Below are 72,089 nucleotides of genomic sequence, written 5' to 3'. Positions count from 1 at the left end.
TGGAGGTGCTGTGTGCAGAGGATGCAGACACTTGTTAGGTCTGGTGGGAATTGTGACGGGTTTTTGGTTTGATCTTTGATTCAATCCTGGCTTGTATAATGACTTGATCTGGCTTGATGGTAATTCTTTATCTCTGTGCATTCTGATTTTAGTCTTGTTTCTGGTGTTGTGTCTATTGTTAGATACTGGTGTTAATTGTGGCCTGTTGTACATACTGTAGCTGTAATGTTAATAATTCCGGGTTGTGTGTTGATTCCTTGCCCCTGTATATATTATATTCCACTAGCTGTACTGTTGATTTTGTTGTGTGATGATTGTTTGCTCTAGATTCTGACCTGTTGTCCTGGAGATCTTGGCCATTGCTTTGATTCTGGTATTGTGATGATTCTAGTATTCTAGTGTTCACTGTGGATGCAGCGCTAGCGGATTCTGGTTTTGTTTTCGTTCTTTCTCAGATCCCTGTATCTGTGCTGTTGAGTCTGGTACAGTGTTTAGTGTTGACTCTGGTGAATGTCGAGCTGCTGCTAGCTGTTGATTCTGCTGTGTACATCTGCTGTCAGCTCTCCCAGCGGTCGCCTGCTAAACGGGAAGTGTCTGGCTGGCGAAGGAGGGCTGTTTGTCCGCTTCCAAACATATTGATCTCCTGCAGGAGGGAAAACATTTGCAATGGCGTCTGACGCGACTAGGATGAGGGGAGAGGGGAGGCCGGCAGGCCCTGAGGTGGGTAAATAGCTTTGTCAAGTCTGGCGAGGCAAACTTCCTCTCCTGCAGAGTAGAGAGGGAGAGAGTGTGTATATGTGTGTGTGTGTGTGTCGGGCAGGGTGAGACGAGCCTCCTCTGCCGAGGAACAGAGGAATAGCAGTTGTATTTGCTGAGTGTTCAGAAAGAGGGAATCTCCTGCAAGGCTGACATGACAGACACAAACACAGGACATCAGAGCACACCAGTCTGAGTCTGAGTCTGAGTCTGAGTCTGAGTCTGAGTCGTCTGAGTCTGTGTCTGTGTCTGTGTCTGAGTCTGAGTCTGAGTCTGAGTCTGAGTCTGAGTCTGTGTGTGTGTGTGTGTGTGTGTGTGTGTGTGTGTGTGTGTGTGTGTGTGTGTGTGTGTGTGTGTGTGTGTGTGTGTGTGTGTGCGTGTGCGTGTGCGTGTGCGTGTGCGTGTGCGTGTGTGTGTGTGTGTCTGTGTCTGTGTGCCCACCCCAGAAGCCTGTTCCTATTCGACTCGGCTGTGATATGTGCTCAAAGTAACAGATTTTGGACTGCTGTAGGGTGTGTGTTGTATGTGGGGAAGTCGGTGAGTTTCTTTGTTTGTTTCTTTGTGTGTGTGGGATTTCATCTTAACAGGAGGCCAAATTGCTTCAGTCCTTTCAGTTGGCCAATCACTAGTAGCTTTCTCAGAAAATGAACAGATATCCACATTTTGAGAGAGAGAGAAAGATAGAGAGATACTGTATATTAGATGTGGCTGCCCTATATGGGAAATGGGGTTATCTTATCCGTCAAATGTCCACCCCCATATTTCCCAGACACCACCTTTCCCCCACCCACCACACACCTACTGATACACACACACACACACACACACACACACACACACACACACACACACACACACACACACACACACACACACACACACACACACAGCACATACACACAAACCCCACACAAGCACACACTCACACACACCCCACACAAACTCCACACACACATACACACACACACACTTCACACAAACAACCTCACAGCCTCACGGCCAGGATATGAATATTGAACAGTAGCCTCTGTCTGCATGGCGAGCCTGCCAGTCATTGTCAAATAGGACTTAATCTTTTCAATTTCTGGGTGCAAATATTCACACTGGCTGCTGTTTGTCCCTCAGATTAATGAGCCTCTCTCCCATAATCCTCGGCTGCTAATTCAAGTGGCTGCCGGACCGGTTAGCCAGGGGAGCAGGGGACGCTGGAGTACATACGCAACCAAGATTATTCACTCTCTGGTTTGGGATTCGGCAACCCACCACCCACCCACATGCACACACACCCATGCACACACACACACACACACCCATACACACACACACACCCTGCCCCCCGACCGACTACTTTCCTCCCCAATTCTCTCTCTCTGGAAGTGTGAGGCTTGTCTGATACTCTGAGGTTGGTGTTGCTGAGGTGAATTAGAAAATGTTGTGATGAGATTTTGGCTTGTAGTATGATTTTGTGAACACTGGTTAGAGGAGTTTCAGCTCTGTTGGAGGAGCCTCCCGCAGGACGATAATTAACTAGATTCATGTTACAGACCTGATGAAAACATGTAGATCGTGAGAGAGACAATCGACCTCTATCCTTATTTATTTCTCTATCTCCTCTGTCGCTTTCTTTCTCTCTCCCACACACCTGTCCGCCCTCACCCACCCACCCTCCCTCCCCCACACACACACACACACACACACACCACAGACACACACACGTCCTCTCTCACCTAAAGAAAATCTCTTTCAAATCCCACACACACCTACACACATTTTTCTCTCTCTCCCTCCTCTCTTTCTCTTAGCCCCCTCCCCGTTCTCTCTCTCGCTCTCTCCCTGTCCCTCCCTCTCTCTCTCTCTGGGAGATGGATGGTGGTGCCACTGTCCTTCATTCTGCCTGCCTATTTAAATGCCTGTCATGGTCCCAACCTGCAGCTATAGATAGCCAGCTGAAGCCTGACCCCTCTCTACAGGGTCACTGTGAGGTCAAAGGTCACCCGGACACACTCAGAACACACACCATCATAAAGGAGGGAGGCTTACTTTTCTCATCGTTTCCTAATTCTCTCATCTGTTTTTCAGCAACATGGTTGTCTCCTCCCATCTTCTTTCTTTTTCTCTGCTTTCCTCTCTCTACGCTCGTCTGTCTTCTCTTCATTTACTCACCCCTCTCCTCTCTTCTCCTCACCTCCTCACCTCCCCACACTAACCACGACAGAGCTCTTTAACTAAAAGCACCTTCCATCCCTCGGTCATTCCATTAGCACCACCAGACGGGGGAGGTTGTGTGGTGGCTGCTGTCTGTGACCCCAGCCTGATTAATGGAGTAGGTGAGGGCAGAGGTGCGGCGCGCACCCCCGCTCATTAGCTCATTAGTATGGGCCGGTGGCGGGAGGTGATATCCCTCATTAGGGGTCAATAACAGGGGCGGAAACGCTGAGCCCTTGCAGGGTGACATCCACTCACACTCTTCCTCACACCTCCATCTCAGCCACTTTTCTTTTCTTCTTATTTCATCCCTCTGCACCTCCCAGGTATTACTGAGGTGGAATGGCGAGGATTGTATTTCTTTTCAAAATCTTTATTTGGCCGCCAGGTACGTTGTTGAGAACAAGTGATCTATCACAATAACAACATGGTTACTGATTGTTAGTGAACTATGACGTACGATATGTGTGATAGGCAAGGTTGTTCGGCCTTGTTCCCTTCGCCTGTAACAGTAAAGCAAAGCTATCACGACTCACATGGCTCAAGTACAACTGACTCAACTGAACTCCTGTTCTGTGCGTGCTCCTGTATGCATGTCAATGTGTGTGTGTGTGTGTGTGTGTGCGTGCTCCTGTATGCATGTCAATGTGTGTGTGTGTGTGTGTGTGCGTGCTCCTGTATGCATGTCAATGTGTGTGTGTGTGTGTGTGTGTGCGTGCTCCTGTATGCATGTCAATGTGTGTGTGTGTGTGTGCGTGCTCCTGTATGCATGTCAATGTGTGTGCGTGTATATCGACATGTATATACTGTCTGTGTGTGTGTCCGAATGTTTGATTCCCCCAGGCGTGAGTGTGATGAGATTCCCCCATGTGTGTGTGTGATGAGATTCCCCCAGGCATGTGTGTGATGAGATTCCCCCAGGCATGTGTGTGATGAGATTCCCCCAGGCGTGTGTGTGATCAGATTCCCCCAGGCGTGTGTGTGATGAGATTCCCCCAGGCGTGTGTGTGATGAGATTCCCCCAGGCGTGTGTGTGAAGAGATTCCCCCAGGCGTGTGTGAGGTGATTCCCCCAGGCGTGTGTGTGATGAGATTCCCCCAGGTGTATGTGTGATGAGATTCCCCCAGGCGTATGTGTGATGAGATTCCCCCAGGCGTATGTGTGATGAGATTCCCCCAAGTGTATGTGTGATGAGATTCCCCCAGGTGTGTGTGTGATGAGATTCCTCCAGGTGTATGTGTGATGAGATTCCCCCAGGTGTATGTGTGATGAGATTCCCCCAGGTGTGTGTGTGATGAGATTCCCCCAGGTGTATGTGTGATGAGATTCCCCCAGGTGCATGTGTGATGAGATTCCCCTAGGTGTACGTGTGATGAGATTCCCCCAGGCGTATGTGTGATGAGATTCCCCTAGGTGTAAGTGTGATGAGATTCCCCCAGGTGTGTGTGATGAGATTCCCCCAGGTGTGGGTGTGATGAGATTCCCCCAGGTGTGTGTGTGATGAGATTCCCCCAGGTGTGTGTGTGATGAGATTCCCCCAGATGTGTGTGTGATGAGATTCCCCCAGGTGTGTGTGTGATGAGATTCCCCCAGGTGTATGTGTGATCAGATTCCCCCAGGTGTGTGTGTGATGAGATTCCCCCAGGTGTATGTGTGAGGAGATTCCCCCAGGTGTATGTGTGATGAGATTCCCCCAAGTGTGTGTGTGATGAGATTCCCCCAGGTGTATGTGTGATGAGATTCCCCCAGGTGTGGGTGTGATGAGATTCCCCCAGGTGTGGGTGTGATGAGATTCCCCCAGGTGTGGGTGTGATGAGATTCCCCCAGGTGTATGTGTGATGAGATTCCCCCAGGTGTATGTGTGATGAGATTCCCCCAGGCGTGAGTGTGATGAGATTCCCCCAAGTGTATGTGTGATGAGATTCCCCCAGGTGTATGTGTGATGAGATTCCCCCAAGTGTGTGTGTGATGAGATTCCCCCAGGTGTATGTGTGATGAGATTCCCCCAGGTGTGGGTGTGATGAGATTCCCCCAGGTGTGGGTGTGATGAGATTCCCCCAGGTGTGGGTGTGATGAGATTCCCCCAGGTGTATGTGTGATGAGATTCCCCCAGGTGTATGTGTGATGAGATTCCCCCAGGCGTGGGTGTGATGAGATTCCCCCAGGCGTGGGTGTGATGAGATTCCCCCAGGCGTGGGTGTGATGAGATTCCCCCAGGTGTGGGTGGGTGTGATGAGATTCCCCCAGGTGTGAGTGGGTGTGATGAGATTCCCCCAGGTGTATGTGTGATGAGATTCCCCCAGGCGTGAGTGTGATGAGATTCCCCCAAGTGTATGTGTGATGAGATTCCCCCAGGTGTGGGTGTGATGAGATTCCCCCAGATGTGGGTGTGATGAGATTCCCCCAGGTGTATGTGTGATGAGATTCCCCCAGGTGTATGTGTGATGAGATTCCCCCAGGCATGGGTGTGATGAGATTCCCCCCAGGCGTGGGTGTGATGAGATTCCCCCAGGTGTGGGTGTGATGAGATTCCCCCAGGTGTATGTGTGATGAGATTCCCCCAGGTGTGGGTGTGATGAGATTCCCCCAGGTGCGGGTGTGATGAGATTCCCCCAGGTGTGGGTGTGATGAGATTCCCCCAGGTGTATGTGTGATGAGATTCCCCCAGGTGTGGGTGTGATGAGATTCCCCCAGGCGTGGGTGTGATGAGATTCCCCCAGGCGTGATTGTGATGAGATTCCCCCAGGCGTGGGTGTGATGAGATTCCCCCAGGTGTATGTGTGATGAGATTCCCCCAGGTGTATGTGTGATGAGATTACCCTAGGTGTAAGTGTGATGAGATTCCCCCAGGCGTGGGTGTGATGAGATTCCCCCAGGTGTATGTGTGATGAGATTCCCCCAGGTGTATGTGTGATGAGATTACCCTAGGTGTAAGTGTGATGAGATTCCCCCAGGTGTATGTGTGATGAGATTCCCCTAGGTGTAAGTGTGATGAGATTCCCCCAAGTGTATGTGTGATGAGATTCCCCCAGGTGTGTGTGTGTGATGAGATTCCCCCAGGTGTATGTGTGATGAGATTCCCCCAGGTGTGTGTTTGATGAGATTCCCCCAGGTGTATGTGTGATGAGATTCCCCCAGGCGTATGTGTGATGAGATTCCCCTAGGTGTAAGTGTGATGAGATTCCCCCAGGTGTGTGTGATGAGATTCCCCCAGGTGAGTGTGTGAGGAGATTCCCCCAGGTGTATGTGTGATGAGATTCCCCCAGGTGTGGGTGTGATGAGATTCCCCCAGGCGTGGGTGTGATGAGATTCCCCCAGGTGTGGGTGGGTGTGATGAGATTCCCCCAGGTGTGGGTGGGTGTGATGAGATTCCCCCAGGTGTATGTGTGATGAGATTCCCCCAGGCGTGAGTGTGATGAGATTCCCCCAAGTGTATGTGTGATGAGATTCCCCCAGGTGTATGTGTGATGAGATTCCCCCAAGTGTGTGTGTGATGAGATTCCCCCAGGTGTATGTGTGATGAGATTCCCCCAGGTGTGGGTGTGATGAGATTCCCCCAGGTGTGGGTGTGATGAGATTCCCCCAGGTGTGGGTGTGATGAGATTCCCCCAGGTGTATGTGTGATGAGATTCCCCCAGGTGTATGTGTGATGAGATTCCCCCAGGCGTGGGTGTGATGAGATTCCCCCAGGCGTGGGTGTGATGAGATTCCCCCAGGCGTGGGTGTGATGAGATTCCCCCAGGTGTGGGTGGGTGTGATGAGATTCCCCCAGGTGTGAGTGGGTGTGATGAGATTCCCCCAGGTGTATGTGTGATGAGATTCCCCCAGGCGTGAGTGTGATGAGATTCCCCCAAGTGTATGTGTGATGAGATTCCCCCAGGTGTGGGTGTGATGAGATTCCCCCAGATGTGGGTGTGATGAGATTCCCCCAGGTGTATGTGTGATGAGATTCCCCCAGGTGTATGTGTGATGAGATTCCCCCAGGCATGGGTGTGATGAGATTCCCCCCAGGCGTGGGTGTGATGAGATTCCCCCAGGTGTGGGTATGATGAGATTCCCCCAGGTGTATGTGTGATGAGATTCCCCCAGGTGTGGGTGTGATGAGATTCCCCCAGGTGTGGGTGTGATGAGATTCCCCCAGGTGTGGGTGTGATGAGATTCCCCCAGGTGTATGTGTGATGAGATTCCCCCAGGTGTGGGTGTGATGAGATTCCCCCAGGCGTGGGTGTGATGAGATTCCCCCAGGCGTGATTGTGATGAGATTCCCCCAGGCGTGGGTGTGATGAGATTCCCCCAGGTGTATGTGTGATGAGATTCCCCCAGGTGTATGTGTGATGAGATTACCCTAGGTGTAAGTGTGATGAGATTCCCTCAGGCGTGGGTGTGATGAGATTCCCCCAGGTGTATGTGTGATGAGATTCCCCCAGGTGTATGTGTGATGAGATTACCCTAGGTGTAAGTGTGATGAGATTCCCCCAGGCGTATGTGTGATGAGATTCCCCTAGGTGTAAGTGTGATGAGATTCCCCCAAGTGTATGTGTGATGAGATTCCCCCAGGTGTGTGTGTGTGATGAGATTCCCCCAGGTGTATGTGTGATGAGATTCCCCCAGGTGTGTGTTTGATGAGATTCCCCCAGGTGTATGTGTGATGAGATTCCCCCAGGTGTATGTGTGATGAGATTCCCCTAGGTGTAAGTGTGATGAGATTCCCCCAGGTGTGTGTGATGAGATTCCCCCAGGTGAGTGTGTGAGGAGATTCCCCCAGGTGTGGGTGTGATGAGATTCCCCCAGGTGCGGGTGTGATGAGATTCCCCCAGGTGTGGGTGTGATGAGATTCCCCCAGGTGTATGTGTGATGAGATTCCCCCAGGTGTGGGTGTGATGAGATTCCCCCAGGCGTGGGTGTGATGAGATTCCCCCAGGCGTGATTGTGATGAGATTCCCCCAGGCGTGGGTGTGATGAGATTCCCCCAGGTGTATGTGTGATGAGATTCCCCCAGGTGTATGTGTGATGAGATTACCCTAGGTGTAAGTGTGATGAGATTCCCCCAGGCGTGGGTGTGATGAGATTCCCCCAGGTGTATGTGTGATGAGATTCCCCCAGGTGTATGTGTGATGAGATTACCCTAGGTGTAAGTGTGATGAGATTCCCCCAGGTGTATGTGTGATGAGATTCCCCTAGGTGTAAGTGTGATGAGATTCCCCCAAGTGTATGTGTGATGAGATTCCCCCAGGTGTGTGTGTGTGATGAGATTCCCCCAGGTGTATGTGTGATGAGATTCCCCCAGGTGTGTGTTTGATGAGATTCCCCCAGGTGTATGTGTGATGAGATTCCCCCAGGCGTATGTGTGATGAGATTCCCCTAGGTGTAAGTGTGATGAGATTCCCCCAGGTGTGTGTGATGAGATTCCCCCAGGTGAGTGTGTGAGGAGATTCCCCCAGGTGTATGTGTGATGAGATTCCCCCAGGTGTGGGTGTGATGAGATTCCCCCAGGCGTGGGTGTGATGAGATTCCCCCAGGTGTGGGTGGGTGTGATGAGATTCCCCCAGGTGTGGGTGGGTGTGATGAGATTCCCCCAGGTGTATGTGTGATGAGATTCCCCCAGGCGTGAGTGTGATGAGATTCCCCCAAGTGTATGTGTGATGAGATTCCCCCAGGTGTATGTGTGATGAGATTCCCCCAAGTGTGTGTGTGATGAGATTCCCCCAGGTGTATGTGTGATGAGATTCCCCCAGGTGTGGGTGTGATGAGATTCCCCCAGGTGTGGGTGTGATGAGATTCCCCCAGGTGTGGGTGTGATGAGATTCCCCCAGGTGTATGTGTGATGAGATTCCCCCAGGTGTATGTGTGATGAGATTCCCCCAGGCGTGGGTGTGATGAGATTCCCCCAGGCGTGGGTGTGATGAGATTCCCCCAGGCGTGGGTGTGATGAGATTCCCCCAGGTGTGGGTGGGTGTGATGAGATTCCCCCAGGTGTGAGTGGGTGTGATGAGATTCCCCCAGGTGTATGTGTGATGAGATTCCCCCAGGCGTGAGTGTGATGAGATTCCCCCAAGTGTATGTGTGATGAGATTCCCCCAGGTGTGGGTGTGATGAGATTCCCCCAGATGTGGGTGTGATGAGATTCCCCCAGGTGTATGTGTGATGACATTCCCCCAGGTGTATGTGTGATGAGATTCCCCCAGGCATGGGTGTGATGAGATTCCCCCCAGGCGTGGGTGTGATGAGATTCCCCCAGGTGTGGGTGTGATGAGATTCCCCCAGGTGTATGTGTGATGAGATTCCCCCAGGTGTGGGTGTGATGAGATTCCCCCAGGTGTGGGTGTGATGAGATTCCCCCAGGTGTGGGTGTGATGAGATTCCCCCAGGTGTATGTGTGATGAGATTCCCCCAGGTGTGGGTGTGATGAGATTCCCCCAGGCGTGGGTGTGATGAGATTCCCCCAGGCGTGATTGTGATGAGATTCCCCCAGGCGTGGGTGTGATGAGATTCCCCCAGGTGTATGTGTGATGAGATTCCCCCAGGTGTATGTGTGATGAGATTACCCTAGGTGTAAGTGTGATGAGATTCCCCCAGGCGTGGGTGTGATGAGATTCCCCCAGGTGTATGTGTGATGAGATTCCCCCAGGTGTATGTGTGATGAGATTACCCTAGGTGTAAGTGTGATGAGATTCCCCCAGGCGTATGTGTGATGAGATTCCCCTAGGTGTAAGTGTGATGAGATTCCCCCAAGTGTATGTGTGATGAGATTCCCCCAGGTGTGTGTGTGTGATGAGATTCCCCCAGGTGTATGTGTGATGAGATTCCCCCAGGTGTGTGTTTGATGAGATTCCCCCAGGTGTATGTGTGATGAGATTCCCCCAGGTGTATGTGTGATGAGATTCCCCTAGGTGTAAGTGTGATGAGATTCCCCCAGGTGTGTGTGATGAGATTCCCCCAGGTGAGTGTGTGAGGAGATTCCCCCAGGTGTATGTGTGATGAGATTCCCCCAGGTGTGTGTGTGATGAGATTCCCCCAGGTGTATGTGTGATGAGATTCCCCCAGGTGTGGGTGTGATGAGATTCCCCCAGGTGTGGGTGGGTGTGATGAGATTCCCCCAGGTGTATGTTTGATGAGATTCCCCCAGGCGTGGGTGTGATGAGATTCCCCCAGGTGTATGTGTAATGAGATTCCCCCAGGTGTGGGTGTGATGAGATTCCCCCAGGTGTGGGTGTGATGAGATTCCCCCAGGTGTATGTGTGATGAGATTCCCCCAGGTGTATGTGTGATGAGATTCCCCCAGGCGTGGGTGTGATGAGATTCCCCCAGGCGTGGGTGTGATGAGATTCCCCCAGGTGTGGGTGTGATGAGATTCCCCCAGGTGTGGGTGGGTGTGATGAGATTCCCCCAGGTGTGGGTGGGTGTGATGAGATTCCCCCAGGTGTATGTCTGATGAGATTCCCCCAGGCGTGGGTGTGATGAGATTCCCCCAGGTGTATGTGTGATGAGATTCCCCCAGGTGTGGGTGTGATGAGATTCCCCCAGATGTGGGTGTGATGAGATTCCCCCAGGTGTATGTGTGATGAGATTCCCCCAGGTGTATGTGTGATGAGATTCCCCCAGGCATGGGTGTGATGAGATTCCCCCCAGGCGTGGGTGTGATGAGATTCCCCCAGGTGTGGGTGTGATGAGATTCCCCCAGGTGTATGTGTGATGAGATTCCCCCAGGTGTGGGTGTGATGAGATTCCCCCAGGTGTGGGTGTGATGAGATTCCCCCAGGTGTGGGTGTGATGAGATTCCCCCAGGTGTATGTGTGATGAGATTCCCCTAGGTGTAAGTGTGATGAGATTCCCCCAAGTGTATGTGTGATGAGATTCCCCCAGGTGTATGTGTGATGAGATTCCCCTAGGTGTATGTGTGATGAGATTCCCCCAGGTGTGTGTGTGATGAGATTCCCCGAGGTGTATGTGTGATGAGATTCCCCCAGGTGTATGTGTGATGAGATTCCCCTAGGTGTACATGTGATGAGATTCCCCCAGGCGTATGTGTGATGAGATTCCCCTAGGTGTAAGTGTGATGAGATTCCCCCAGGTGTATGTGTGATGAGATTCCCCTAGGTGTACATGTGATGAGATTCCCCCAGGCGTATGTGTGATGAGATTCCCCTAGGTGTAAGTGTGATGAGATTCCCCCAGGTGTATGTGTGATGAGATTCCCCCAGGTGTGTGTGTGATGAGATTCCCCCAGGTGTATGTGTGATAAGATTCCCCCAGGTGTGTGTGTGTGATGAGATTCCCCCAGGTGTATGTGTGATGAGATTCCCCCAGGTGTATGTGTGATGAGATTCCCCCAGGTATATGTGTGATGAGATTCCCCTAGGTGTAAGTGTGATGAGATTCCCCTAGGTGTAAGTGTGATGAGATTCCCCCAGGTGTGTGTGATGAGATTCCCCCAGGTGAGTGTGTGATGAGATTCCCCCAGGTGAGTGTGTGAGGAGATTCCCCCAGGTGTATGTGTGATGAGATTCCCCCAGGTGTGTGTGTGATGAGATTCCCCCAGGTGTATGTGTGATGAGATTCCCCCAGGTGTGGGTGTGATGAGATTCCCCCAGGTGTGGGTGGGTGTGATGAGATTCCCCCAGGTGTATATTTGATGAGATTCCCCCAGGTGTGGGTGTGATGAGATTCCCCCAGGTGTATGTGTGATGAGATTCCCCCAGGTGTGGGTGTGAGGAGATTCCCCCAGGTGTATGTGTGATGAGATTCCCCCAGGTGTGTGTGTGATGAGATTCCCCCAGGTGTATGTGTGATGAGATTCCCCCAGGTGTGGGTGTGATGAGATTCCCCCAGGTGTGGGTGGGTGTGATGAGATTCCCCCAGGTGTATGTTTGATGAGATTCCCCCAGGCGTGGGTGTGATGAGATTCCCCCAGGTGTATGTGTAATGAGATTCCCCCAGGTGTGGGTGTGATGAGATTCCCCCAGGTGTGGGTGTGATGAGATTCCCCCAGGTGTATGTGTGATGAGATTCCCCCAGGTGTATGTGTGATGAGATTCCCCCAGGCGTGGGTGTGATGAGATTCCCCCAGGCGTGGGTGTGATGAGATTCCCCCAGGTGTGGGTGTGATGAGATTCCCCCAGGTGTGGGTGGGTGTGATGAGATTCCCCCAGGTGTGGGTGGGTGTGATGAGATTCCCCCAGGTGTATGTCTGATGAGATTCCCCCAGGCGTGGGTGTGATGAGATTCCCCCAGGTGTATGTGTGATGAGATTCCCCCAGGTGTGGGTGTGATGAGATTCCCCCAGATGTGGGTGTGATGAGATTCCCCCAGGTGTATGTGTGATGAGATTCCCCCAGGTGTATGTGTGATGAGATTCCCCCAGGCATGGGTGTGATGAGATTCCCCCCAGGCGTGGGTGTGATGAGATTCCCCCAGGTGTGGGTGTGATGAGATTCCCCCAGGTGTATGTGTGATGAGATTCCCCCAGGTGTGGGTGTGATGAGATTCCCCCAGGTGTGGGTGTGATGAGATTCCCCCAGGTGTGGGTGTGATGAGATTCCCCCAGGTGTATGTGTGATGAGATTCCCCTAGGTGTAAGTGTGATGAGATTCCCCCAAGTGTATGTGTGATGAGATTCCCCCAGGTGTATGTGTGATGAGATTCCCCTAGGTGTATGTGTGATGAGATTCCCCCAGGTGTGTGTGTGATGAGATTCCCCGAGGTGTATGTGTGATGAGATTCCCCCAGGTGTATGTGTGATGAGATTCCCCTAGGTGTACATGTGATGAGATTCCCCCAGGCGTATGTGTGATGAGATTCCCCTAGGTGTAAGTGTGATGAGATTCCCCCAGGTGTATGTGTGATGAGATTCCCCTAGGTGTACATGTGATGAGATTCCCCCAGGCGTATGTGTGATGAGATTCCCCTAGGTGTAAGTGTGATGAGATTCCCCCAGGTGTATGTGTGATGAGATTCCCCCAGGTGTGTGTGTGATGAGATTCCCCCAGGTGTATGTGTGATAAGATTCCCCCAGGTGTGTGTGTGTGATGAGATTCCCCCAGGTGTATGTGTGATGAGATTCCCCCAGGTATATGTGTGATGAGATTCCCCTAGGTGTAAGTGTGATGAGATTCCCCTAGGTGTAAGTGTGATGAGATTCCCCCAGGTGTGTGTGATGAGATTCCCCCAGGTGAGTGTGTGATGAGATTCCCCCAGGTGAGTGTGTGAGGAGATTCCCCCAGGTGTATGTGTGATGAGATTCCCCCAGGTGTGTGTGTGATGAGATTCCCCCAGGTGTATGTGTGATGAGATTCCCCCAGGTGTGGGTGTGATGAGATTCCCCCAGGTGTATGTGTGATGAGATTCCCCCAGGTGTGGGTGTGATGAGATTCCCCCAGGAGTGGGTGTGATGACATTCCCCCAGGTGTATGTGTGATGAGATTCCCCCAGGTGTATGTGTGATGAGATTCCCCCAGGCGTGGGTGTGATGAGATTCCCCCAGGCGTGGGTGTGATGAGATTCCCCCAGGTGTGGGTGTGATGAGATTCCCCCAGTTGTGGGTGTGATGAGATTCCCCCAGGTGTATGTGTGATGAGATTCCCCCAGTTGTGGGTGTGATGAGATTCCCCCAGACGTGGGTGTGATGAGATTCCCACAGGCGTGGGTGTGATGAGATTCCCACAGGCGTGGGTGTGATGAGATTCCCCCAGGTGTATGTGTGATGAGATTCCCCCAGGTGTATGTGTGATGAGATTACCCTAGGTGTAAGTGTGATGAGATTCCCCCAGGCGTAAGTGTGATGAGATTCCCCCAAGTGTATGTGTGATGAGATTCCCCCAGGTGTGTGTGTGTGATGAGATTCCCCCAGGTGTATGTGTGATGAGATTCCCCCAGGTGTGTGTTTGATGAGATTCCCCCAGGTGTATGTGTGATGAGATTCCCCTAGGTGTAAGTGTGATGAGATTCCCCCAGGTGTGGGATGAGATTGCCCCAGGTGAGTGTGTGATGAGATTCCCCCAGGTGTGTGTGTGATGAGATTCCCCCAGGTGTGTGTGTGATGAGATTCCCCCAGGTGTGTGTGATGAGATTCCCCCAGGTGTGTGTGTGATGAGATTCCCCCAGGTGTATGTGTGATCAGATTCCCCCAGGTGTGTGTGTGAGGAGATTCCCCCAGGTGTATGTGTGATGAGATTCCCCCAGGTGTATGTGTGATGAGATTCCCCCAGGTGTGGGTGTGATGAGATTCCCCCAGGTGTGGGTGTGATGAGATTCCCCCAGGTGTATGTGTGATGAGATTCCCCCAGGCGTGGGTGTGATGAGATTCCCCCAGGTGTATGTGTGATGAGATTCCCCCAGGTGTGGGTGTGATGAGATTCCCCCAGGTGTGGGTGTGATGAGATTCCCCCAGGTGTATATGTGATGATATTCCCCCAGGTGTATGTGTGATGAGATTCCCCCAGGCGTGGGTGTGATGAGATTCCCCCCAGGCGTGGGTGTGATGAGATTCCCCCAGGCGTGGGTGTGATGAGATTCCCCCAGGTGTATGTGTGATGAGATTCCCCCAGGTGTGGGTGTGATGAGATTCCCCCAGGTGTGGGTGTGATGAGATTCCCCCAGGCGTGGGTGTGATGAGATTCCCCCAGGCGTGGGTGTGATGAGATTCCCCCAGACGTGGGTGTGATGAGATTCCCCCAGGTATATGTGTGATGAGGTATATGTGTGATGAGGTGTATGTGTGATGAGGTGTATGTGTTTACACTGATGCTCCCTCCTGGCGAGACATCATTAATTTGTCCCAGTGGTTTCATATTATGGATGCATACATTTATTTAGACTTGTGCAAATATCTGCAGAGAGTGTGGGTGTGTGTTTACATGCGTGTAGTTATCTGTGGATAATGAATGTTTATATCCTTTGGGCTAAATGCTGCATATTCAAAGTAATCAATCAAATAAACTGATTACTGATTGGGTGGTAGTCACCTGGTTGTCACTTTACTCTGAGGATGGCATGTCATTTCAATAAAGATTTGTTTAATGTTGCAGTCAATATTTTGTTACTTTACCAGTGTCTTGGCCTTTTGCATGAACCATGTCCACAAAAAGTTTAGCATTCTAATTTCTGCCATTTTCATGTACTTAAATGATTATATATATATATATATATATATATTTTTATAGCTGAACAAAAATATAAATACAAAGTTTAAAGTGTTGGTGCCATGTTTCATGAGCTGAAATAAATGATCCCAGACACTTTCCATTCCCACAAAAAGCGCAAATTTGTTTACATCCCTGTTAATTTCTTCTTTGCCAAGATAATCCATCAACCTGACAGGTGTGGCAGAAGCTGATTAAACAGCATGATCATTACATACCTTGTGCTGGGGACAATAAAAGGCCACTCTAAAATGTGCGGTTTTGTCACAGAACACAATGCCACAGATCTCAAAAGTTTGAGGGAGTGTGCAATTGGCAGGCTGACTGCAGGAATGTCCACCAGAGCTGTTGCCAGAGAATTGAATGTTAATTTCTCTACCATAAACTGCATTCAATGTCGTTTTAGAGAATTTGACAGTACGTCCAACTGGCCTCACAACCACAGACCACGTGTAACCCCACCAGCCCAGGACCTCCACATCCGGCTTCTTCACCTGAAGGATCATCTGAGACCAGCCACCCGAACAGCTGCTGAAACTGTGGGTTTTGCACAATCGAAGAACTTCTGTACAAACTGTCAGAAACCGTCTCAGGGAAGGTCATATGCGTGCTTGTCGTCCTCACTAGGGTCTTGACCTGACTGCAGGTCGACGTTGTCACAGACTTCAGTGGGCAAATGCTCACCTTCGATGGCCACTGCCACGCTGGAGAAGTGTGCTATTCACAGATGAATCTCGGTTTCAACTGTACCGGGCAGATGGCGAGCGGTTTGCTGATGTCAACGTTGTGAACAGAGTGCCCCATGGTGGCGTGGGGGTTATGGTGTGGGTGTAACGGCTTTCTTCCTGGGAAAGAGAGGACCAAAGCGCAGTGTGGTGAGTGTTCATCTTCTTTAATAATAAATCCCAACTGAACACTTCAAATTACAAAACAACAAATGTGAAAACAGTCCTATCTGGTGCATAGACACAAAGACAGGAAACAATCACCCACAAACCCCAACACAAAACAAGCTACCTAAATATGGTTCCCAATCAGAGACAATGACTAACACCTTCCTCTGATTGAGAACCATATCAGGCCAAACACAGAACAGACAAACTAGACACACAACATAGAATGCCCACCCAGCTCACGTCCTGACCAACACTAAAACAAGGAAAACACACAAGAACTATGGTCAGAACGTGACAATGGGCAGGCATAAGTTACTTTGCACAGAGGAGTAGGACAACATCAGCCGGATCAGCCGGATCAACAGGCCCCAATCAACAGCCTGATCAACAGGCCCCAATCAACAGCCTGATCAACAGGCCCTGATCAACAGCCTGATCAACAGGCCCCAATCAACAGCCGGAACAACTCTATCCAAAGGAGATGTCTCAAGCTACATGAGGCAAATGGTGGTCACACCAGATACTGACTGGTATTTTTTAAGATAATTGGGATTAACAGATGCATATCTGTATTCCTGGTCATGAGAAATCCATAGATGTATTTATTTAAATTGACTGATTTCCTTATATGAACTGTAACTTTTTTGCATGTTGCGTTTTTATATTATTTATATATATATATATATATATATATATATATATATATATATATATATTTCAGGGATTTAAAAAGGAACAGAAAGGAACAAAATAAACTAGTACTTTGTTTTGGTTTGAACCAGTTCCCAAATTTCTTTTGCTGGCCAAAACAGTGGACGGAACAACAAAAAATGTGTTCTGTTCAGATCGAAAGAATTGGAAAATAATGTTGGTTCTAATCCAGGCTGTTGTTGCCATACCTCCAAAATCAAGTCGCTGTCACACCTCCCTTGGAGGCCTGGATAATTTTGTATTGCTAGCTCCCTGCGGCAAGATTTTGATTGGATGTTACATTTCAAGAACCCCCCCCCCACATGCCCGTTGGTGCTACGTGTTATGTTCGACACATTTTTCAGAGAGTTGTTCTGTATGGTAGTTTTGCAACATTGCAGAAAATGGAAGAAAACCTGCAGGAAAAACTGCATTCTGTTTTGTCAGAAGTCTATACAAAACGAAAATCGACATACCGTGCCTTCAGAAAGTATTCACACCCTCTGACTTTTTTCACATTTTGTTGTGTTACACAGTGGGATTCAAATGTATTTAATTATATATTTTTAAACTATGTACACTGTCAATGTGCAAGAAAAATTCAAACAAAACGTTTGTCAGTGATTACAGCTGTGAGGCTTTCTGGGTTTGCCCATATTTGCCCATTATTCTTAAAACAATTATTCAAGCTCTAGTTGGTTGTTGATCATAGCTAGACAGCCATTTTCAAGTCTTGCCATAGGTGTTCAAGCCGATTTAAGTCAAAACTGTAACTAGGCCACTCAGGAACATTCAATATCGTTTTGATAAGCAACTCCAGTGTATATTTGGCCTTGTGTATTAGGTTATTTTCCTGCTGAAAGCTGAATTTGTCTCCTAGTGTCACGCCCTGACCTTAGAGATCCTTTTTATGTCTCTATTTTGGTTTGGTCAGGGTGTGAGTTGGGGTGGGTATTCTATGTTCTATTATTTGTATTTCTATGTTTTGGCCGGGTAGGGTTCTCAATCAGGGACAGCTGTCTATCGTTGTCTCTGATTGAGAACCATACTTAGGTAGCCATTTTTCCCACCTGTCTTTGTGGGAAGTTAACTTTGTTTGTGGCACTTAGCCTTAAGCTTCACGGTTGTTTGGTATTGTTTATTGTTTTTTTTTGGTGTCGTAAATAATAAAGGATTATTGGTCCAGTTCTTTCAACGGGCGTGACACCTAGTGTCTGTTGGAAAGCAGACTGAACCAAGGTTTCCTCTAGGATTTTGCCTGTGCTTAGCTCTATTCCATTTCTTTTTATCCTAAAAAACTCCCTAGTCCTTGCCGATGACAAGCATGCCCATAACATGATGCAGACACCACGCTTGAAAATATAAAGAGTGGTACTCAATGACGTGTTGTGTTGGATTTGCCCCAAACATAACGCTTCGTATTCTTTGCCACATTTTATGCAGTATTACTTTATTGTCTAATTGCAAACAGGATGCATGTTTGGAATATTTTTTAACTGTACAGGCTTTCTTCTTCTCACTCTGTAATATAAGTTAGTATTATGGAGTTATTACAATGTTGATGATTCATCCTCAGTTATCTCCTATCACAGCCATTAAACTCTGTAACTGTTTTAAAATCACCATTGGCCTCATTGTGAAATCCCTGAGCGGTTTCCTTCCTCTCCAACAACTGAGTTAGGAAGGATGCCTGATTTTTTTTTACTTTACAGCCTTATTCTAAAATTGATTTTTTTTAAATCCTCATCAATCTACTGTACACACAATACCCTAGAATTACTATATATTTTTTTTTTACATGGAAATATCACAGTTTTCAGACCCTTTACTCCGTACATTGTTGAAGCACCTTTGGCAGCGATTACAGCCTCAAGTCTTCTTGGGTATGATGCTACAAGCTTGGCACACCTGTATTTGGGAGTTTCTTCCATTCTTCTCTGCAGAAAAAACTCTGGAGCTCTGTCAGAGTTACCATCGGGTTCTCGGTCACCTCCCTGACCAAGGCCCTCCTCCCCCGATTGCTCAGTTTGGCCTGGCGACCAGCTCTAGGAAGAGTCTTGGCGGTTCCGAACTTATTCTATTTAATAATAATTATGGTGGCCACTGTGATCTTGGGGACCTTCAATGCTGCAGACATTTTTTGGTACCCTTCCCCAGATCTGTGCTTCGACACAATCCTGTCTCGGACCTCTACGGACAACTCCTTCGACCTCATGGCTTGGTTTTTGCTCTGACATGCACTGTCAACTGTGGGACCTTATATAGACAGGTGTGTGCTTTTCCAAATCATGTCCAATCAATTGAATTTACCACAGGAGTTGTAGAAACATGTCAAGGATGGTCAGTGGATGCAGGATGCACCTGAGCTCAATTTAGATTTTCATAGCAAAGGGTCTAAATACTTATGTAAATAAGGTATTTCTGTTTTCAAACATTAAAAAAAAATCTGTTTTGTGGTAGATTGATGAGAAAAAAATACTTTTAGAATAAGGGTGTAACTTAACAGAATGTGGAAAAAGTCCAGGTGTCTGAATACTTTCTGAATGCACTGTATGCAAATAACCTCATACTTGGTGGATCTTTGATGTTATGAGGCTGTTTTGTTTCCACTGGTCCTGGGGCCCTTGTTAAGGCCAACGTGATCATGAACTCTAACAAGCACCAGGACGTTTTAGTCAAAAACCTTGTTGCCTTTGCCAGGAGGCTGAAACTTGGCCATAAGTGGATCTTCCAGCACGACAATGACCCCAAGCAGACATCAAAATCCACAAAAAAAGTGTTAATTGACCACAAAATCAACATTTTGCAAAAGCCATCTCAGTCTCCAGACTTGAACCCTGTTCAAAAACTGCAGTTTGAATTGAAGAGGACAGTCCATAAGCGCAGACCAAGGGATATTAAAGGATCTGGAAAGATTCTGCATGGAGGAATGGTATAAGATCCCTCCCGATGTGTTCTCCAATCTCATGAAACATTAAAGAAAAAGGCTAAGCACAATTATCCTCGCAAGGGGAGGGTGCACAAGTATTGAAAACAGGGGTGCCAATCATTTGTACACCTATCTTTCTTAGATGTGTTTCATTATACTTGCTAAACAAAACATTTTTCTCTGCGCAATTGTACTACTATAAAATAGAATGTTTAATAGCTCAGTTCTTTTTATATAGTCTTTTTCTGCTCATCTTTGTCAAGGGTGCCTGTCATTTGGGAGGTGATTGTACAGTGTGCAGGCCTTTCTGTTCTTTTCGAGAAGGCTGGAACTCCTCAGCAGAAAGGTGTCACCGCTACAAGCCCAAAAGACGTATGGTGAAACAAAGTATCCGTTTTTCTCTGACTTTCATTCAATCTATTTCAGCAGGTCTTAAACACTGAGCGGACAAAACATTAAGAACGCCTGCTCTTTCTACGACATAGACCGACCAGGTGAATCCAGGTGAAAGCCATAAACCCTTATTAATGTCCCTGGTTAAATCCACTTCAGTCAGTGTAGATGAAGGGGAGGAGACGGGTTAAAGAAGGATGTGTACGCTTTGAGATAGTTGAGACATGGATTGCGTATGTGTGCCATTCAGAGAGTGAATGGGCAAGACAAAACTTTTAAGTGCCTTTGAGCGGGGTATGGTAGTAGGTGCCGACACTGCTGGGTTTTTCATGCTCGACAGTTTCCCATGTGTATCAAGAATGGTCACCCGCCCAAATGACATCCAGCCAACTTCACAAAACTGCATTGGAGTCAACATGGGCCAGCATCCCTGTGAAGCACTTTCAACACCTTGTCGAGTCCATGCCCCGACGAATTGAGGCTGTTCTGAGGGCAAAAGGAGATGCAACTCAATATTAGGAAGATGTTCCTAATGTTTTGTACACTCAGTGTGTGTGTTCTCTTACTTATGTAAATTGGTTTTTCTCCATGTCATTTCAATTTCAATTCAATAAATCTTTGTCCCCGAAGGCCAATTTACTTTAAAATAATAAAATAAAACATTTAAATGCAGGACATTGTGAAGCAATAGACACACAATACATTGAAGGGAGCATAGTAAATAGAGAGGGAGTGTAACATAATATAGAATTTCTCTTTGTATCTTTCAAATTGGTAGGCTTTTTACGTGCCTCAATGGAAAGAGTGGGTGTATTTTCTGCTTGTGAATAAAATATGAAGAAGTTGCTACGTTTGTGTGTAGCTTTATGAAGATGGCAAGTGAGCAGGCTATGTCAAGACGAGCATGTTTATGTTTTATATAATATGTGTATACGTGTTTACATTGCTGTCTATATCTACGGTGATAGCAAGACTATTTTTATGTTTGTGTGTGTGTATAAGGTTTGAAAGTCTCTCTCCCTCCCTCCATCCATCCCTCCAGAGCTCCAGTTGTGGGTTCAGGAAGGCAAAACAAGGCTCGGTAAAGGAAAGCAAGTGAGGGAACGGAGAGAGAGGCAAGGGAAAGAGAGCGAGAGAGGGAAGGAAATGGAAAGCAAGGGAAGGCAAGGGAAGGTAGAGAGGCAGCCCCTCAGGCGTGTCCACGTGGTGATGGCTCCCCTGACAGCATCCCCAGTAATGGCCTCCCTCTCTCTGAGTGCTGTGAAATTGCAGGCCTGGTCTGTGCAGCTGAGGACTCGCAGGAGACAAACGGCCTTTTAATTCAGAGCGTGGAGGGGTGGAGGGAGAGGTGGAGAGGTGACGGAGAGAGAGGCCCTAGGGGAGGGCTACCAATCACACATCCATCACACTAACCTCTCCCCCGAGAGCCACCCTGATGGAGAGGGTACCTGGGGGGCTGGAGGGGTGTATGGGGTATGGGAAGGGGGGGTTCGGGGACATGCATATACCTGCCAGAGAGGGAGCCTGCCTGGGGTGGGGGGCTGGAGGGATACTGAGAGGGTGGTGGTGTGTGTGGGGTGTGTGTTGTGTGGTTGGATGGGAGGTGTTTTCCCCCTCAGGTGTCTCGGCTGTCGCGCCGTGAGGTAAGGGAGCAGAAGGGAGAGGGAGAGAGAGAGAGAGGGAGGGAAATGAAAGAGTAAAGGTGCTCTGCTCAGTACTGCCCCCCCGGGAGACAGAGCGAAGTCTGAATCAGGCCTTCCGTCACCTCCCTGTGTTATTCTCTCGCTCACTCCATTTCCATCCCCCGCTTTCTCTCTCCCCCTCAATCTCCATCTTTCCCTTCTCTCTGCTTTCTCTCAACCTCCATCAATAGCCGCAGGAAATAGTTTGGGTGGGTGGGGGGTGGGGTAGTATGGCAAAGTGGGGTGTGTAGAAATTTACCCGCCAGTTGAAGCTCATTTACTTCGACACCATTTTAAAACTCCAAAAGGCTCTTCGGAGAACAGCAAACACAAACAATAACGTCCCCCGGACATTATCACCTCAATATTAAGTTTACATTAGGTTTGGAGTGTACAATGCATAATGGCTGTACAATGACCTACTCAACCTCATCATACATGGGCTACATTGACTCATTTAGCCTACCTGTGGAACAGTGCATACAGTGCTACATATAATAGATACATAATGCACGCTATCAAGGCCGACTTCAAATATCAACATCAATGTGAAAGTAACAGGGGCATAAAACAGCTAACTGCAAAATGCAAAGTATGCCAGATAAATCTTACACGTGCATTTAAATAAAATGCATACATCAAAGGAATTACTCAGGCCTTCAATCGGCTAGGACCCATAAAGACAAACAAACTCCACCAGGGAATGAAGAAAAATCTACACATTCGGATCGCGCCCGTGATTCAGCACCACTGAATGGACAGCGCATCCTTACAGGTAGGCATAGTGGAGCTCCGTGGGGTTGTCACGTTCTGACCTTAGTTCCTTTTTTATGTCTTTGTGTTAGGTTGGTCAGGGCGTGAGTTGGGGTGGGTAGTCTATGTTCTTTTTTCTATGTTATATTTCTATGTGTTTTGGCCTAGTATGGTTCCCAATCAGAGGCAGGTGTCGTTCGTTGTCTCTGATTGAGAATCATACTTAGGTAGCCTGTTTTCCCCATTTTGGTTGTGGGTAGTTGCTTTCTGTTTTTGTGTCTGCACCAGACAGAACTGTTTCGGTTGTTCTCTTTGTTGTTTTTGTTAATCAGTGTTCAGTTCCATTATTAAAAGGATGAACACATACCACACTGCACCTTGGTCCTCACCTTCTTCCGCCTACGACAGCCGTTACAGGGGTGTGGCTGAATGGACAGTGTATCTGTCTAGTAACCACTTAGAATTAGGCTATTCCGTTTGTAGCCAGTTAGACATTGACTGGGCACAGTTGAGATAGCCTATAATGCTTATATGAAAATCACAATTCACATGCAGCTCTTCGCATGCAGATCAATTGTAAATTGTCACTCATATGAAAAAGGTTGCCGACTCCCTGCTATAGGCTATATGAAGTCACCCTTGTGGCTCAATTATAGTGTCATTGTCTCGTGCTCTTCCTTCATTCAGAGATGTTCCTTATAATGTGTGAGCCCAGCTCTTTTTTGTATTTGACTGTGCATTATTCGCCAGGGAAGGGAAACATTCTGCGAATATTCAAGCATTGCATCAACAACGAAAGAGGCGGCTCGTAAAATGTTGACAAATGTTTTATCAACAAGACCGCTTAGAGAATATTCATATTACAGCATAGTAGCCCAACACTATAGCTAAATAACTTAGGAATATTTAAAGAAGCAAGATTGAGCCATTAGGATATCTCATTTTAATTCAGGAAGATGGACACGCAAGTCTGATAGTGAGAGGTGGAAATGCAATATACCAGAGTCAGGGATGCAGGCCGAGGATGATGATGAAGGCCTACAGCAAGAAGTTTAAAAAGTTAGCCCAACTAGGTAATTATTCATTATTTCCATGATCTCAATTATCATTATGTCACTGCATGACAATGCACATTTGTTAAAGCCTCCAAGTGTTACTGTCTTTGAAGCCAAAAACAAGACGTATTTTGGGGAAATGTTTGACTGTTTACCAGCATCTGTAACCTGCGTCTGATAATTATCTGTACAAAACAGTTCATCTAATAATACTTGTGGATTATACAAGTAGTAGCTTGACATGTTTTCCAGTTCATTGAAATACTTTGCAAATGCAACTTATTTTTTTGTGAAAACTGAAATGGTCTATTCATTCCATTTTAGTAGACACTCTTGCCCAGAGCAAATTACAAATCAAATCAAATCAAACTTTATTTGCCACATGCGTTGAATACAACAAGTGTAGACTTTACTGTGAGACGCTTACTTACAAGCCCTTAACCAACAGTGCAGTTCAAGAAGAAGAAAGTATTTACCAAGTACGCTAAAATAAAAAGTAAAAATAAAAAGTAACACAATAAGAATAACAATAACGAGGCTATATACAGGGGGAACCGGTACCGAGTCAGTGTGCAGGGGTACAGGCTAGTTGAGGTCATCTGTACATGTAGGTGAGGGTGAAGTGACTATGCATAGGTAACAAACAAACAGTGAGTAGCAGCAGTGTAAATTGTCTGGTGGCGATTTTTATGAATTGTTCAGCAGTCTATGGCTTGGGGGTAAAAGCTGTTGAGGTGCCTTTAGGTCCTAGACTTGGCACTCCGGTGCCGCTTCCCGTGCAGTAGCAGAGAAAACAGGCTTGACTGGAGTCCCTGATCATTTTATGGGCTTTCCTCTGACACCGCCTAGTATATAGGTCCTGGATGGCAGGAAGCTTGGCCCCAGTGATGTACTGGGCCGTTCGCACAACCTTCTGTAGCGCCTTACGTTCAGATGCCGAACAGTTTCCATACCAGGCGGTGATGCAACCGATCAGGATGCTCTCAATGGTGCAGCTGTAGAACCCTTTGAGGATCTGAGGACCCATACCAAATGTTTTCAGTCTCCTGAGGTGGAAAAGGTTTTGTTGTGCCCTCTTCACGACTGTCTTGGTATGTTTGGACCATAATAGTTTGTTGGTGATGTGGACACCAAGGAACTTGAAACTCTCGACCCGCTCCATTACAGCCCCGTCGATGTTAATGGAAGCCTGTTCGGCCCGCCTTTTCCTGTAGTCCACAATCAGCTCCTTTGTCTTGCTCATATTGAAAGATAGCTTGTTGTCATGGCACCACACTGCCAGTTGTCTGACCTCCTCCCTATAGGCCGTCTCATCGTTGTCGGTGATTAATTCTACCACTGTTGTGTCATCAGCAAACATAATGATGGTGTTGGAGTCGTGTTTGGCCACGCAGTCGTGGGTGAACAGGGAATACGGGAGGGGACTAAGTACACAACCCTGAGGGGCCCCAGTGTTAAGGATAAGCATGGCAGACATATTGTTGCCTACTCTTACCACCTGGGGGCGGCCCGTCAGGAAGTCCAGGATCCAGTTGCAGAGGGAGGTGTTTAGTCCCAAAGTCCTTAGCTTAGTGATGAGCTTCGTGGGCAATATGGTGGTGATCATTGCGCTGTAGTCGATGAACAGCATTCTCACATAGGTGTTTCTTTTGTCCAGGTGAGAAAGTGCGGTGTGGAGTGCGATTGAGATTGCGTCATCTGTAGATCTATTGGGGCGGTTTGCGAATTGGAGTGCGTCTAGGGAGTCCGGGAGGATGCTGTGGATGTTAGCCATGACCAGCCTTTCAAAGCACTTCATGGCTTCCAACGTGAGTGCTACGGGGCATTAATCATTTAGGCAGGTTACCTTTGCTTCCTTGGGTACAGGGACTATGTTGGTCTGCTTGAAACATGTTGGTATTACAGACTCGGTCAGGGAGAGGTTGAAAATGTCAGTGAAGACACTTGACAGTTGATCCACGCTGCTTTCAGTACACAACCTGGTAATCCGTCTGGCCCAGCGTCTTTGTGAATGTTGATTTGTTTAAAGGTTTTCTTCACATCGGCTACCGAAAGCGTTATCACACAGGCATCCAGAACAGCTGGTGCTCTCATGCATTCTTCAGTGTTGCTTGCCTCGAAGCGAGGATAAAAGGCATTTAGCTTGTCTGATAGGCTCATGTCACTGGGCAGCTCGCATCTGGGTTTCCCTTTGTAGTCTGTAATAGTTTTCAAGCCCTGCCACATCCGACGAGAATCAGAGCCGGTGTAGTAGGATTCAATCTAAATCCTGTAATGGCACTTTGCTTGATTGATGGTTCGTCTGAGGGCATAGCGGGATTTCTTTTAAGCGTCCAGATTAGTCTCCCGATCCTTGAAAGCGGCAGCTCCAGCCTTTAGCTCAATGCAGATGTTGCCTGTAATCCATGGTACAGTCACTGTCTGATGAAGCCAATGACTGAGGTGGTGTATTCCTCAATGCCATTGGATGAATCCCGGAACATATTCCAGTCTGTGCTAACAAAACAGTCCTGTAGTGTAGCATCCACGTCATCTGACCACTTCCGTATTGAGTGAGTCACTGGTACTTCCTGCTTTAGTTTTTGCTTGTAAGCAAGAATCAGGAGGATAGAATTGTGGTCAGATTTGCCAAATGGAGGGTGGGAGTAAATAGACGGCTACGAATAATGCAGATGAGAACTCTTTTGGTAGATAGTGTGTTCGACAACCAATCTTAAGGTACTCTACCTCATGCAAGCAATACCTCAAGACTTCTTTAATATTAGACATTGCGCACCAGCTGTTATTGACAAAAAGACACGCACCCCCACCCCTCGTCTTACCAGAGGTAGCGTCTCTGTTCTGCTGGTGCATAGTAAATCTCGCCAGCTCTATATTGTCCATTTCTTCGTTCCGCCACGTCTCTGTGAAACATAAGATGTTACAGTTTTGAATGTCCTGTTGGTAGGATAATCTTAAATAATAGGACATCAATTTTATTTTCTAACGATTGCACGTTAGCAAGGAGAATGGAAGGCATTGGGAGTTTAGTCGCTCGCCTCCAGCTTCTCAGAAGAATCCCCGATCTGCGTCCCCTTTTCCGGCATCCTTTCTTCACACATAAGGCGTGAATCTGGGCCTGTTCCAGTGAAAACAGGATATACTTCTCATCGGACTCGTTAAAACTTCTTCGGGATCGGTGTCCCTTCAACGGAACGGTTGAGCCAACGTAGGCTAATGCGATTAGCATGAGGTTGTAAGTAACAAGAACATTTCCCAGGACATAGACATATCTGATATTGGCAGAAAGCTTCAATTCTTGTTAATCTAACTGCACTGTCCAATTTACAGTAGCTATTACAGTGAAATAAACCATGCTATTAAGGAGATTGCAGTTTTGAACATGAAAAGTTATTAATAAACAAATTAGGCACATTTGGGCAGTCTTGATAAAACATTTTGAACAGAAATGCAATGGTTCATTGGATCAGTCTAAAACGTTGCCCATACATTGCTACCATATAGTGGCGAAAATCTAAATTGCAGCTGGGCTGGAATAATACATTATGGCCTTTATCTTGCCTTTCAAAGATGATGGTACACAAAAGTACAAAAGAATCGTTGGTTTTTTCTACCAGATCTATTGTGTTATATTAGAATGACAATCACAGAGAAAGGGACAGGGCAACAACTCTTACAATTCCAACTGTTGAATCCTGCAAGATGCTGTTCTTAATTATACAATTAGCTTTTTTGCCAAAGTGGAGATGCTGAAAACCTATTTTGCCCGTGTACAGACTTGTATATTGGTCCGCTAATACTAGTAAAAGGCCCAGTGCAATTTTGATTACGATTTTTCAGGGGATGCTGCAGCACCCTCAGCACCACTTGTTCCCGTGGCTATGCCTGCATCTCCATTCCTCCCTACTGTCACTTCCTCTCCTTGCTTCCTTCATTTTGAATCATAGTTTTCTTTATCTGCAACAGTTACAATACACAAGTCAGCAGCAAGGTGTCATAAAAAATGTACTGTATCTAGTTACATTCACATCTGCTTGGCCCTGTGAACAAAAAGTGTTTTCAATTTGATGTTTTGATTAGTTTCAACAGTAATATTCACACAGACTTTCAACTATTCTACCTCAGTTGTAGGTATCTCAAAAAGTCTTTGGCACTATATCCTCTCTTCTCACGACTCAAATAAAATCGAACTATATTTGAGTTCATATTAACAAAGGAAATAGAGGAACTCACAGTACAGATAGACAGGTATAAATACTGTACCATATGGGCACAGAATAAGTTAAAGAAAAAAACAACATAATTGGAGGGACTTATTCAAGAAAGATCAAGTGTAATATATATTTTTAAAATAAATAAAATTAACTGGATGGAATATGGGGAAAAATGCACCAAATTATTTTTTAATCTTCAACATAGAAATGCTACCAAAAATTATTTACTGAAACTTGTCATCCATAATTCACCAAACTATATTTTGAAAGAGGAAGCAAAGTACTTTAAGCATATGTTTTTATTTCAGTCACCTCAATCTCCACTAACCGAAGTTAATTGTAAGTATTATTTTCATATTAATAATGTAAAATTAACAGCTGTACAGAAATACTTACTGAAGAGGAACTTATTGATTAAATGAAAGCCTTAAAGTCTGAGAAAACTCCAGGGCTGGATGACATATCAGTTGAGGTATACCAAACCTTTTTAGATGTACTCAGAGGACCGTTATTAGCATGTTTAACCACTCCTATAAAAATGGTTGATTATCAGATACTCAACAAGAAGGTCTGATTTCATTATTACTGAAACAGGACCCAAGTGGTAAATATAAAGATGGAGTCCATTTAAAAAATTGGAGGCCCCTTACACTTCAGTGTTGTGATGCAAAAAATTCTAGCAAAATGCATAGTGCATAGAATTAAAAATAATTGAGTTGGATATTATTAATCCTAATCAGACAGTTTTTTTTACTTGGACGATACATTGGAGGTAATATAAGACAAGTTCTGGAAACAATAGAATATTATGAAAAATCTGGCAAACCAGGCCTGGTATTCATAGCTGACTTTGAAAAGGGTTTTATATATAAATGCCTGGAATATTTCAATTTTGGAGAATCTCTTATACAATGGGTTAAAGTTATGTAAAGTAAGCCTGGGTGTAAAATAGTAAATAATGGCTACTTCTCAGAAAGTGTTAAACTGTAGGGGAGTAAAACAAGGTTGTCCACTATCGGCATATCTATTTATTATGGCCATCAAAATGTTGGCTATTAAAATCAGATCTAACAATAATATCAAGGGGTTAGAAATCCAGGGCTTAAAAAGAAAGGTGTCATTGTACACTGTTAATTAATGTTTTCTTTTGAATCCACAATTTCGATCCCTCCAAAACCTCATAAAGGATCTAGATTATTTTTCTAACCTCTCTGATTTACAACCAAATTATGATAAGTGTACTGTATAATGTATTGGATCACAAAAAAATTACTTTTACATTACTGTGTAGTAAACCAATAAAATAGTCTGACGGTGAAGTGGACATACCCGGTATTCATATCCTGAAAGAAAGTAAGTATCTCACTACAATACGTTTTAATAGAAAGATAGCAAAAATAGATAAGATCTTGCTACCATGGAAAGGCAAATACATGTCTATTTGTGGAAAAATCACCCTGATTAACTCTTTAGTCATATCCCAGTTTACTTATTTGCTTATGACCTTGCCTACACCTAGAGATTTGTTTTATAAATTACATGAGCAAAAAATATTCCATTTTATTTGTAACGGAAAACCAAAAAAAATTCAACGGGCCTGATTTACAGTGGGGCAAAAAAGTATTTAGTCAGCCACCAATTGTGCAAGTTCTCCCACTTAAAAATATGAGAGATGCCTGTAATTTTCATCATAGGTACACTTCAACTATGACAGACAAAATGAGAGAAAAAAATCCAGAAAATCACGTTGTAGGATTTTTAATTCATTCATTTGAAAATTATGGAGGAAAATAAGTATTTGGTCACCTACAAACAAGCAAGATTTCTGGCTCTCACAGACCTTTAACTTCTTCTTTAAGAGGCTCCTCTGTCCTCCACTCGTTACCTGTATTAATGACACCTGTTTGAACTTGTTATCAGTATAAAAGACACCTGTCCACAACCTCAAACAGTCACACTCCAAACTCCACTATGGCCAAGACCAAAGAGCTGTCAAAGGACACCAGAAACAAAATTGTAGACCTGCACCAGGCTGGGAAGCCTGAATCTGCAATAGGTAAGCAGCTTGGTTTGAAAAAAGCAACTGTGGGAGCAATTATTAGGAAATGGAAGACATACAAGACCACTGATAATCTCCCTCGATCTGGGGCTCCACGCAAGATCTCACCCCGTGGGGTCAAAATGATCACAAGAACGGTGAGCAAAAATCCCAGACCACACGGGGGGACCTAGTGAATGACCTGCAGAGAGCTGGGACCAAAGTAACAAAGCCTACCATCAGTAACACACTACGCCGCCAGTGACTCAAATCCTGCAGTGCCAGACGTGTCCCCATGCTTAAGCCAGTACATGTCCAGGCCCGTCTGAAGCTTGCTAGAGAGCATTTGGATGATCCAGAAGAAGATTGGGAGAATGTCATATGGTCAGATGAAACCAAAATATAACTTTTTGGTAAAAACTCAACTCGTCGTGTTTGGAGGACAAAGAATGCTGAGTTGCATCCAAAGAACACCATACCTACTGTGAAGCATGGGGGTGGAAACATCATGCTTTGGGGCTGTTTTTCTGCAAAGGGACCAGGACGACTGAACCGTGTAAAGGAAAGAATGAATGTATAGTGAGATTTTGAGTGAAAACCTCCTTCCATCAGCAAGGTCATTGAAGATGAAACGTGGCTGGGTCTTTCAGCATGACAGTGATCCCAAACACACCACCCGGGCAACGAAGGAGAGGCTTCGTAAGAAGCATTTTAAGGTCCTGGAGTGGCCTAGCCAGTCTCCAGATCTCAACCCCATAGAAAATCTTTGGAGGGAGTTGAAAGTCTGTGTTGCCCAGCAACAGCCCAAAAACATCACTGCTCTAGAGGAGATCTGCATGGAGGAATGGGCCAAAATACCAGCAGCAGTGTGTGAAAACCTTGTGAAGACTTACAGAAAACGTTTGACCTCTGTCATTGCCAACAAAGGGTATATAACAAAGTATTGAGATAAACTTTTGTTATTGACCAAATACTTATTTTCCACCATAATTTGCAAATAAATTCATTAAAAATCCTACAATGTGATTTTCTGGATTTATTTTTCTCATTTTGTCTGTCATAGTTGAAGTGTACCTATGATGCAAATTACAGGCCTCTCTCATCTTTTTAAGTGGGAGAACTTGCACAATTGGTGGCTGACTAAATACTTTTTTGCCCCACTGTATATAATAAATCTGAATTCGGACGACAGAAATTAGTAAATATTAAATCATTAGACATCTCACTAAAGGCGTCTCTAGCAGATTAGTAAGGATGTCTCACCCCATGTTCAGGAAGGGCCTTTTTCCCTTTATTCAGACTGCAAAACTCTCACTTTCGGTTATTTGAAAATTAAATAATCTCCTAAATATCGTTATTTTTCAAACAAGCCATAGAAAGTTGTTTGCAATTTCAGTTTAATCCACCAGAAAAGACAACCAATATTACAACAAATATGGTTAAACTCAAATATACTAATTAAAGACATACAGTACCAGTCAAAAGTTTGGACACACACACCTACTGTACTCATTCAAGGGTTTTTCTTTATTTTATCACATGGAATGTATTTCAATTAACAGGTGTGCCTTGTTACAAGTTAATGTGTGGAATTTCTATCCTTCTTAATGTGTTTGAGCCAATCAGTTGTGTTGTGACAATGTAAGGGTGGTATACAGAACATAGCCCTATTTGGTAACAGACCAAGTCCATATTATGGCAAGAACAGCTCAAATAAGCAAAGAGAAACGACAGTCTATCATTACTTTAAGATATTAAGGTCAGTCAATCCGGAAAAAAGGTTAAGATTTAGGTCAGTCAATCTGGAAAATTGTGCAGTCGCAACAATCATCAAGGGCTATGAAGAAACTGGCTCTCATGAGGACCACCACAGGAAAGGAAGACCCAGAGTTACCACTGCTGCAGCCTCAGAATGCAGCCCAAATAAATGCTTCACTGAGTTCAAGTAACAGACACATCTCAACATCAACTGTTCAGAGGAGACTGTGTGAATCAGGCCTTTATGGTTGAATTGCTGCAAAGAAGAAGAGACTTGCTTGGGCCAAGAAATACAAGCATTGGACATTAGACCGGTGGAAATGTGTCCTTTGGTCTGGAGTACAAATTTGTGAGACGCGGTGTTGGTGAACGGATGATCTCCGAATGTCTAATTTTAAAGCATGGAGGAGGAGGTGTTATGGTGTGGGGGTGCTTTGCTGGTGACACTGTCCGTGATTTATATAGAATTCATGGCACATATAACCAGCATGTCTACCACAGCATTCTGCAGCGATACACCATCCCATGGTTTGGGCTTAGTGTGACTATCATTTGTTTTTCAACAGGACAATGTCCCAACACACCTCCAGGCTGTGTAAGGGCTATTTTACCAAGAAGGATAGTGATGGAGTGCTGCATCAGATGACCTGGTCTCCACAATCACCCAATCTCAACCAAATTGAGATGGTTTAGGATGAGTTGGACCGCAGAGTGAAGGAAAAGCAGCCAACAAGTGCTCAGCATATGTGGGAACTCCTTCAAGAATGTTGAAAAAACATTCCAGGTGAAGCTGGTTGAAAGGATGCCAAGTGTGTGCAAAGCTGTCGTCAAGGCAAAGGGTGGCTACTTTGAAGAACCTCAAATATAAAATAAAAATATAATTATGATTCCATATGTGTTATTTCATAGGTTTAATGTCTTCAATATTATTCTACAATGTAGAAAATAGTCTAAATAAATAAAAACCCTTGAATTAGTAGGTGTTCTAAAACATTTGACCGGTAGTGTATGTATAAGCATTGCTTGCTGTTTGGTGTTTTAGGATGGGTTTCTCTACAGCACTTTGTGACATTGGCTGATGTAATAAGGGATTTATAAATACATTTGATTGATTGATTGTTTTCCATTAGTTTACTCCAATTAGGGGAGGTAGGGTTAGAGGAAAACTATAAAGGAAAATATATATTTTTATTTTATTTTATATATATATATATTTACAAAACATTATATGGGGGATTGGAAATGATGCAGACAATTACCTTGATGGAAGCCACAATCTATCTGCATTATTAAAGGTGATCAACCCGATAAAAATAAAAAATGTACTTTATTTGACACCTGCGCAGGATACAGCAGGTACTGAGCTACAGAAATAGGGCTGAAGGATGAAGGCTAGAGAGGTCAGAGGGGGTCTGAAAGAGATGCCATTTTCCCTCCAACTCCTTCCAACACAACAGAAAAGAGGAGAGTGAACACAGTAAAGCTTGGGTTGTGTGTTGTGTATGACTAAGGCCACATTGGACAAAGGGGACGGCTGCTCAAACTGCCTTGGATGGGAGGCTGCAGCTGGAGGAATAAAGTCCTAGATAAGTGTGTGTGTGTGTGTGTGTGTGTGTCAATCACAATGTCCTGACAAGTCTCCAGAATGTCCCGACAAGGTAGGAAAACAAGGGAAAAATTTAAAGTCAGGACCTTTTTCATGTCCTGAATTTTTTCAAATGCTATTTTAGGCTAGGTTAGGTTAGGGTTAGAGTAAGGGGTTAAGGTTCAGGTTAAGCATTAGGGAAAATAGGATTTTGAATGGGACTACTTTTTTACTCCCCATAAAGTCTTGAAAATTCACAAAAACAAAGTTGTGTGTGTGTATTTGCACGCTTGTGTACAGTATGTGGAGTATTTTGTACTGTGTAACACCACTTGTCATGTAAATACATTGGTATTAGGGACAAAATGTAAAATGTTTCTAGAGTTTTGTTCCCATTGTGTAGTCCAGTGAGTAGCTGACAGTTAAATCGTTCCTCTCTCACATAGAATGCTTTTGTTTTAAAAGATACAGTTTATTTTACACATAATTTATCTTGTAAAGATAACCTATTGCATTTGATTTGGCATAAGCGCCTCTTCAAGAAATATTGGTGCATGACGCCTCACCAGATTCAGAGTATGACACCTCAACAGCGTTGTAGGAATGTGTTGGTGTTGCACAGATATACAGCCCATTAATCATCATACCACACCTGGAAAATCATAGTAGAAGAGCATAATGACAGAGCAACCCCCGTAAGTTGTTTGTTTCTGTCAAGTCATTACCACACCTAATCACTTGTTGATATTCCTGAAAATTGTCATAAAAGAATCTTGTGCAAGCCAATGCGTTTTTGATTGATGATGAAAACAAAGTGTGACTGCACAAGCCTATTCAGAATCAACGTGTAGCCTACTGTTTTTAGAACAGTACTATGCTGAACAAGAAATCGGAAGGCATGCATGTCCAGGGCCGCATTAACTTAGCTTGTAGGCTTTGAACCACAACCCCCATTTATAAGACCACAGGGTTTCAAATAGTGGCGGTATGGCTTAATAAACAGACTTGTTCCTGTATAATGTCTGCAATGTGTGTTGTTTCTCTGTTGCATGGGTGCTTTCTAATGTACATATAGATGTAGGATTTTAATTTGAGCCAGCTTGCTACAGCAGGAAAATAGTCCAGGAAATGTGAATTATTATGTGTATTATAGTCAATTGACATTTTTTGTAGGGGTTTATATTTTTCGTTAGGGCAAATCAAGTCTGACATTTTAAAGTGGAATTTACGAACTTTAGAAGCCTTTTTAAACATTGAATACACTACAATTTAACAAAATTCCCAGCGACAAAAGAGTGATCAAATTAAGATCCTACATCTGTATATTCAATTAGGCTAGCAAGAGCGAAGAAGAAATAAAAACCCGGCCCCTGCATCGAGTTGTCAAGTTTCAGCACCTTGATCACTTCCGCTCTCTTCGGGAGTTCCTAGTAGCAGGTACGTCCCGCACTCTGTGTGGCTCTGCTAGGCACGGCGCTGGACTGTTTGGCTTGCAGCGGAGAGAGCTGGGGACAGGCAGAACAGAAAAGGTGATGGGATAAACGAGAGAACACCGCTACCCAATGAAATGTTTCCCTATACAATGAAATATGTGACTCAAACAAGAGGCGAGAAGCTGTGGCAAGAGCTCTCTTTACCCAACATGTTCTCTTCCCACGTACAGGGTGATAACGCTTTGTCCCCAAAATAGATTATATTCTCTAAAAGCACCGTTTGTAATCATTATTTGGAAAGGCCTATACGACTCTACGCACACCCTTATCGTAGTCTACGTGAATGCTACCTGGTTGTATTAATAATAGGGTATTATCATAGACCTAAAGGATAATATGAGGCAGGCAAATACTACAGGCTCCAAACCCATGTTGACTACTCATCAACAGTTGGCAGGTTGAATTTGAGCAATTTAACAGTTTCAGATATGTAAATTAGTAGGCACACCAAGTGCGCTTGTCGTCTATTTCGCGCCTTATTTACTTGTTGTTGACGGGGCCTACATGTCTATGTTCATTGGTGCTAACAACATACGAACTGAAATGTTAGGAGTTCTTAAACGGAGAGTCAAGCAAATAAGATTTGGTGAGAAAAATAAATAGCAAACCCCGATAGCTTTGGGATTAAGACCGAGAACGAGTCCAAGCTTTGCTGCCACTTTCGCCTGCCAAGAGCGGCGGGGGTCCCCTTGGTGGCCCGGGCTCTCCCCCTTTCTCTCCCAACAAGCTGAACGGCCTCCCCTGGCTACACAAATTGCTGCTTTATTATCATGTAGAGTCACCATTTAATACCAACCATTTCACATTCTACAATCTACGGTTGGATATTGATGGATAATCCTACTGCTCCAAAATGGACGCATGCATGCACGCGCTACAACTTCACTCTGGTTAGCACATGTTTTCATGTTGGCTCTATGTAAGGTTAGCTAATTGCTATAGGTCTTGTTTTATCCGTGCAGTAGGCCTATGCTTTTGGTTGAAAACATTGATTAGGATGATGGTGGTGGTGGTGGTGGTAATGGGGAAAGATGGTAAGGAGGAGGATATGATAATAACAATAATAATAACAATGCATAATACATAATAATACATCATTCGTAAGACAGAATAATAAATTATAATAATATTGCTAGGCCTATAAAACTCATACAAACTCATACAAATATGACAGTCGTGTATTTTATGTCAAAATTGAAATATTGTCAGTTTCTTGCCATAAAGCAGGCTATTTTCACATTTATCATAAACAACACGTTTCTTAGTTTGTTTTAATGTAGGCCTACAGCAACAATGTGCAACTGAAATGATATTATTATGAATGCATCAAGTTTCCAATCCATGTTGTTGATGAGGTTGTTGTTGTTCTAATTAAAACGTTATCTTAAATGAGAATGCGTAATGGGTCCAAATTAACACCTGCTTAACCAACTCATTATAGGACTATACTACAACTGCTCAAACGCAGTTTTAAACACGCCTCGCATTTCCACTAACAACCATTAGCGTCTGCATGATGTTTGCAATGCCGCAACTAACTAAATGATGATCTGGGTAAATATTGAAATTCCCTTCGATTGGTGGCTACTCTGTTAAAGCGGCGGGCGACTCGGCTTTCCCTATTGATGAGGCCCCGCTATCTTAATCCTGTGCATTTCCCTGTAAATAGCTTTCTGCATGAGAAAGGGCCTGCCTAGGTCCCCCTACCCTCCCGTCCCCTCCACTCCACACACACACAGAGGGAGAGACAGATGATAATGCAGGGAGGGTTTTGTAGCATTAGCTCTTGTTCAGCTACTCCCATCGCATCCCATTCAGGGTCATTTAAGGCGGGTATCATGTCATGTAAAGACGGCCCCCTCACTTTGTAGGCCGCTTTAGAAAGGTGTTGGCTAATAGGCATCAACTCCATTAGGTCATCTTGTCAAAGACCGAAGACGAAGAAGAGGTGAAAAGAAGAAAGAAAATGGAAGATGATCCGCAGGTTTTTGTTTTGTGCCTTGGTGTCTATAGAAGCTTCATTTAGCTTTGAATTTGTGGGGATTCAATTAAACCAATCAAAACTTGAATTTCCCCTAAATAACATGTCTTAATTGGCCCAATTGTAACAGAGAAAGATCTTGTTGATTGGTGATATTAGACAAAAGGCATGTTTTTTTAAATTGTATATGGCCCAGGTAGTTTAGCCTATGTAATTCTTCGGCTGGTGCTCCATTTCTTGAAGCGTCGGGTGGGGATAGTCCCTAAAATCCATTCACCCCAAAGCTTGATAGTTGAGCTACAGTTGACAAATAGAAAATGGCAGATTGTAGACCTAATTACACCGTTTAGGTCCATTCTATAACAGGGCAATACCAAAACAATTGACCAGTGAGTGATATGTTTGCCAAAATATCATGTCCCTCTCCGCAAAGTTAAAGTTTATTAGCCTATTTCTGCAAGCGTGGTTTATGTTTTGGGTCAACCTGAATGTAGGCTACCGACCATTATTTAAAGGGGTAACCATGACAACTTGAGTCCTGATTGGCCACCCAGGCACGGGAATTAAGGAGAGCGTCACCCAATCTGAATACGGATGCGCCCGGCGCCCGCAGAGCCGGGCACAGTGATGCGAAAAGTGTCGACGTGAGGTGAGCGGAGGCGAAGAAGTGGAACCTAAAAACAAAAAATGACAACAACAACAAAATAAAAATAATAGGCTACAGCCCATGTAACGTATTCTCTACAGCGGGGACGAACAGGCTTTCCTTCCACGTGCCAATTTTTACGCAGCCCGTCAATGAAGAAGAGGACTATAGGTGTTTTTTAAATTCATATTTTTTTCTTTTGGATTCTGGATTGTGCAAGGACAGAACAGAACAGGGGCGTCCAGAACCGGGAGTACAATAGAGAAACTTCGGGGAGTGTTCGCCTATAGCCTGCCTTTAAACGGTAGTGGAGAGGGGCTTCTCCCCACCCATCCACCCACCTGACAGATCATTCGCGCCTGCTTTGTCCACAACCCCGGAGCCAAGACGTTGCTGCGCGGAGAACCGCGTGGCCCCAGACCCAGCACCGGAGTCCGCGTGGGAAGGTCGGCCCTCGTTATCCTCCAGACGGGCGGGATGATGGTCCACTGCGCGGGGTGCGACAGGCCCATCCTGGACCGGTTCCTGCTCAACGTGTTGGACCGAGCCTGGCACGCCAAGTGCGTCCAATGCTGCGAGTGCCACTGTAACCTGACGGAGAAGTGCTTCTCGCGTGATGGGAAGCTTTATTGTAAAATAGACTTTTTCAGGTAAGCATTCAGATTGGGGATTCATGCGAAAAAGCAGGTATGCCAAAAAACTCAGTGAACTCACCAGGGAGAATTATAACCCCGCTGCTCTGAAGATTTGTTTGTCTGTTTTTTGTTATTGTCTTAAAATGCTGAAATTGATTGAATGTCACACAATGATCAAAATAGCTCTCGTTATTGCGTCACTCACATATTTAATTAACCATAATGATATTATTCTGTACGCATACACATTGTTTGTGGAAATGGATATGGTTCACCAAGGCCTACTTCACATGATGGCCTATAATTCACCTATAGGCGAGATAGCCTATCAGTTATTTAAATTGTTTTAGAATGTCACTTCAAATTATAACATTTCAAGCCTTGCAGAAATAATATTGTAACCACATTGGTTTCGCAACAAAAATCCTATCATTATTAGGCCTATATAAATGTATATAATTTCAGAGTTATAAGTTCATTCTAGAGCTCTGAATATCACACATATATTTAGCATTTTGACAGAACTATTTAATCATAGCCTGAGATGTCCACGTTATCACTCTTTGCCCGCTTGAGTTTTACATGAAGAGGGTGTTTTTTTAGAGACACCGGGTGTGTTTTCTGACAATATGAATCATAATTTAATTCCTAATATTCATAACCTTAATTCCTAATATTTATTATGACAAATAATATCACTTTTATTTATAAATCAATATTATTGGGGGGGTTGAATATTATGTCGGCTTGAATATTCACTTCTCTTATTAATCCATTCATGCACATGGAGGCAATTGAAATCTATTTATAATATACATTTTCCTGTCACCTGTACTCTCTGTTTCCACTATTGTTTGGTCCAATAGATTTTAAAACTTAACCATTAGGCCTACGCCAGCCGCTCAGTTCTTCAAAGTGGTAATTCAGTGATAAGTGTAGGCCCTTGTTTGTGTACGCGCACTCTCATAGCATCATACCAATTAGTTATGTGTCAGCTTTTTTCCCCCTCCTGTACAAATTGTTTAATGACATGTGAGGCCCAGTAGTTAAGCCTTTGTGAAGGCAATGTTGGCCTCAAACGGCCTTGACCATCATATTAGCCGGCTTCCATCCGTGGATTTAAATGGCCGAACAATTAGCCAGGCGAAACAGTAATCACCCTAATGTAGCCATTTGTTGTGTAAGTAGTGCTGTGTCCTCGCCGAACCGTGCATGTGAAAGGGTACAGTGGAGCGATACTATAGCAAATGGCTGGAGAGAGAGACAGAGAAAAAGAAAGAGAGAGAGGGATTCTGATAAAAAATAAAGGGGGCTTGCCTCGACCGCTCGCCCCCGTCCTCCAACCCCCACACACACACCCCTCAAACACACACTACCTCCAATAATCGTATTATAATTGAAATATTTTCAGTTCCTGTATTTTTTTTTTCGTCCTGAGGCGACGCCATGTTGATGAGAGAGATTACCAAATCACCATGAGAGGCGCGTGATGAGGTTTCTGGCTCGTGATGAGGTGGATTAGGCCTATTTATTTCACATCGGAGAGGGAAACACTAAAGTACAATGCATGGTGGGAGAAACACATACTAAGGCTTCCCATTCACCCATCACTGTATGTGGCACACCTTTTCTTCCAGTGAAACACTTCATTTTCAACTGATTTACCTTGTCGACTTATCCCCGGAAACGATGAGACGTTGAGTTAGGCTGTTATATACTCGCCTGTCTATCCATATAATACGAGTATATCCACCATGCTTTTTTTGCACGTGAAGAGGGTGCATGTGGATTAACGGGAGATTTCACGCTAAAATGTTCCTAGTCCGTTTAATCCTCGGATATCTCTGTAGTCACAATGTGACGACTGTCACTAATACGTTCTGCGTGGGTTTATTGTTAAAAACAAGAATTATGGTATTTCTCAGTCTAGCGCAGGTGCTACATTTTAGGCTATATTATGTATCAAGAGTAGTCTGTTAGATTTTAACGAAAAGGATTTCGAAATAGCCTACCCTTTCTTCAATCATGGCAAATATGTAATACAATGAAACAAATGTATAGAATAAAAACAATAAATTATAACTACTATAAAATACCTTTAGTCATTGTTGTAAGTGTTTTGTCATTGCGATTTCGTAATTTTCTTGGAACAAACACTTTTAATCAGGTTACGCGCCAAACCTTCTGCATTGCTCACAGTTGCAAAATTCTCTATAGGTCTACATGCATAATAGGCCTATACATTTTATTTATTTTTTTAAATTAAAAGTTAGAACAGTTAAATGTCCATCTCAAATGCATATTTTTTTTATATGTATTTCTGTGTCGTGGGGATTTCACATCAACCCCTCTCTCCTCTCTCCCTTTCTTTTCAGGAGGTTTGGGACGAAGTGCGCGGGCTGCCTCCAAGGCATCTCTCCCAGCGATCTTGTGCGCAAGGCGCGCAGCAAGGTGTTCCATCTCAACTGCTTCACGTGCATGGTGTGCAACAAGCAGCTGTCCACGGGCGAGGAGCTCTATGTCATCGACGAAAATAAGTTTGTGTGCAAAGAAGACTACCTAAGCTCAGGGGCTATCAAGGAAGTCAATTTGAATTCAGGTAGCCTAATTATAGCTAAGGGTTTCAAAAGTGCGTCCACAGTAGACATTCTAATGTAGACATTCTAGACGGTCTACTAATGTTCGTCTTGTTCTTGGAAAAAATTTTATCCACGGTTGCCTGAAAATAATGGACCTTTCTTTCTTAGTAGCCTATGCATATCCCCCCCCCCCCCCAAAAAAAAATATATATATAAGTGGTATATTATTGTCTGCATTTTTATTTGAAACCAACGAGCATCATTTAATGCGGGTTGTATTTTTGGAAGACTGCTTTGGCCACCTACGTTAACTGATTAATTTGCCTGTATTTATTTACTGATCGTTTCAACGTGGGGCTATTTGGGGCTATTTGTGCATGATGAGAAACGCCTTAAACTACAGCTGGGTTGTATTTGTTGGATTTCTAAAATAGGGTAGGCCTATACCACATATTCACATATGATTTTGCGAACTAAAATGCATGAATTCGAAAACCTATTGTGTTACTATGCCTTTTAATTTGTTTTTATCCAGAGCCATAACCTAGGCCTATATCACGTCCTGCAATAGGCCTCCGTCAGGTAATTCAAAACCATGGACATGGTGCTTGTCTGCGTGTTAGTTCTGGCTCTGCATGCGTTGGAGTATCGTCTGCGTCCAATCTGAAGTAGCCTAGTCTTATAGATGTAGATGCATTTGGGGATTCTATTCTATATTCTAGTTTACTTTCCCATTTTAGCTGCAGTATCGTAGGCCTACATGGTCCAACATTTGTAGCCTATGGATAATTCGGCTGCAAGTCACTTCCTCGCCTAATAAATAAATATCTCTAAAATGTCGTTATTCAACATTCAACTTGATATTGTTAAGATATTAGGCCTACACTTTGGGGTGTGTGGAACTAAAATGTGTACGTCAACAACTTTCAGAAAAGCTTGTGTTTATGGGGTTCTCGGGCTCCCATCACTGCCGTTCGATTTTGTCTTTAGATCAGCAAGGTGAGGAATAACATTTGTATCCTGGAAAGACGTGACATTGAATTTGACCCCTCGTTTGGTGTCTGTAGCTGCAAATGTGAACATACTGACATTCTCGCGGCCGCAATGGGCCGTGTATAGGGCATGTGTAGCCTAGCGTTTGATGATGTTCCCCAACAAAGCATCTCCGCCTCGCTGAATGCATCTGACCAGAGCTCAGTCTTATCAACGCTATAAATTCCTGTCAGATGAATGGCTCAAACAGCCCTCCCCTCGGACAATGACGTGCTGTTATCGTGCGACGCAGCGGGTCCTTGGGGATCAGCCTAGCTCCCTTTTTTTTGTTTCACATTACATGTATAATTTCTCTTTCATTATCTCGATCGCTTAGGTCACATGCGGGCAGTGTCGAGTTGGTTACACCTGTTTTATTTGTGAAGATTTAAACTGGTAAATCCATGTATTTGGTCTGTTTCATATTGGTTACATTGGCAAAGTGTAGACTATTTTATTTATTTATATATATATATATATATATATATATATATATATATATATATATATATATATATATATATATATATATATATTTAAGGAACTGAAACGGCTTCCATATTTGTATTTTGTGAGGTGTCATTGTTCCACATATTCTAGTTTATTTGTGATTAGACAGGCTACAGCAATAATCTAGTAGTAGGTCCCATGACACCTTCGATTGAAACCTTTCCATTCTCTCCCGTCCCCCAGTGTCATCATGCACAGACAGAAGTTTATCGCCGGACCTCCAGGACCCGATACAGGACGATACAAAAGAGACGGACAATTCCATGTCCTCGGATAAGGACATGAACAATAACGAGAATGAGGAGCAGAATTCGGGCACGAAGCGGCGAGGCCCGCGGACCACCATCAAAGCCAAGCAACTGGAGACGCTGAAGGCTGCCTTCGTGGCCACGCCGAAACCCACACGACACATTCGGGAACAGTTGGCCCAGGAGACGGGACTCAACATGCGGGTTATACAGGTAGGAGAGCAGGCTAACTTGAGCATATTCATTGCTGGTTGATGCAGAGCCTGGTTTTTATTTGGACAAGTTAGAATTCCTATTATAAATAGAACAGAACTTTATCAAATAGGATAGAATAGAATAGAAGCTGGGTTGATAATGTTGAGTTTTCAGGTCAAATTGAGAAATAACGTTCTGTGGTTTTTCTCTTTGCTTGTTTGATGAGCACTGTTGTGTTTTGGTAGGCTACATGGTGTGCCTGCTGTCTTTACCATTCGTGATAAATTAGTTAGAATATATCGAGATTTAATTAAAGACGTACTTGACAAAGTGAGAGTGAAAAGAATGTCGCAACACAATGTAGTTTATTAACAGTCCGGACCCTAAAAGTTATTTGAATGAAGTAGACCTATCTTTGGAGGGAAAACGTCTGCGAAAAATAACAAGACACGTTCAAGTGAAATGCATAAATCTATCAAATCAGCTCGAGAGTTAATGGACCTCCCTCCCCGGGAAATGGAAATTAGTGTAGAAAGTACCTTGCGTATTTGTTTGTGATATTTTTTGTAATATTTTGCTGCACTATCAATTGATCAATTAATATAATTAAGGTTACTATTTCTTAAGATTGAGTTGTGGTTTTCTTTATCTCTTATCAATTTAAGATTTTGAATAATCAGACATTAAATTGACCAGTCTATTTATCGTCTATTGTAGCCTATTTAGACTCCTGTTTGATAGGTTTAGTTTTTTAATTAAAGCAAAAGATAAATTATGATTTGAATCAATTTGAATTAAAGATGGAAGACATTCGTTTCTTAATATGACATATTGTATTTGCTGTTGATTTCTCATGTATTATTGAAGCAAGTAGAGTACCCGGCTTGCCTGCACAGTATGTGTATGTTTAAATATGTAGCATATCTGTAGCCATAGGCCTTCACATTTTAGAAATATAATGCACTGTTAATGCTTTTAACAGCCAATAATTGATCAATAGTGTCATTACACAAAAAAGCCCACAGCACTGCACAAAAATACTGTAAACAGGTATGTTAACAGGTGCACATGCCAACCAAGACAATTTAGAGGTTTAAATGAGCAGTTCTGGTCAGTCAAGGAAGTATGAGGATTTTTCACTTCTTGAATTGACAAATTAAAACTGAATTGTCCTCAAACCCTGTTAGGGAGATCTGATGGACCTGTGACAACATGTGAGATCATAGTCATTGCTAATGAGAGTGTAATAACATTACTGTTTACCATCTTGAAGTGGAATATATCCTCACTGCTGCCAACCACATTCAGATCTCTAGCCTTTATGTCATAACCACACACATGCACACACACAAACACACACTCTCGGTGTCTGGGTTTAGACTGTGTTAGGGTGATTAGCACCATCACTGCCAGCTGAGATGTGGCTTTTTGTGTGCTTACAGTAATTACCACTGATTTCACTGATTTACATGCTGTATATCGTACACCCCTCTCGCTCCTCTGTCCTCACTCATTTACTGCCAGACAATCTCTCCTCTCCTCTCAGACCAGGCCCTGTAGCATCTTCTCAGTTTCATGTCTCCACAACACTGAATCGATCCCATTTGTCTCTGATTAGCAACAACATAATGCACTGTGGTATACTGTACAGTGCATTCGGAAAGTATTCCGACCCCTTGACTATTTCCACATTTTGTTACGTTTACAACCGTATTCTAAAATGTATTAAATTGTTTTCTCTCCCCTTATCAATCTACACACAATACCCCATAATGACAAAGCAAAAACAGGTTTGGATTTTTTTGCAGATGTATAAAAAATAAAAAACTGAAATATTACATATACATAAGTATTCAGACCATTTAGTAAGTACTTTGTTGAAGCACCTTTGGCAGCAATTACAGCCTAGAGTCTTCTTGGGTATGACAATACAAGCTTGGCATACCTGTATTTGGAGAGTTTCTCTCATTCCTCTCTGTAGCACTCTCAAGCACTGTCAGTTTGGATGGGGAGCGTAGCTGCACAGCTATTTTCAGAGCTCTGGCTGGGTCACTCAAGCACATTCAGAGACTTGTCCCGAAGCCATTCCTATGTTGTCTTGGCTGTGTGCTTAGGGTCACTGTCCTGTTGGAAGGTGAACCTTCGCCCCAGTCTGAGGTCCTGAGAGCTCTGGAGCAGGTTTTCATCAAGGATATCTTTGTACTTTGCTCCGTTCATCTTTGCCTCGATCCTGACTAGTCTCCCAGTCCCTGCCTCTGAAAAAAATCCCCACGGCATGATGCTGCCACCACTATGCTTCACCGTATGGATGGTACCAGGTTTCCTCCTCAGGCCAAAGAGTTCAATCTTGGTTTCTTCAGACCAGAGAATCTTGTTTCTCATGGTCTGAGAGTCTTTAGGTGCCTACTGGCAAACTCCAAGTGGGCTGTCATGTGCCTTTTACTGAGTCACTCTACCATAAAGGCCTGATTGGTGGAGTGCTGTAGAGCTGGTTGTCCTTCTGGAAGGTTCTCCCGTCTCCACAGAGGAACTCTTCCACAGAGGAACTTCTCCCTGACCAAGGCCCTTCTCCCCCGATTACTCAGCTCTAGGAAGAGTCTTGGTGAATCCAAACTTTTTCCATTTAAGAATGATGGAGGCTACTGTGTTCTTGGGGACCTTCAATGCTGCAGAAATGTTTTGGTACCCTTCCCCAGATCTGTGCCTCGACACAATCCCGTCTCGGGGCTCTTTGAACAATTCCTTCGATCTTATGGCTTGGTATTTGCTCTGACATGCATTGCCAACTGTGGGACCTTATACATTTTCACTTTGTTATTATGGGGAATAGTGTGTAGATATCTGAGGAAATGTTTGTATTTCATCCATTTTAGAATAAGGCTGTAACGTAACAAAATGTGGAAAAAGTCAAGGGGTCTGAATACTTTCCGAAGGCACTGTATATAGAACCAAGATGGTGGACAGTTTCATCACCCCCCCCCCCCCCCCCTACATTTAAAAAAATAATAATCTAAATACCTTCAATATTATCAATTTCCATGTCGGCTCTATGCCTGGAAATGCCCTTGTTCGGAGCAAAGTATACCGTACTTCAAACTTTCCAAAAAAGTGTTTGAAATTCTGCCAATTCTGGATATTGTTGTTAATTTAAATGTAGTGATAGCTGACACTTCTGTCTATAAAAATACACGTTTCACATTTTGCTAATATTAATAAGATAAATATTCTTTAAGCCTCAAGGCAAAATTTAAAAAAAAAAAAATTGTTATAAAACTGCAGGGGGTCCCTGTGATACTTCTCTACGCCACAGACAACCGCAAGTCAACCTTTGCTCTCAGAATCAAATTATTACATCAGTTCTCAATGCGGATGAAGACAAGCTTTGACACACTGCCTGTCACCAAGGTATCCATGCATGGAGTATGTCCTTTCTGATGCGATGGACATCCAGTTGAGTTTCAGTTAGTTTTCAGACATGATTCACTCGGTTTTATTTCGTTCAAATTTGATCAAATCATTTTTATTTCGCTTCAGTTGTACTTTTCGTGTTAGAGACAGAGACTAGCCTATGTGTGGGAGGTTAGGAGCCATTTATGTCTTGAGGCCTAAAGCTTGCGTTATTTTGGGATGTTACTTCTTGCCACTGGGGGGCAGACCCCGGTGAGGGGTCAGGTCATAAATTTGCTTATGTTTTAAGTTACAAATCAATCTTAATGTGACTTGGATTAAAAAATATAATTATTGGTTGTCTGACTCAGATTCAGACATTTCTGCCGCACCGTTCAAAGCTATGGCCATCTCTGGTTGTTGTGGGTCAATGGTATTCCCTTGCCTGTTCTGTAATAACTTGATAGTCTTGACTATGTTCGCCCCATTGACAGTTACGACAAGTAGGATCTTCTCCTCTGGTATGTCCCATGCTCCCAATGTCCTGTCCCACCTCCCTGGTGTGTGGATGCTAAATCCGACGGAGCTTGAGCAACGCATGCCGTGCCTTCTTGAAGGAGGGGTGATAGAAGCAGGTTGATATGTACAAAAGCAAAGCAGTCGATCCTCTCTTTATCGGTCCGTCCTACACACAGGGTTATTTTCTATGCCTCTTTCAGAATCTCCTTCACTTTCTGGGTTGCTGTGTCCATTTGCAAAGCAATCAAGACATTTACTCCAGCAGCGCCGGGAGTTCTAAATTTGGGATCAAGTGTTTGGTTAAACTTTCTGAAGGCTGGCTCATTGTACAGTCTCATGGACATACCCGACGGGATCAATAAACTAACCAGTGCTTCTTTCTTCTTCTTTTTTGTTTTTTACTCGTTTGAATTAGGTTGCCATGTTTCTGCTCTTTTCATTCCAACTGCTAAAGTTGATTGTCCTAACGTTGCAATTTGCGTGCAGCTACTAAGAGCTGGTGGCTGTCTCGCGTTGTCTTCATCCTGAAATGGTTTGTATATGGTTGTACACCGCACAACAATATAAATGCAACATGCACCAATTTCAATGATTTTACTGAGCTACAGTTCATATAAGGCAATCAGTCAATTTAAATATGTTCATTGGGGCCTAATCTATGGATTTCACATGACTGGGAATACAAATACGCATCTGTTGGTCACCGATAGCTTAAAAAAAGTAGGGGTGTGGATCAGAAAACCAGTCAGTATCTGGTGTGACCAAATTGGTTGTGTCCTGTGAAATGTTGTCCCACTCCTCTTCAATGGCTGTGCAAAGTTGCTGGACATTGGAGGGAAGTGGAACACAGCGTCGTACACGTCGATCCAGAGCATCCCAAACATGCTCCATGGGTGACATGTCTGGTGAGTATGCAGGCCATGGAAGAACTGGGACATTTTCAGCTTCCAGGAATTGTGTACAGATCCTTGAGACATGGGACCGGCCATTATCATGCTGAAACGTGAGGTGATGGCGGTTGATGAATGGATCTCACCATGGTATCTCTGTAACTGTGCATTTTAGAGGGGCCTTTTATTGTCCCCAGCACAAGGTGCACCTGTGTAATGATCATCCTGTTTAATCAGCTTCTTGATATGCCACACTTGTCAGGTGGATGGATTATCTTGGCAAAGGAGAAATGCTTGCTAACAGGGATGTAAACAAATTTGTGCACAAAATTTGAGAGAAATAAGCTTTTTGTGTGTATGGAAAATTTCTGTGATCTTTTATTTATTTCAGCTCATGAAACATGGGAACAGCTACATGTTGCATTTATATTTTTGTTCAGTGTATCTCTGTTCCACACACGCTGCTGACACACAATACACTTACTTTTGTCCTTTCCAGCAATGTACTCAAGACAATCCCATACAGCCTTCTGCTGTCGCCAATGTTCACTCACACACCTGCCCTCTTATTTCTTCCCTGTTAGCTATTGATAGCTAGTGATAGTGATGCACAAGCGAGTCTATTTGAAACCGGCATCTCCTGGCATCATTAACCCACCAGCTTCAGAAGCATAAAAACCCCATTAGAAAAAAAGCTTGAAAACCCCATTACATTTTTTAGCCCGAAGTTTAGAATTTAAAAAACTAAAACTTAACGTAATTTGACATTTTTTATTTTAGTTAGTTTTGCAATCAAAGATAATAGTTTCAGTGTAGTTGAAGTTTTTAAAATGTTTGTTTTAGTTTCAGTTTTAGTTTACTATAAATAACCTTGAGGAGTACCTCATCACCTCATATCTTCCACCATCCTCTGACATTCTGCAAGAAACACAGTCACACACATCCAACACCGCACATAGTTGCTGCTGAGTACCTATATCCATGTCCCAGCATCCTCCGCAGCTGTGGAGCAGCTTTTCATCATTGCAGGGCATATCTTCAGACCAGATCGCTGCTCCATGTCTGACAAGCATTTTGAAACCCTGATGTTTTATTATTGAATGTAACATGGCATCTTGTCATCCTTCATGAGACACCAGTGTAAAGCTCAGGCTGCGTATTTGGATTAAAAAGTGAAATGATATGTTTGTTAATTCAAATCAAACTAGGAAGTACATTAAAAGCTTTTTTCAAATACGCCCAAACAATATATACATATTGTTTTGAAAATACTGTCTTTCAAATACTTCCAAGGATATGTATTTGTAGTACTGGTGATTACATGCTAATGCTTAACAAATGGTATTTTTTTAAAAATACATTCCAATATTCAACTACTTTTTTTCTTCTTCAAGTAAAGGTGTTCTAAATACTTGTGAAATGTATTGAAATACCTGAAACAGTATTTGAACCCAGGTCTGGTGTGCGCGCGCGCGTGTGTAGTCATCCCTAAGCAACGCTCTCTCGAGGGGGGAGCGAAAGCATTTCCATAAAAATGGAACCTTACAGTTAGACTATTGTTCTCAATAGGCAGGTGTCGTCTTTGCTAGGAAAAGCATGGAGAGGAATACCTAAGTGGTTTTAGGTGTTTTTCTCTGTGTTTTTTTCCTGTTGGTTAATCTCCGACACAGTGGGAATTGTGCCTCTGGTGTAGCCTAGCTGGTGTTAACATGTGTTATTATGCAGTGCCGACGCAGAGACAACGAGCAATGTGTTATGTTTTTAGAATGCAAAGTAAGTCCTCCATATGTTGAAATATCTCCTCTTCGCCTTTGTTCCTGTACAAAGGCAGTTTATTTGACTCCGAGGAGGAGCGACGACTGTGTTTAACTTCTCTGCTCTCTCAGCTGTGTTGTTGTGTTGAGGCCTGCCGGGGCACATGGGAAATAGTGACCTATTGAAATGAATGTGTTGCTCTGTGCGTGTTCCTTTGTGTCGCTGACTGATTCATTGATTTTATTGGATAATTTCAAAACATGCCGACGTCCATATCACTGGTTACAAAACAGCTCCAGTGTGATTTCTGTTTCTTGGACACCACTGGGTGTTTGTTGGTGGCTATGGTGTCTCTCTCTAACGCCCGAGTCCTGGTTGAAAGTGAACCTCCACTCTGCCTCTCACATACAGCCATAGTCCTCAAAGTGGAGAGGCTGAATATCTTATTTCAATGTGTCTGGGTTGGACGTTGAGGTAGAGACCGTGTCCATCCACGTTTGTTAGTTTACCCTCACTGCCTCCACCCCACATTATCCATATTCCTTATATCTAAGCGAAGCCCTTTAATTCTATTCAGTTATTTCTACAGGCGATGTGCCTAAGAAGAGCTCTTTTCTATACCGGTCTCAAGACAGCAAAATAATAAAAATTTAAAAAATATATATATGTATATATTTTTTTAGGTTAGCAAATTCATCAGGGACCGACCCGTCAGAATATCAGAACACAACTCCTACTTTACAGTGCGATACAAAAAGCTGACACGCAGTTTTACTATGACTTCTGCGGTGCATGGCCGAACTAATCAAGTTCGGTGCTCTGGAAAACATTTTAAAGGCCTCCCTCTCGTCATCAAAGTGAACATTTTGCCGTTTTAAAGCCAATTTCCTGCTATTCTACACATTTTGCCTCCGGGCAGAGAGAAAATTCTGTAGTTTTAAATCTTAAATTACAGTGCATTATGTTCAAAATAAAAATGTTGAGGAGTACAAGAAGAATTGAGTTGAATTTTTTTTTATCATTGATGTTGTGCAGTCCCTGTGAAATGCGTTTGGAACATCCAAGGGCTAAGAACACACGTTGTGAATGTTTAACATTACATTGTATTGCACTCTCTAAACTTTTCCCACAGATCCCTTGTCCAAAATGCATTTAATCTGTTGTAGCTAGCAGTACTCATTACACTACAGAATTCAAACTCCTATATGAGCATAACAAGCCTAGTTAAATAGCACTCCCAAGTCTGTGAAATGGACAAAGTAAAAATGGACAAAAACTATTAAGGTCTGAAATGAAGGTGGATTTAATTTGAGGGTGATTTGATTTAGATGATGATTAGGAGTGGGACCTTGTCATTTCAACTACCTTGTAGTTTTCCCATTTGCTTTTTGTGTTGTAACACTTAATGTGAAATGGATAATGAATACATCTGGCGATCGTTACTGTCCATTGTAGACAAGTAATGGACTAGAAATGAAGCTAGATTAGATATGACTTTGATTGCGACACTCTGTGTGCCTGTGTAAAAATGCAGTATAAACAACTGTTGTTGTTTTTTTCTGTCCGTGAAAAGGAAATCTTAAACCTATTAAAATAGTTTCACTTACTTTGATCTGATAACAATCTTAGATGCTTCTCTGGGTCATAGGTCCTTATAGATGGGATGTGGCCTGATAACTCACTATCTCTTTCTCTGTAGGTGTGGTTCCAGAACCGTCGATCTAAGGAGAGAAGGATGAAGCAGTTGAGTGCTTTGGGGGCCCGGCGGCATGCCTTCTTCAGAGGGCCCCGGAGGATGAGGCCCCTGGGAGGACGACTGGAGGACCCAGACATACTGGGGCCTGGGGCCTATGGATACTACACAGGTAAGACACACTCACGGTTTGATTATATAGTGGTAAAATACACTCGCCGTCAATTCCCTTACGTCAGATAGCATGATGACTCGGTCATCATGCTGTCGCTAAAGCTCACCTGTCGCTAAAGCTCACAAGTGATCTCTGATGAAGATTTTAGTGACATGGTTTTCGTCAGGTATGCCATTTGCTGGCCTTTTGTGCTGCCCAGCTCTGTCTAAACTGCAGGGGGACAAGGGTGTTGACTGCTCCTCAAGTGGCCTACTGGAACAACATAGACAATTCTGAAATATAGAAAAGTCAAATGTTGAAATCAAGACATAGATCATTCCGGAATGGGCTGAAAGTGAACAACCACAGAATTCTAAAAACAAATGCCAGTTTGCCAGTTGATCATCCCAGCAGTACAAAGCTGAAGAGAGATGTTGCTGAGGAATCAGTCATATACTGGACCATAGCAGCCTCCATCCACAGTAATTAAAAGGGAGCTGTGAAGGATAGAACGAACGGGCAGGGAGGGAAGGAGGGGAGAGGAGGACAAAACCTTAATCTCTTGCTTCTAGCTCCCTCCGTTCTCAGCATGCCTCTTTTCACACCCTTTTGTGCCTCGGTGGAGCCGGGGAGCTCTACTGTATTAGCAGGACTACTCCTTCCATCCTTCTGTTCCTCTACTACTGCTGCTGCTTAGAGAGGAGGCTGTGTGTGTGTGTGTGTGTGTGTGTGTGTGTGTGTGTGTGTGTGTGTGTGTGTGTGTGTGTGTGTGTCTCTCTCTCTCTCTGCCCCTCCCTGTCCCTTCCCCCGGCCGCCCCAGGAGCAGGTTGATTCTCAAGGTCTGTCGTAGCTAGCAGGGTTCTGTTTGTGCGACTCAATAATTAGCTTGTTTATTGTTTTTTTTTTTTTTTCTTTGAATTGGATTGGATTTCATTGCATTGAAAGTGGATTTCTCCTTCCCCTCATTAGCACAATTTGTAACATGAGGTTGGCGTGCTGCTGATTTAGTTATGTCGAGGGGAAACGTTTCTTTGTCAAGTTAGGAACAAAGCCTGATGAAATGCTGATTGTCTGTCTGACTACATTTAACTGATCTTGAAACAACGTGTGGGTTTTCCAGATTGTTGATTTATGTTAGTTAGTTAGTTAGTTAGTTAGATTAGTAAGAATGGTTGTTTAACATCAAACTGTACACTAAACAAGACATTATTGAATTTGTGTTTGCTTAGTTATTTTTGCTCTTTCCCTCTGTGGTACTGAAACAAGAACCCACTCACACTTAAAGCTAAAGTGTATGGCGTATAACTGAAATGCAGAGTAGAAAGTGTGATTTTCATCTCCTTTTTTAAAAGTTGAGGCGCTTTGAAAAATAAAAGAAGAAAAATCCTCAAACTAACTCACAAAAGGATGAGTGTCAGGACTAAAAAAAGGAGTTCCCGTGTGAATTTTAGAGTTTAGCTGTGTTTTGCTCTTTCACTTTTCAGCTATAACAGGGAACTAAAACCATTCTCCTCCCCTCCAGGAAATGTTACTTAAGCTACTCAAGATCTTGAATCTTTATGCAGGTCCGCTTTTTAAAAGTGTGTGAAGTTCCATTTTTGAATGTAGCTAAATAGATTGTTTTGTCTGTGTGCTGCACAATGAATTAGATGATTTGCTTTCTATTTGAATAATCGTATCTCCCCCCCCCCACACAGAGTACCAGGGCGACTACTACGGAGGAGGGGGAAACTATGACTTCTTCCCCCACGGCCCTCCTTCCTCTCAGGCTCAGTCTCCAGCAGAATCCCCCTATATCCATGGAGGTGCCATGGAGGGCTCTGTGTCAGCCCACCACCCCTCTGATGACCAGAGGTTCACGGACATGATCTCCCACGCAGACACCCCCAGCCCAGAGCCCGGCCTGCCCAGCTCCCTGCAGCCCGTCCCTGGGGAGGTGTATGGAGGGGGGCCCAGCCCACCCTTCTCCCTGGCTAGTAACTCTAGCTACAGCGCCCCCATGTCCCACCCCGGACAGGAGATGGGAGAGACCACCGTCTGGTAGACTAGAGGGGGGGACGTCTAGATCTGGGATCAGGGTTTGGGGGGTGGGGTGGGTGTGAACTTCCCAGTCAATTCAGGAGATGAATTTGAAGACGTTATGAATGAGTTATTATGAATTGAAAAGTGCCGTTTATGTATTTGTTCATTGGGATTTTGAATTGGCTTGCTGAATTGATGGAAGGTCCCCCCCCCCCCCCCATCGACTGAGGATCCAGGATGGGGCGGCTTTGCTGGAAAAATATGAACTTTGTGGTACTATTCGCCGCCCCATTCAGCCCTGGATTGTAGTAGAAATACACCCCCACCCACCTCTGGGAACCATGAACTGGGATTGAAAAGAAGAAAAAAACATGCTTAGGCGGTTCCTCTCGCCCCCGTATCTTCCCCTCTCACTCCGAGAAGCAGTGGAGGTATCCATTGCTGGAGACTAAGGACACGTGATATTGAAGAGAGAGATCCAGAAAGAATACAAGCCAAAAGGGACGTTTGATGTATTTTATTTTTTGGTTTCAGAACTGTCTTGGTTTTTTCATTCTACTGTTTCTTAAAAAGGCACAATGTTGTAGGCCTAACTGGCCGGGTTCCTCTTTCTGCGTAATGTTTGACTCGTTCTCCTATTGTAATATTGCTTCCAATACAATGCTCAAACACAGACAAATACAATTTTCAGTGTTTTAACTGTTGCTATGCACAACTTCCTTTGCTTTTAGCTTCACTGCCACTAGAATAGAGCAAAGCCGATATCGTCTCGACTGCAGAGATGAGAACAGTCCAGATCGGTTGGGAAGTTAGGGGATTCGTTGGTGGCAGCCATGAAACATTCTGTTATTAGATAAAGAAATGCTCATTGACAACATTCATGGTGACCCTCCGATAGACTCTGAGCCACTGTACTTGCAGATCTAAAAGCCTCATAGTGATATACATTGCTCCTTCTGGAATTTCTACCCAACGCACACAGCACATTTTCACCCACACGTTGGTCATCATTTTGACCGTCAGTTCTAGTGATGTGTACTCAATAGATGGTCTTGCTGTTCTCGTACATGGTTATTCAGAACACACCCATACACAAGCCACTCATACATATACACACACAAACCTCTCTAAATCAAGGCCCCCTTTATATCCCTCACTCCCACCCAGGCACCCCTTGTCAGTCCCTCTCTCCTCCTCTACTTTTCCTGGCCTTCCCTTTGTTACTGTCCCTTTAAAAAAAAAGGGGGAAAAGCATGTTTTAATGGAAATTATTTTCAAAAGAACATTGATGCCATAATGGAGAATGTCCTTCAGCAGCTGAGGTCTCCTTCTTCAATAGGCAGAAAACAAAAGGAGGGGCCAGACAACATCTGTGACTTGCTACGGTGTCTGTCTGCTTGGCAGCCTGGCAACCATCGCCACCTAGTGGCCAGATAGGAACACTGTGTGTGTGTGTGTGTGTGTGTGTGTGTGTGTGAGATCCTTAGCACTTGGTTTCAGGCACACATGCAGCCAAAATGAAGGACAACAACTTTGCCAAAAATGACAAGTACACTATCTGGGCAAATGATGGAGCAAATACCACACACACACACACACTCACACTCACACTCACACTCACACTCACACACACACACACACACACACACACACACACACACACACACACACACACACACACACACACACACACACACACACACACACAGAGAGAGAGAGTAGGGATATCAACAAATTAAGTTATTTTCTAACTGTTTCTATACAGTAGGTGAGCCTACTGTGGAGGATAGATCATAATACAATGCCGTTATATTTCAGGAATACCTTTCACAACCTGTGTTTTAAAGATGAAATGCTAAAGGTTTGTATGCAGGGCCATGATGTTTGCCACTTCAGCATCTACCTGAATACTGTGCTTCTGTCTAGGTCTCTCACTGAAGAACATGCCCTTGTAGGAGTAGGAGTTTTACCACTGTAAAGACTTCACGGTCATACCACGCTATTCCAACATGGCCTTTGGTACAAACAGAGAAACACAGTCAAGGTCAGTTCATTCCATTCAGGCATGACAGTCGGATGTATTCGCCTGTTATTATTTCCTGAATTCAGCTCTGTACCCATCCAGCTACCTCTTAGCTTTGCAGATGCACCGTTAAGGACTTCCAACAACGTAGCGCATACCATCTGTTCCCTACGATGTTATCCTCCCAATCCTGCTATTGAAGTCATATTTTAGTCGCCCTCTCCCTTTGGACTGTGTGGGACGAAAAACAAGGAGGGAGTGTCTTGTTTCTGTGAGAGAGAGCGAGAGTGACAGCGTTGGGTTGTGGGGGTTTTGTTCCAATGTAAATACCACTGATAATAAAACACATCGTCTCTTGCGCCATGTTCTCTCTTGCTTTATCAAACCTCTGTTTGATACAAGGAATGGAGTCGCCCAAGTATTACTCACTGACCCGAGGGGATTTGATTCTGTTTGGCCCATGGATTCTACCATTCCCATTGAAGGAATAGTCGCCCCACCTTTGCCTTATTACTAACACCTATCCAATCCTTTCGGATCCACACAATTGCATAGGGGTTAGTTTGTGGACGGGGGCCTGAGTCTTACCAGATTTATCAACAACCGAATTATCTTCCACCTGCTCACGGTACAATTTGTTCCTAAAGGTACAGGTCTTGTAGGATCGGTGCACCCTCCCCAAATCGTCACCTGATCTATTAGGGGGAAAACAACAAACCTGGCCTAAGTCAGCATCTAGAGGGTATTCCATCCCACTCTTAATGGGCTCCATCCTTATCCCCCCCCCCCCCTTCCTCTCTTCCACATCTTTATCCCCTCCTCCGGCTTCATCCCTCTCTCCATGGGCCCAGGTGGACAGGGTGGCCCAGGTCTGCAGTAATTTTCCCCCTGACTGGTTTTAATGTAAGGGGTAATGTGAGAGGAGACAGGCTCCGCACACACACATATACACACACACACACACCCCCCCCCTGTGGGAGTCTGGGGCAAGCCGCGATCCACACACACACACAAACACACACACACACACACACACACACACACACACACACACACACACACACACACACACACACACACACACACACACACACACACACACACACACACACCACAGCAGTGAACGTGGTCCTCACCCTCCGCTGGTACATTACCAGCATCCCTCCATTCTCTTTATTTATTCCTCCTTCACTCCTCTGTTTTCTCCCCTGAGCCTCTCCTCTCCTCTGCCTAGAACACAGGCCTGTATCACTCCATCTCTCAGAAAGTGAGGGAGAGAGAGAGAGAGAGCAGAGGGGGGTGGGGTCATGTGAGAGAACTAGAGAGGAGAGAGGGGGGGATGGAGAGAAAAGAGATGGATAGAGGGTGCATAGGAGCCAATAGGAAGCAGCTGATTATATAGGAGCACAAACACAAACATGGTTGTATATAAACACACACACACACACCGGGGGCATAGAGGCTGACCTGCTGCACAGAAACAAACACCTCAAATAACCTTCACCTTTTTTTCACCCAAACATCAATTGTTTACCATGAACACACACACACACACACACACACACACACACACACACACACACACACACACACACACACACACACACACACACACACAAAGCCCATTAACACAGTACTTCATTTGTAATAGATTTCCTTGCTCTGCTGTTTTGGGAGAGAGCAGAGGAGGTGGCCTGGTGGAACTGCTATAAATCACCTGCTTGTTCCCTTCCTCCACCCAACTTTCCCCCCCACCCCTCCCCCTTCAGCCCCCATCAGCACGGCTACACTGGGGTTCCGTGTCCCTAACCCCCCTCTCCCATCAGCATACACACACGCCGGCGGATGTACCCTTCTCTTACTCCCCTCTCTCATCTCTGCCGCCTGGAATGGGGAAATCCAATTACCCTATGAAGAGAGACACATCATTAATTACACACACAAATGTGTCTCACTGAAACACAAATATGTGTAAACAAACAGACCAACACTACTTCCTCATACACAGACAACAAAATGTAGATTCAAAGCAACGGTAAGTGTCAAGTCTGACGGTGTATCTAGCACCATTTTTCTGAGACCTGTCCAGCACTTTCAGGAGACTGATCATGAAGTCACAAAGATACAGAATGTTCCGATAGAAATATATTGTGTGGAATGATTGCCATGTAAAAATAGGCAACCGTGTTGGCTACCGCATCTGCAATGTTCTGAACGTTTTATCTCATTGAACACGTCACAGATCTACATAATATGCTTAGAGGGGGGGGGGGGGGGGGGGGGGCTAGCTAGCGGTCCATTTGAGATGGGGTGTAAGCAGGGACGGACATTAAGCTAGACCGCAGCTGGTACTTTTCAGAACGGGCTAGTAGAAAATGTGTTTAGCTAAAGTTTGGCTTTGACAATATCGCATGGCAAAGAATACCAGCCGGGCTAGTAGATATTGCGGTCTACTAGCCCGGCTAGCCACTGCCCAAAATCTTTCCATTCCATCCCTGGGTGTAAGTGGGCTGTATGATTTGGCAGTGACTGTAGTGTGCCTTCAGTTCCCCCTGGAGGCCACAGAAAAAACAACAACCTAGAGACATCTCAGTAAACGCTCGAGTCTCTCCCCGAGAGAGAGAAGATAACACACTGGCTTCCATTGTCACACCACGCCAGCCGTGAAGGACAATAAGGTCATAAGGTCACCGCATATCTTACAGTCTTAACTCAATAACAGGCTGTGTTCTGCGGCATTGAACAGACACATGAAACCGACAATGTTGAACTGGCCTTTCCACAGTCAAATAGTCGATGAACAGTTTGCATACTGCCCCATTGAAAGGCTGGTTATGGCAAACAACTCCATCACCTCAGACACCCATTACAATTTGTACACTGCCCTGACCCATTTAGATAAGAGGAATACCAGCTCAGTCGTTCAACACCATTGTCCCCTCTAAGCTCATCACCGAGCTAGGGACCCTGGGACTGAACTCTTCCCTCTGCAACTGGATCCTGGACTTCCTGACGGGCCGATCCCAGGTGGTGAGGGTAGGCAACATCCCCTCCGCCACGCGGACCTTGAACATGGTGGCCTCACAGAGGTGTGTGCTTAGTCCACTCCTGTACTCCCTGTTCACCCACGACTCCAACACCATCATCAAGTTTGCTGACGACACAACGGTGGTAGGCCTGGTCACCGGCGATGATGAGCGAGGGAGGTCAGTGGGAGGAGGTCAGTGACTTGGCAGTATGGTGCCAGGACAACAACCTCTCCCTCAATGTCAGTAAGACCATGGAGCTGATCGTGGACTACAGAAAATGGTGGGGAGGGGGGGGCGAGCACACCCCCATTGACATCGGTGAGGCAGAAGTGGAGCAGGTAGATAGCTTCAAGTTCCTCTGTGTCCAAATCACCAAGGACTTAAAATGGTCCACACGCGCGACAGCGCCTCCTGGCCCTCCGGAGGTTGAAATGATTTGGCATGAGCCCTCAAATCATCAAAAAGTTTTACTGCTGCACCATTGAGAGCATCTTGACTGGCTGCATCACCGCTTGGTACGGCGACTGCACCGCCCTCGATCCCATGGCGCTACAGAGGGGGGCGCAGACAGTCCAGCACGTCACTGGGACCGAGCTCCTTGCCATCCAGGGCCTCTATATCAGGCGGTGTGAAGGGAAAGCCTGGAAAATTGTAAAAGACTCAAGCCACCCAAGCCATAGACTGCGATCTCTGCAACCTCTGCTGTCCGCACTGTGCCGGAGCTACAAGTCTGGGCACCAACAAGCTCCTGAACAGCATCTATCCCCAAGCCATAAGAGCGCTAAATAGCTACACAAACTATCTGCATTATCACACACACACACACACACACACTCATACTGACTATACACACATACCATATACGCTGCTGCTACTCTGTTTATCATATATCCTGATGCCTAGTCACCTGACCACTATACAGATCTACCTCCATCCCTCCAGTAAGCCTACACATTGTATATATGGTATTGGAACTGACCCTGTATATGGCTAGCTTACTTACTTTCTTTCTTTCCCTCCCGTGTTCTTCTCATTTCTACTTCTCGTTTGTTTTTGTTTCGACTTGACTTTAAACAGAAGAAGAATAATGATAGTACTACTGATATTGATTACTGCATTGTTGGGAAAGAGCAAGCAAGAAAGGCACTTCACTGTACTTGTGCACGTGACTAAAACTGTAGGGTGCTGTATTCTGCCTCTTCACAGCTGAAGCATCACCGTAGACAGAACAGGAATGAACTCACTCAAAGCCCCCCCCCCTACTGTAATGAGACAGTATTTTGTTCACACCGCAGTGTGTTGATTTCAATATGGTGGACAGAGAAAATAACCCGCAACAGTGTGAGAGCTCTCAAGTGTTTCTGTGACAAGTGTTTCTGTGACAATATTTTGGAACAAGAGTCTGCAGCCTAGGCTCCTTCACTCACTCTCTCCTCATGGGCATCAGGCAGAATAAACAGCTGACTACACTGAGTGTACAAAACATTTGGAACATCTTCCTAATATTGAGTTGCACCCCCTTTTGCCCTCAGAACAGCCTCAATTCTTCAGGGGGATGGGACTCTATCAGGTGTCGAAAGCGTTCCACAGGGATGCTGGCCCATGTTGACTCCAATGCTTCCCACAGTTTTGTCAAGTTGGCTGGGTGTCCTTTGGGTGGTGGACCATTCTTGGTACACACGGGAAGCTGTTGAGTGTGAAAAACCCTGCAGCGTTGCAGCTCATCCCACACTCAAACCAGTGCGCCTGGCACCTACTACCAAACCCTGTTCAAAGGCAGTTCGCTCAAAGGCACATCTTGTCTTACCCATTCACCCTCTGAATGGCACACATACACAATCCGTCTTAATTGTTACTTTAAAAAAAAATCACTCTTTAACATGCCCGCCCCCCCTTCATCTACACTGATTAAAGTGGATTTAACAGGTTACATCAATAAGGGATCATAGCTTTCACCTGGATTCACCTGGTCAGTCTATGTCATGGAAAGAGCAGGTGTTCCTAATGTTTTGTACACACAGTGTATATTGTGTTGGATTTCAACATGATGGACCAGAGAGGCAACCGAATTGGCTGTACTCTAGTAACTCTCTCCAAGCCAAAACAATAAGGAAACATACAAAGGACACAGTATTGTGTTGGATTTCAGCATGGTGGACATAAACGACCTAAACACACACACAGCTTTTATGGACGTCCCAAAAGAGAGTGCAAACATGTTTGGTTCCACAAGTGCTGTGATGGTGAGCACTTCAGACCACTCCTTGTTGCTGTGTTCATGGTATAAAAAAAACCATTTCAAAACATATCAATACTATACATTAGTATTAGCAGATGACAGCCCTGGTTTATACCCTGTCTAAAGTACGAGCGCATAGTACTGTTCTAGGATCCGTTTCTGGTGACCCAAAACCTAAACTCAACCCTTATACTCAAACATGTCCCAACTGACTCTGGACCAGTTCTAACAGGCAATTCTTCCAGCCTTTTGGCAGGTCGAAAATCAGCACCTTTTGGTGACCAAGAGGTAAGCATTAGTGGTCACACGGATTATGAATCAGAATCTCAATACTGTGGTTTAAACAAGGTACCTCCTCTCCTTATTTGCACTGATGTGGAAGCATAGTAGAGGTGAACAGGCAGTGGCTCGGGTGGTTGTTGTCCTTGATGATCTTTATGGCCTTCCTGTGACATCGGGGGGTGTAGGTGTCCTGGAGGGCAGGTAGTTTGCCCCCGCTATCATCCAGAAGGCGAGGTCAATACAGGTACATCAAAGCTGGGACCGAGAGACTGAAGAACAGCTTCTATCTCAAGGCCATCAGACTGTTAAACAGCCACCACTAACATTGAGTGGCTGCTGCCAACACACTGACTCAACTCCAGCCACTTTAATAATGGGAATTGATGGGAATTGATGTAAAATATATCACTAGCCACTTTAAACAATGCTACTTAATATAATGTTTACATACCCTACATTATTCATCTCATATGTATATACTGTACTCTATATCATCTACTGCATCTTTATGTAATACATGTATCACTAGCCACTTTAAACTATGCCACTTTGTTTACATACCCTTCATTACTCATCTCATATGTATATACTGTACTCGATACCATCTACTGCATCTTGCCTATGCCGTTCTGTACCATCACTCATTCATATATCTTTATGTACATATTCTTTATCCCTTTACACTTGTGTGTACAAGGTAGTAGTTTTGGAATTGTTAGTTAGATTACTCGTTGGTTATTACTGCATTGTCGGAACTAGAAGCACAAGAATTTTGCTACACTCGCATTGACATCTGCTAACCATGTGTATGTGACAAATACATTTGATTTGATTTGATTTGAGTTTGATTTGAGGTGAAAGCCACATGGCAGACTAGGTACATACTTTCACTCTTATAGTCATTCACCTTTATTCAACTAAGGAGGAGAGGAGATGAATTAGCCACCAAGGAAAGAAGATGAGTTGAGGAAGCATCTTAAGACTTGTCAGGTGGCCCCTCAGTCCTTAGTCCCCTGTGGGTCTAGTTAGTGGTAGTTGGGGTGATCTGTGAGGAGGAACTGCTGCTTTCTGCCTCCTGGTGGCGCTGGGCTGGAATGACACCCTCTGGCTGGAACCCTCTCTGCTCTTCTCTCTGTCTGCTTTTCTACGCACTGCACATACAGAGAAGGGTGAGAGGGATGGCAGGCAGTGTGTGTGTGTGTGTGTGTTTTTTATTTCACCTTTATTTAACAGGTAGGCAAGTTGAGAACAAGTTCTCATTTACAATTGCGACCTGGCCAAGATAAAGCAAAGCAGTTCGGCACATACAACGACACAGAGTTACACATGGAACATACAGTCAATAATACAGTATAAACAAGTCTATATACGATGTGAGCAAATGAGGTGAGATAAGGGAGGTAAAGGCAAAAAAAAGGCCATGGTGGCGAAGTAAATACAATATAGCAAGTAAAACACTGGAATGGTAGATTTGCAGTGGAATAATGCGCAAAGTAGAAATACAAATAATGGGGTGCAAAGGAGCAAAATAAATAAATAAAATAAATACAGTAGGGAAAGAGGTAGTTGTTTGGGCTAAATTATAGGTGGGCTATGTACAGGTGCAGTAATCTGTGAGCTGCTCTGAAAGCTGGTGCTTAAAGCTAGTGAGGGAGATAAGTGTTTCCAGTTTCAGAGATTTTTGTAGTTTGTTCCAGTCATTGGCAGCAGAGAACTGGAAGGAGAGGCGGCCAAGAAAGAATTGGCTTTGGGGGTGACCAGAGAGATATACCTGCTGGAGCGCGTGCTACAGGTGGGTGATGCTATGGTGACCAGCGAGCTGAGATAAGAGGGGACTTTACCTAGCAGGGTCTTGTAGATGACATGGAGCCAGTGGGTTTGGTGACGAGTATGAAGCGAGGGCCGGCCAACGAGAGCGTATAGGTCGCAATGGTGGGTAGTATATATGGGGCTTTGGTGACGAAAAAACGGATGGCACTGTGATCTACTGCATCCAATTTGTTGAGTAGGGTATTGGAGGCTATTTTGTAAATGACATCGCCGAAGTCAAGGATCGGTAGGGTGGTCAGTTTTACAAGGGTATGTTTAGCAGCATGAGTGAAGGATGCTTTGTTGCGAAATAGGAAGCCAATTCTAGATTTAACTTTGGATTGGAGATGTTTGATGTGGAAAGTTTACAGTCTAACCAGACACCTAGGTATTTGTAGTTGTCCACGTATTCTAAGTCAGAGCCTCCAGAGTAGGGATGTTGGACAGGCGGGCAGGTGCAGGCAGCAATCGGTGTGTGTCATGCAATCCTAAAAGTCAGTGTTTGGGGCAGGATAAGAACATGCAGATGAGCATGTTCCGAAGAGAGACCAATGAGACACTTATGAGAGCATGACTGACAGCAAGGAAGATGGAACACAGTATTCAGTTCCCCTACAGGGTAAACCCCTTCCCCTCGACTAGGGCTGGGCCACATGACCTAAAACTCACATCTCAATTTTTTCAAACTTATGGGCGATTCACAATACACATCTCGATTATTTTGCCGTTTTCTCGAAAAAGGTCAATACACAGCATTTCAAAAAAGTCAGGAATAATCTAATGAATTCAGGGTTTATAAAATTATACCTAAGCTAGATACAAGCCTTCCACAACCATAAGACCCACTAATAATTGACAAAAATATAAACGCAACATGCAACAATTTCAACGATTTTACCAAGTTACAGTTCATATAAAGAAATCAGTCAATTTAAATAAATTCATTAGGCCCTAATCTATGGATTTCACATGACTGGGCAGGGGCGGATCCATGGGTGGGCCTAGGAGGGCATAGGCCCCCCCACTGGGGAGCCAGGCCCAGCCAATTGGAATGAGTTTTTCCCCACAAAAGGGCTTCATTACAGACAGAAATACTCCTCAGCATCTTGTCTTGTTGAATCAACTAGTAGAAGTCTGGAGAACTTTAGGTTGGGATGTTGAGTTGCAATGAGGACGCTGGCATCCAACGTTTGCATTTGACTGGCTTTGAGTTGAAATTACATTCCCCTCAGTTGTCTGTCTCTCTCTTTTCCTACATGATCAGACAATGTTTTAGTACATTTTTCTCTGTTCGGAGCTCCACCCATGCTAAATATTTCATATGGTGTCAATACAATCCATACTCGGCCCTTTTTCATCGTCTTCCTAAGAGGAACTTCCCCAGATTTTTTTTTTTTTTAAGAACATGAGAAGCCTGGGCTTTCGAGGCTGTAGAAACATTAACCCTCTTCTCTGCCTGTCCCTACCCGAGAGACATGTACTGTTTATGGTAGAGGAAACAATGACCTATATACTCTGGCTGGACTACCAGTGAGAAAGCAGTATTTTTGAGGACAGGGGAAACCACAAACTCTCTTCTCTAGCTCCCTCAGCCCCTGATATTGGACATTGACTGACCTCTGGGTTCTGTGGAGGCTGTGGTGGGGTAGGAGGCGGTGGAGGAGTCTCCCATGGAGGTGTCAACTATCCTCTGGCCAGCACACATGGCCTTCGGGGTCTGGAACACAGCCAGTGGAGCCATGTTCATCTACAACAGGCCCACAATGATCCTACAGGAGAGGGCAGGGCAGCGATTAAACTAAGAGTACGGTGTACACTCTCAGACAGAAAGACAAGGGATTGTGTTATCAGAGAAGAAGGAGAGGAGAGATGAAAGGAAGCTCCAACCTCTCTGTGTATGTCTGTGTGTGTGTCTCGGAGGGGTTTGGATAATGCAAAAAAAAAAACGAATCACTGTCTTCATGGAGATTGACCTTCTAATTGCCAGTTCACCTTTTACTAAAAAAGGGACCGGCTGGAATATAACATCACAAACATATACTTCATAACAAAAAGAAGACCAGCATGCACTTTAAGAAGGTATAATTATTTCCTGAACAAAACATCAACACATAAGATGTAGTACAAACGCTGAGGCTTTCCGGAAGCGGTATTGCTTGCGATCCCCACCAACTGATATAGCATCCATTTCCTGTGAGCAGGCAGGACAATGGAGGAGATCGCTTCCACAAAACGTGTCTATTTCAAACTGCCCGTACGTCCACTCGAGGAATGCCTTCTGGAATGTGTCGCCACATATCCTTCCACTCTGATAACATGCAAGACATACAGGGGTAGGGTGCAATGTTAATATTGGGGACAAATATTAACGACTAATTCATTCAAATTATCATTTGATTAGTATATACACACTTACCCTGCCAAAGTGCTTTGTTCTTCCATGAAGCATTCCCACAAAGGCTTGACGGGAGAATCCTGGGGCCAACACCTTCATGTCTTTAAAGGACTTGAAGAGGTCCACTGTGAAGATGGTCTGGTGAGTCACGGTGGCTGGCCAGTAGCCACTTTTTTACAAGTACGTCCAGCCCCACTATCCAATGTCTCAGACACCCGGAGCAGTTCAGAGCAGGTAGGGACAGGTTGTAGCAGCCTGAGTCAGGAGTAATTATTAGGAAGTAATTAATTATATTATTTAAAAACATGTGAATATTTATTCCAATCACGATGTCCTGCTTGCCACTCGTCACTGTCAGGGCGTGGGAGAGGGGCAACCACACAGCTGTGGCACTGCCATGGGCAAAAAACTACAAACCATAATGTGACAAGAATCACAACTAAATTGTTAAATATATTGGACTGTAACTACTGATGCATTGAAAATTGTGCAGCATGACTAAAAAGTGGATATTGCAGGAGGGGCTATCAGATTTGATTTGAAACACCTAAACAATAAACACACACCTTTCTCCTGGAAGGTAAGGGACCCCTCATCATTCTGATGAATTACGGAGGTTGGGGACAAGGGGCGATAAAACCCTTCAAACAGAGACTCCCTGTTGTGCAAAACCTTGGTGCTATGGGTGGCTATGTCACATGTGGTACAGAGGAGATGCCTGGGCAGGCAATCTTAGCACCACACAACCGCATCCTCCCTGTTGCAATACTGACACTGGCCCATCACAGTACCTTCAGCAGAGAACATGCTGTCCACCATCACCATTGCCACGTTTGTGCACACAAGGCCTGCCTCTCTACCCAAGTCACTTTTGTAGCTCCTGTAGCTCCTGTAGGTCCTGTAGGTCCTGTACCTCCTGTAGGTCCTGTAGGTCCTCTAGCTCCTGTAGCTCCTGTAGGTCCTGTAGGTCCTATATAAGATTCTCTGGTCTGATGAAACCAAGATTGAAGTCTTTGACCTGAATGCCAAACGTCACGGCTGGAAGAAACCTGGCACCATCTCTACGGTGAAGCATGGTGGTGGCAGCATCATACTGTGGAGATGTTTTTCAGTCATGCTGCCTGACAGTTGAACGATGCTAGCCTTGATGAGGCCCTTACTCTCTTGGGGTTGTTGTGTGTAGTGTGATTTCCTTTGGGTGAAACGACCTGGCTTCAAGCCTAACCCAGGTTAACACCCCCTCCTACCATTTGCTACTCTGATGCGCAGTAGTAGGAGAGTGCGTGAGGGTCAAAAGCACGTCCTGTTAAGGCGTGAGGGATTTGTGATAGAGAAGCACAGGTTGTGTTTTCTGAATCGAGGGAGTAGTGTAACGATCCTAGCATTGATAAATCTGTTAAGAAATCCCCTAAGGGAGATCTCACTCTGGACATCACCCTTGGGGTACATTGTGGATGGCTGATTTTCATTACTGTGGGGACTGCGTTATGTTGTGCAAAAGCAAAGCCTCCACAGTTAACACTCAAACGTTTTTGTTATCGATCTGCTTTAATTCATTAAATCACAGGTGAGTAATGCTGGCATTACTTTTTATGGAGTGTATTTGAATATTCACATGTACACAATTGGTATACAGACAGCAAAAAGAGAATTACAGTTCAACATGTGCAGACACCAGCGTAGCTAGCTTATTTATGGCCCGTATTGTCCCATAGAAATATGATTAATATTTCTATGGGTCACATACAGGCAATAAATGAACTAACTACACCATTGAAGATCTAATTAAAATGCTAAATCGTTTCTTCTGTTTATTATATGTTATGTATTATATGCAGAGTAATTTCTTATTTTAAGTTGGGTGAGGTATCAACACAACCACTGACGTATACTAAGAACAAACACAACACGGTCAGTTACCGTACCCTGCAAATCATTATCTGAAGAAACTCAAAAAATACAATAGCATTAACTGTAGTTTTTGTGTTGAGCAAACATAAACAGTTTTACATGTATTTTGGCATTGTCTACGTGGAAAGCAAATGTGGCAAGATATTTATAGTTTTATAATTGTTAATATTCTTGATGACTTTTGTTTATTATGTGAGAATATGCTGCTAGGTTTCCTTAACTATAATAAGGACAACTGTAATAAGGACAAAGAAAACACATTTTACCTCTTAATTCTAATTGTGCTAATGGAAAAATGTAACATTCATAAATGTAAATTCACTAATAACAAAAACACTCTCCTTGTTTTCTATAAGGAGTTTGAGCTGTACATTAAGACCATACTACATTCTTCCAATAAGAAACCTGTTAAAACAAGGCCTTTGTATAATCTGTCATTTGTTGTACCCCCTAGCACATGTTATGATTGTCTGTTTGTGTCAATTCCGGTACTACGGAATCATGGGAGATTAAGTTTCACAGTCCGTCACTCATGAAATGAATAGCTCAATAATTCATTAAAAAAATATGTTCATGTGCTTCCACGACTGATATTGTGTTTTTACATAATTAATAACAGCGAGTAGCTAGCTAAAAAGGCCCAATGTTCACTGGCTCATGGCGGGAACCAAAAAGCATACATCCTCCACATACAACACCCGTTCTGCCAGCCACAATCTGTTAAAGGTCCCCAAGCGCGCACATCCCTGGGTTGCTCTTCTTTTCACTTCTGGAACTGGAACTAGCTGCAAAAAAAACCACTCAAATTGGACAGTTTTATCTCCATCTCTTCATTCAAAGACTCAATCATGGACATTCTTACTGACAGTCGTGGCTGCTTCACGTGATGTATTGTTGTCTCTACCTTGCCTTTGTGCTGTTGTCTGTGCCCAATACTGTTTGTACCATGTTTTGTGATGCTGCCATGTTGTGCTGCTACCATGTTGTTGTCATGTGGTGTTGCTACCATGCTGTGTTGTCATGGTGTGTGTTTTGTCCTATATATACAGTATATACACAGTGGCAACTTCAGCATGTAAATCCTGGTGGGGCAAAATAAAAAAAAGGTGGGGTGCAAGCCAGCAAAGCCACAACACAACACTAAACAATACATTGCACTATACCACTGCTACACCTGGCTATCAGCAGAGCCTTGTCTGGCAGCAAAACAGTGCATTCAGCCTCTTTTACTGCCTTTTTAAAAAACATAGCTGATATGGCTGACTTGCTTAAACAAATGTGGTTTCTACTGACAAGTGAGACGTGCAAACTATGGCACAAAGGGACGACAAGAGGATAAGAGTGAGCTAGAATGGACGTAGTCAATATCATTATTTGTTCAGCACTTTTGAAATGTACAGCGACAGAATTCAAATCATGGGCTGTTCTTACAGTGTACACCAAGTCAGAACCGCAGGATAAATAAAGGGGGCATATAAGCAGCCAATGAAAGAAAGCTCTTACAATATTCAATGATTACGTTTCTCAAAAACAAGTTAGAGCCTACATGTGCACCAGCAAGTCAGAACAGTATGTGAAATTAGGAGGTGAATATAGGCTAAAGTATTAGGGTGAGGTACATGGGCTACTAACAGCTTACTACACAACATACACTTAGTATTACTTTCTTAGCTACAGTGTACATATCTCCCTGGCATATTACATCATTTATATAGCAGCATACAAGACATGTTTGGACTCACCTTGTTGCTCTGTACTCACTTGAACAGGAAGGTGGCGTGTTTTGTCATCAAATGTTGTCATCAAAGTCTGGCATTCTCTGGATTTATTGTGCTTTCAAGACAACTGGGAACTTGGAAAAAAATACGGTTGAATCATGATGACGTCAGTGATCTTCAGGGCGTAGCTCTAGAAAGAGACCAGAGTTCCCGATTTACAATTCCGAATTAGATAAAAGTTCAAAACGTGTTTTCCCAGTCGTAGCTCGTTTTTCCCAGAGTTCTCAGATGTCTTGAACTCACTAGTCAGATTTTGCAGTTACGAGTTAATAGTTGTTTTGAGCACGGCACAAATCACCCTTCATTGACCGCATGGCCAATGTTGAATGTTAATCATTTTAAAATAGGAAAAGAGACCCTTAATCTTAGACTTGGGACCACACAGCCACTCCACTGAATAGCAGGCTAAAAATTTACTTGCAATGCTTGCAGTTAGCCACTGATTCCTTCCAAACCACTCATTGTTGAATTTGCGATTTCCAACTTGTTGTGTAATGTTTATGTCTAATGGCCGATGTGCACGATACGTTTTATCTATAATTTCTCTTTATTATTTATCTTCATATGACAAGGATTAAAAAGGATTTGTCAGTAGATTGTCGACTTGATTCATGATGATTGATGACTGCTAGCTAAGATTTTGAAAGTATGATGTTGACATGATCAGTCCAATCAAAGCTACTGTAGACATAACGTGATTTGACGTCATTTTATCTGTGGCCAATGACCTTGAGCCTTCTTTGATAGGCACTTCTAATGTAACTGTATGGCAGCACCCAAGGGGCTAGAATTTTAGAGCTCTACCCTTAGACTTGGCAGTGACGTAGTGTCCCCATGAGTGACAGAACACTGAGCCAATCACTGCACAATGCTCCGTATTTTCTGCTGGCTTGCCCCACCACCACAGAAAGAGCTAGGTTGAAACACCTGCATTTTGGAGCTGCCTTACTCAAGAAAACAAAAAGGAGACCATGTTTGGCTTTATGATATGTTTACATTTTTTACATTGTTTGCAGACTGATATGTGACACGTATTATAATGGCAAAATAACATGGAAAGCAGGCAACCCCCCCCCCCCCCCTCACAAAAAAAATAAATAAAACGTGTTTTATTTTTTTATCCCCGTCCCCTCAGGAGGCCTTTTGGTAGGCGGTCATTGTAAATAAGAAGTTGTTCTTAATTGACTTGCCTAGTTAAATGTAAAAAATAAAAAATAAATACAAGATACTGTTGTCCAGAGCAAATAAATATCAGGTCCTGTCTACAAGATAAACCAATATACATAACTGACTGAAATAAAATAAGAGATTAGAGTTATGCGGGCCGAAATACAGAATTTTCCAAAAAAAAATCCTAAAAATGACTTACCTCGCGTTCTCACCGTAAAATAGCTAATAGCTCAAATAAACAGTTATGTTTATTTGTACTAATAACGCAAACTCGGTGCGCATCAAGTTTAAAGATATTGAGAAGTGGCGTGGCATCAGAGGTCTCTGGTGTTATGGTTGTGAGCGCAATGCATCATGAGTTTGTGCTATTAGTACATAAAAACATTGTGCTTATTTGTACATATAGTACATAGTTAATGAGAGACTGGGTTACGACAGTACAGGCAAAGACAGTAACAGCATGAAATTGTTGTACAGGTTTAGAAACTGTGAATTTAGTGTTGCAGAAAGAACGCAAGAGGGCGCTAAGTTCACAACCCGTGGAACTGACGGGAAAAAATCTGACGGACTCTTCCATGTCCATATTAGGGGTGATAAATAATCGCCAGTTTCATTATTGATTTTTAAAATGTAAATAACCAAACCTATTAGTTTTTCATATCGATACAAAACACCAAAGTTACATTTCATAAATACAACTTCTCAAATTTAGTTGGCGGTCTACAGATATTCCACACAGACATTTTCGGATTCACACTGACACCGTGTGAATGGTTTAGTCATCGGATGGCGGTTGCTATGGGTGTGAACAAACGGGACAGCAGCAACGATGGACGTCTGTGTTCGGCACGGCAGAGGGGCCACAGGCAACACGGTGAAGGTTGGTTGAATACTTACACGTCTGAAGAAGCATATGAACAATGTTTGTGGGCGATATTGCCGGTCGAATCCGGCGGTTTATTCAAACGGCCAGCAAGGGCGCTCAATTCTGCCTTCTTGGCTTCGTATGCTTCTGCGGCCGGGGCGTCACTGCAGTGTCAAACGATCGGCCTGCAGTTTTTGTGTCTGCGTAGACATTAAATCCACCAAACCCAGATGGTGATTCTGTCTGCAATTAGGTGCCCCGATCCCAGCTTTTTGTAAACCATGCAATTGCATCCGTTAACTTCACCTGTCACTTGGATGCATATATTAGCATAGCTGTATGTTAACATTAACTGTAACTGGCTTGATACTGCATAATTTATTCAGTTCTTGAACCCAAATCAAACTTTATTTGCAACATGCGCCGAGTAGAACAAGTGAATTTTACCGTGAATTGCTTACTTACAAGCCCTTAACAAACAGTGCAGTTCAAGAAGAAGAAGGTTAAATGTAGGGGTAAAATGTGTTTTATATTGGATATTCAGGTCACGCTCCTCAATAACTATCAAACCAAGCCTGCCATGACTATGAAGATGGTATTTTCTGAATCGGGTGGATGGAGAAAAATCCAAGCCTTTTTGTGTATTTCATAAGATTTCAATCTTCAATAGCTATTACCATTGATGTACAATGAACACAAATAAATGCAACATGCAACAATTCTATGATTTTACTGAGTTACTTCATATAAGGAAATCAGTCAATTGAAATAAATTAATTAGAGCCTAATCTATTGATTTCACATGACAGGGAAACGGATGCAAACAAAAAAAATGTAGTAGGGGTGTGGATCAGAACCAGTCAGTATCTGGTGTGACCACCATTTGTCTCATGTAGCTTGAGACATCTCCTTCGCATAGATATTGTAAATAAGAATTTGTTCTTAACTGACTTGACTAGTTAAATAAATACAAATAAGTGTTGATCAGGCTGATTGTGGCCTGTGGAACATTGTCCCACTCCTCTTCAATAGCTGTGCAAAGTTGCTGGATATTGGTGCGAACTGGAACACGCTGTTGTACACACAGATCCAGAGCATCCCAAACATGCTCAATGGGTGACATGTCTGAGTATGCAGGCCATGGAAGAACTGGGACATTTTCAGCTTCCAGGAATTGTTTACAGATCCTTGCGACATGGGCCATGCATTATCATGCTGAAACATGAGGGGATTACGGTGGATGAATGGCACAACAATGGGCTTCAGGATCTCATCACGGTATCTGTGCATTCAAATTGCCATTGATAAATGCATTTGTGTTCGTTGTCCCTAGCTTATGCCTGCCCATACCATAACCCCCCCCCCCCAACGTTGACATCAGCAAACTGTTCGTCCACACGATGCCATACACGCTGTCTGCCATCTGCCCAGTACAGGTGAAGCCAGGATTCATCTGTGAAGAGCACACTTCTCCAGCGTGCCAGTGGCCATCGAAGGTGAGCATATGCCCACTGAAGATGGTTACAACGCCGTACTGCAGTCAGATCAATAGCCTGGTGCGGATAACGAGCACGCAGATGAGCTTCCGAGACAGTTTCTGACAGTTTGTGCAGAAATGATTTGGTTGTACAAACCCACAGTTTCATCTGTCTGGGTGGCAGGTCGCAGACCATCCTGTAGATGAAGAAGCTGAATGTGGAGGTCCTGGGCTGGCGTGGTTACACATGGTCTGCGGTTGTTAGGATGGTTGGGCATACT

General features: G+C 44.2%; 2 protein-coding genes across 2 annotated transcripts in view; both read left to right on the top strand.

The window, feature by feature from the left end:
- The first annotated feature begins 37,688 nt into the window (after positions 1-37,688).
- Positions 37,689-52,852, top strand: LOC139410036 (LIM/homeobox protein Lhx5). Its single transcript, XM_071155464.1, has 5 exons — positions 37,689-37,861; positions 40,222-40,445; positions 42,151-42,428; positions 50,661-50,826; positions 52,506-52,852. Exons 1-5 carry the CDS (start codon positions 37,689-37,691, stop codon positions 52,850-52,852), a joined length of 1,188 nt encoding a protein of 395 aa, XP_071011565.1.
- Positions 52,853-70,252: 17,400 nt separating this feature from the next.
- LOC139408862 (E3 ubiquitin-protein ligase TRIM23-like) overlaps positions 70,253-72,089 on the top strand; it is a 17,782-nt gene continuing 15,945 nt past the window's right edge. Inside the window, 2 exon segments of the mRNA XM_071153262.1 lie at positions 70,253-70,278; positions 70,280-70,346. Of these exon segments, the coding sequence (XP_071009363.1) occupies positions 70,253-70,278; positions 70,280-70,346 (93 nt within the window).

Source organism: Oncorhynchus clarkii, chromosome 5, assembly GCF_045791955.1.
Source record: "Oncorhynchus clarkii lewisi isolate Uvic-CL-2024 chromosome 5, UVic_Ocla_1.0, whole genome shotgun sequence".
NCBI classification, from domain to species: domain Eukaryota; kingdom Metazoa; phylum Chordata; class Actinopteri; order Salmoniformes; family Salmonidae; genus Oncorhynchus; species Oncorhynchus clarkii.
Note: the sequence above shows the minus strand (reverse complement) of the source record. Positions and strands in the feature narration are given on the sequence as shown.

Coding starts and splice junctions, on each gene's coding strand:
- LOC139410036 (XM_071155464.1), top strand. CDS start 37,689: ATGATGGTCCACTGCGCGGGGTGCGACAGGCCCATCCTGGACCGGTTC. Junction 37,862..40,221: donor TGTAAAATAGACTTTTTCAG/GTAAGCATTCAG, acceptor CTTTCTTTTCAG/GAGGTTTGGGACGAAGTGCG. Junction 42,429..50,660: donor TCAACATGCGGGTTATACAG/GTAGGAGAGCAG, acceptor CTTTCTCTGTAG/GTGTGGTTCCAGAACCGTCG.